At 40.9% G+C, this 72,089-nt stretch overlaps 2 protein-coding genes across 4 annotated transcripts; one reads left to right on the top strand and one right to left on the bottom strand.

The window, feature by feature from the left end:
* The first annotated feature begins 1,242 nt into the window (after positions 1-1,242).
* Positions 1,243-28,594, top strand: RHOBTB2 (Rho related BTB domain containing 2). Of its 3 annotated transcripts, none has more exons than XM_074209166.1 (10): positions 1,243-1,390; positions 8,449-8,650; positions 13,873-13,976; positions 14,496-14,681; positions 15,489-16,513; positions 17,673-17,791; positions 21,871-22,021; positions 23,243-23,331; positions 24,134-24,239; positions 25,228-28,594. In XM_074209166.1, the coding sequence occupies exons 2-10, from the start codon at positions 8,459-8,461 to the stop codon at positions 25,443-25,445; spliced, it is 2,190 nt and encodes a 729-aa protein (XP_074065267.1). In that variant the 5' UTR covers positions 1,243-1,390; positions 8,449-8,458; the 3' UTR covers positions 25,446-28,594. The 3 variants fall into 3 exon arrangements, with proteins under 3 accessions (XP_074065267.1, XP_074065266.1, XP_074065268.1); XM_074209165.1 differs by lacking the exon at positions 1,243-1,390 and adding an exon at positions 4,099-4,204; XM_074209167.1 differs by lacking the exons at positions 1,243-1,390; positions 8,449-8,650 and having other exon boundaries at positions 13,887-13,976; positions 14,557-14,681.
* A 1,875-nt stretch (positions 28,595-30,469) lies between these two features.
* Positions 30,470-36,803, bottom strand: TNFRSF10B (TNF receptor superfamily member 10b). The gene is given in 10 exon segments (XM_074227958.1): positions 30,470-30,627; positions 30,629-30,791; positions 31,046-31,050; positions 31,597-31,652; positions 32,491-32,682; positions 34,641-34,749; positions 35,075-35,180; positions 36,368-36,377; positions 36,414-36,571; positions 36,794-36,803. Coding segments are annotated over 10 exon segments (954 nt in total). The 3' UTR covers positions 30,470-30,482.
* Positions 36,804-72,089: the final 35,286 nt, after the last annotated feature.

Genomic DNA, 72,089 nt, shown 5'->3' on the forward strand with positions numbered 1-72,089 from the left:
TTCTGCTCTGTTCCCTAGATATCTCAACTCTGAGCATCCTCTTAGGATGCCTAGAAGTTGAAAAGTAAAACTATCCCATATCTACACTCCTCCTTCTTCCCAACAGTTCCCCATGATCAGTATTTTTTTTTTAGGTTTTTGCAAGGCAAATGGGGTTAAGTGGCTTGCCCAAGGCCACACAGCTAGGTAATTATTAAGTGTCTGAGATTGGATTTGAACTCAGGTACTCCTGACTCCAGGGCTGGTGCTCTATTCACTGCGCCACCTTGCTGCCCCAGATCAGTACTTTTTGTTGGACAAAACCAAAAGGATGAAATCTTGGCTCAGGTCCTACTTTGATTTAGTCCTCTGCACCTTTCTCTGAGGCTTTATGAGAGGGAGAGACTGATTCTGGATAAGCCCATCAGGGTTGGTTCCCCAGCCCTAATAGAAAACCCCCTCTTTAGGGGAAAAGGAAAGTGTGATACTGAAAGTTGCAGTCACAGCTGGATTCTGATATGGATAAACATATTAGGGTTGGGGGTGGGGCTGACTCAGGAATGAGACCCTGTTCATAGCTGCCAAGAACTTTGCCCAGCTGCCCCAGGCAAATTCTGCTCCCCTGGAGCCAATAAGCCAGATCACGGGGCAGGGCATTATTACCCTGTGATCCAGTAGGAGAAGGGAGCTCCAAAGTTGTGGCCCTGCTGATGCTGGACTTGGGAAATAATCTGCTGTTATGATCCACCCCATGGAGCCATAGCTTTGTTTCAAGTAGAGATTTGGGAAGGCCAGGGGAGAGAGAGAGAAGGGGAGGAGGAAGACCAGGAGATTTGCTGGGGGGAAAAAAAACCAAACTACCACACAACCCCCTCTCATGCCTGACTTTAAAAATAACCTAACCCAACAAAAACCAGGGTTCTTTCAGTGGCTGCTGAGGTGGCTTCTGCTATGGAGATAGAAGCTCCTGCTTTATGGGTTAGGTGAGGTCCTGGGAGTTGGGGCAAGGCAGGGTGGGTAGGGGAGCTTCTGCACAGAAATGGGTCTCTTGGAAGAGCTCTACTCCTGTGGGATGGAGATGACAGAGTTCAGAGGAGAGAGGAAGCAAATGCAGCCAGATTTGGGTTTGTATTGCTTAGGTGGTTGAATTGTCTCCTGCCGTTTGGGCTGGATTGTGTTTTGGCCTTTGATATGGTCCTGAGACTCAGAAGGGGAGGGAAGGGGAGGAGTAAGGGTGAGGGAGCAGCCTTGGCTGGGGCTGGGTAGTGAAAAAGTGTCACACCAGCCAAAAGCAGGGTGTATAGAATGAGGACAAGTTCAGAGACTTCCCGGCCTCATCTGGTGTGCATGGCAACAGGGGATAGATGAGACCTGTGGCATCCTGGCTGCGGACGCTGAGCTCAGGCTGAAGGTGATACTGGGAGGAATTCTGGGAGGGTATAGGGGAAAAGGTAGAACTAATGATCTCTAAGCTTCCTGCTCTCATGTTCTCTGATCCTCTGGTTCTGAGAGGGGAGTGTCTGAGGATAATGTATGATAAAGTCTGGCGATGGAGGAGGAAGAAGCTTATGCTGTGAGTCTTGAGACACTTTGGGGAGGGTTGCTCAGACTCAGACAGAATTGAGTGTTATGGGGGCAGGAGGGAAGGGGAGATGGGATGGTGGTGGTGGTGGTGGACTGTGAGGGATTCCAAATGGAAAATCTTGAAAAGTGGGGCTGATTGAAAAGAACTGTAAATGTGGGGAGGCTGAGGATTGTAAGAAGGGACTGGCTAAATAAGATCAATGGTTGGGCGTCAGGAAAACTAGAGGTCTGATCAGACTGCTCTTTGGTGGAGAGGGGCATCCATCTGACTTGGAGGCGGTTTGGTTGGAAGTGAGCAAGCTCTCAGGCAGCACCTGCACTTTGTCAACAATTCATCTCCTCTACCAAATCAAAATCCTAAAAGGTGCTTCCTCTTCTAATTTCCAAACTCCTGCTATGCCCTCCCCTGTCCTCGGGCCACCTTCTGAAGTCCAGTGCCTAAGCCAGTGAGCTTAAGGTCATTGTACCCAAAGGGAGAAAGGTCCTTGCCTCCAGAGCTGTACTTTTACGTGACTCTGGTGAAGTCTCAGCTTCCTGCTCTGCCCCCACCCCTTCCCGGCAGACTGGGACTTCAGCCTGGAGGGAAACCAGTGGGGTATCTGGAACCAAAAGGAAACTAGCTGTTTACATGAAATGCTCTGCCTCCTCCGGGGGATGAATGTGGATCGCTCAAACTGATGTGTGCTTGAACCCAGCCAGTCCTTAGAAGGTTCTCTGACCACAGGAACTGGGGTTGTCAGAAAACAAACAAACATGGGGGGAAGGGATTTATGGGTGGACTCTCTTGGAGGGTTTTATTCTATTTGAATGGAGAGAGTTACCTGTATAGGTGACTACATCTTGGAAGTAAAAATTAAAGTCTCCTGGGCAGGAGTTTACATCACAAAGCCAAAGGTAGATATTCGGCTCTGTGGGAGTGATTTAAGCTGTTGATGTTGTTGCTGTTTGTCCTTAGTTTCCAAAGAAGACCATGACATCCAGGAGGGATGTCATGACATGTACGTTAAATGGATGAGTGAGGGACTGTTGTGTTAAGTCACCAGTCTCACTTTCTCCTCCAGAGTCATCTGTAGTCATCCAGTGACCAGATTTGATTCAAGATGACTGGATGTGAGGCAATTAGGGTCAAGTGACTTGTCCAAGGTCATATAGTTAATAAGAGTCAAGTGTCTAAGATCAGAAGCAAACTCCGGTCCTTCTGACTGCAGGACTGACCCACTGCGTCATCTAGCTGTCCAGTTAGATGGGCAGTGAAGAACCTACCTACCAGCAGACAGTTTTACTCTATGGGTGATCTATGTTAAGATAATTGGAATTTGACTGAACTGTTTGTTTTTTAGTAATGGCCATACCGAAATACTTGGCATGGAGGAATGTTCATTTAAGACTTAAACACATTTTCTTTTATCATATTTGAGTTTCTTTCATTCCCCTGAGAAAGAGGATTTAAGGGATAAGTACACTTCTACAGGTTTGGGAGAAGATAGGATGGATTTCAGGGCATCCATGAGCAATTGCCTCTGGTTTCACTAACTTCTAACTCTATTTCTGCTTTTCCTTCAATTATCTAAAAGCATTATTCTGCGAAGAGGTCCACCGGCGTGGCCAGACCTGCCGGGGGGCCCTTACGTAAGGTTTGGCTTGGCTTGTCTTCTCTGCTTCTTAGAGAAGAGTTGAGGAAGGCTCGGGGAAGGGGTGGGGAGGGGAGGTGAAGGCGAGAGGGGGTGGGGGGGCAGGAGGCTGCGGGTCAGAGGCTGGCAAAGTTGAGCGGGGAAGGAGGCACGGTGCAGACGCTAGAGAGGCTGCAAAGGGGCCTAGTGGTCAAGAGTCGAGCGCGTAGAGCAGGGACTCGGTCCTGGAGAAGGCGCCTCCGGGGCCCCGAGTGCAATGAGGGGGGCCAGATGCGAGATGCTCCGGCCGGCCGCGGCCGCGGCCGCGGGGCCCAGGACGCGCTCGGGGAGGCAGGTGACCAGGGCGCAGGGGCGGGGGCGGGGAGGCCGCTGCTCCCCGGGCGCGGGAAGGCGGGGCTGGGGGCGGGGCTGCGAGCCAAGGGGGCGGGAGCGTCCAATCCCCTTCTCCGCCCTCGCTCCCTCTCCCCCCGCCCCCGGCGCTGCACCAATGGAGACGCCCGGGGGGCGGACCCGTTGCGGCCGCCCTTTCTGGGTGTGATTTTTTTTTTTGTGAATGAAAAAAAAGGAGGTCGCCCGGCGGGTCCCGAGACTGCAGCAGCGGGCTGCGCGGCCGCGCCGACCGAGCCGTCCGAGCCCGCCCGCCCCGGGGCCCGGGGCGCCGCCCGCCGCCGCCGCCGCCGCCTCGCCCCTCCTGCCGCCTTCTCTCGGCTGCCCGCGGCCCGCGGCGGGGAGCGGGTGCGGCCGGGCGCCCCGCGGCCACCCCGAGCGCCCCGGCCCGCGGAGATGCCGAGGCCCCGCCAGAGGCCGCGGCCGCAGAGCCCAGCGCGCGGGGAGCCGGGCCCGGCCGGCCTGCCGCGGGGGGCCGGCCTCGCCTAGGACCGGCCTGGGGCCCGGCCGCCGCCTCCCGCCCTGCGCGCCCGGGAGCCGCCCCGGCCACCACTAACATGAATGCGCTCGGCGGGACGAGCTGTGCCCCCTGCCCGCCACATCACCCGGTCACATGTAGCGGCGTAAGTAGCCCGGGGCCGGGGCCGGGGCCGGGGCCGGGGCCGGGGCCGGGGCCGGGCCGGGCCGGGCCGCGCCGCGGGAGGGGGGGCGGAGCGGCCTTTTCCGGGTTTGGCAGCCGGCCCCGATGCCGAGCCCCTCGCACGGACCCCGCCGTGTGTGCGTGTGTGCGCGTGTGCGCGCGGGGCCGCGGATCCGCAAAGAGAAAAGGGAAAAAGAGACGAGCGAGGCCCGGGCCGGGGAGCGAGGCCCGGGCCGGGCCGCCGGCCTGCAGCCCGGCCTTCCTGCCTCAGGCCATGCCGGCGGGGCTACTTCGCTGTCGGTTTGACCGGGATTTTTATTTTCCAAAAATAATATGATTTGAAAACGAGCTCGGGACGCCGCCTTCCTCCGGCCAGAAGGGTAGATGCCCCTTGCAAATAAATACACTATTTCTGGAGCCCTTTTTCGTAAAGGCAGCCTCCCCTTATTCTTCGCTTTTCCTTTTCCCCTTGTGTCTGATGCAGGATACGGGAGATTCTCCCGCGGGTTGCTAGGAGACAGACCAGGCTCCCTGGGAAATTCTGTAGTTTCCTTGACAACCAGCGATGGGGCAGCCTCCGAGGAGCAAAGAGCTTCGGCTGTGGGTGGGGAAAAGGGGGCTTTTCTGGGTTCTGATAAGTGGGGGTGAGCTTGAGATGGGGCCCCAGTGAAAGAGAAGTCTAAATAGATCAAGTCTTGTGGGACTAGGCTGAGCCCGAAGATCTGGGGGAGTCAGGCGAGGAAAGCCTATAGGGGAGTAGTACCCGGGTAGGGGCTGCTAAAATATAGCTGATTTATATTTGATCAATACGGAAAAAGAGAGCTGAAGAGGAGTTCATAATTCCTAGAACGGAAAGAGACTTAAATTTGCATGTTGGGAACTGGGAAGAAAAAGATCAACTAAATCTAGGAAGGCTTTTAGGAAAAAGTCTGCAGGCCAGAAGAATAAAAAAGATATCCTCAGAAGAACCAGCCATAGGAGCAAAATAATAATAATTCATTTTGGGGTATTTTAGGATTTAGATGATTGATAATAATAATACCAGTTTGCAATAGAAAGCTGTTTCTGTGTCTCAGATACAGGTTCCCATTTAAAATAGGCCTCAGGCTACCAGGGGCCTGACTTAATTGGGCCATCCTATATTATAGAGGGAGAAGTAATTACATATATAGATATGGGATCTAGTATTATATAAGGCCTGCATTACATAATAAGAAAACTAGCTCCTTTCATCCCAGAATCTCAAAGCAATTTGCTGTTATGAATTAACTAGGACCCAGGGGGACTTCATGAAGTTCTCATCCCCATTTCCCAAAAGGGGGAGGCACATGCCCTCCAGGGAAGCAAAGTGGTAGGGAACTTTATTGGTTGGTCCATCTCTGAGCCAGTTTCCCAATTAAAACAAGGCAGTGAACAGTTGTTTTGCTTTTTTTTTTTTTAAACTAGAGAGGTATAGCATAGTTTGGAGCCAGGGGATAGCAGAATAGAGAGGAGGTCAGATACAAGAATAGGAAATTGAAAGGAGCCCTGGACAGTGGATGTCAAGGAGAATTTTAGGTGGACCCAATGCCAATCATGCTTGATTTTACAGTACAGGACTTTTTCCCTCCCTTCCCTTCCCCCTTCTTTCCCCCTGTTTGCTTCTTCCTAAATGTGGTTCATGGGGAAGTCACCTCTCATTGGAGTTTGACTCGCTTAACAGCTACCTCATTGGTTAGCTATCCCCTGCTTAACTCTAGTGTTGCATAAGTTTTTCTTTGCCTTTTTTTTAATCAACAAAATTTCTGAGTCCAGAGAAGAGAGTAGCTATGCTAGTCTCCTGGAGTCCATTCTGTGCAAGAGGGCTGATAATAGTGAAATATAGCTAGTTTTTTAGCTTAACTTACCTTCTTCCTAGAATTTTCCTGGGCCTAGAGATCTCTGGGAGAAAGTGGCCTCTGAATTTTTAGGGTATGTCATGTATGATAGTTATTTTAATTTCTTTTTAACCATCATCTCAAAAATTTTCTAAAGTACCATCTGTGATCCTATTTTCTAAAGAATTTTTATCATTTAAGTTCCCTATTCTGTTCCTCACCAATCTGCCTCTCTACCCAAGACCATAATCAACTAGAAAACACCTATTAAATGGCAGGAACTGTACTTGGAGCTTAAATGATAAAATTGAAACTGTGACTTCTCTCCCCCATCTTTACTTTTATATCATAAACCAACTTTTAAAGTATGATTCTTGTTATTGGGATGAAGAAAGGAGAGAGGTAGTAAAGCTGGATCTGGAAAGTAAGGGAGGAATCAATACTGCAGGATGAGTTTGTCATTCTGAGTCGGGCCATTAGTTTGGTGCCAGTCCAGGAGGAACATGTGAGGTGGGGCAGAGGGCATTGTCCGGGTGTGGGCTACTTCATGTTAATGGGATAGAGTGAGCTGGAAGGAAACAGCATCCCTGAAAAAATCCCTGCTGCACTTTTTTGCTCAGATGCACCCACTCACAAAAACCTCCGTTGCCATTGTTACTTGGATATTTTGGTTCTGCATTCCTGCACATTGGCACAAAGTTACAGCATCCCAGGAGCCTCACAGGAATGTGGGAGCTTCCACTCCCTCTCTCTCAAGCTGGCTTTTGGGGTTGGACAGCTTAGGGAGTCGGAACTGAATACCTCCTTGAAATTATTTTCTGTTTTTGTTGAACTTGGAGGGGTTAATACAGTTTGTTTCAGTTTCCAGGATTGCCTAGCTTGCCTATCCTGACCACTCTGTACACCTGGCATATCTTACTTGAATCCCTACCCCCCATGCCTCCTTCTGCCCCTACACAACACACAACACGCACCTCCATCATATTTTCTCTACCTTACCTGCCCCAGACCCCTGGTACACCCTTCAGAGTTGGCTTGTCCTGTAAATGCTACACCCCCTGGATGTATCTCATAGCCTGTGCAGCCTGCCCGCTGGCTGCGCCCCTGCACTGCTTTCCTGTAACTCGTGGCCTACCCACCCTGCCTCCTTATGACATCTTACGTGACACCCAGAGTACAGCCAGGAATGCATGGGCATAGTGCTGCCCCAGCTTTTTTAGGTTTATACCCAAACCCTTCCTGTTGGAATGAATTCCCTGGCTGCTTGCTGTTATCTGCCATTGTGGAGCCCAATCGGCATAGCTCCCTTGAGCTGGGGGCCTCCCCATGTAACCTTTTTAAATGTCTCTGAGACTTCACACAGACACAAGCACTTTCTGCTTGTTTATCTGAAGGACGATTCCCCCTCCTCATTCTGGAGTTTCCTCTGAGTTAGGCAGAGGCAAGGCAAATGGAAGAGTAGTGACCACTGAGTCTGTGCTTGATCTCGCAGTTGAGACTTGGATGACCCTGGTAAGTTATTTGATTGAGCATCTCTCACTGAAACAACCAGTCAGTACAGTGACTGACTTGTCAGTTGAGGATTCTTTTGCTGAATGAGTGGAAAGTGTCTATGAGAGCTCAACCTCAGTTTGGAGAGAGAGAGAGAGAGAGAGAGAGAGAGAGAGAGAGAGAGAGAGAGAGAGAGAGAGCGCTGTAGCAGCAAAAGCCAGGGCCCAGGGGAAAGGGCTGCTAGCCCCACAAAAGGCTTGGTAGAAGTTTCCAAAAGAAAAATAGAGGGGGAAGGGAGTCTGCTGCTGGCTTTGACAAGTCCATTAAATTTTAAAGTGGTTCTGCCTCCGTGCATGCTGGGAAGGGGTGGGGACCTGGCTGAGCCTTCATCTTCTCTCAGCTGTTTGCTGTTCTGTTGCCACTGCTGCGCTAGAAAGAAGAGGGCAGGGTAGAGCAGGGGAGGAGGGAGCGAACCGTGTCAGCCTGGCACTCCTTTGGTGAAAATTAGAGACCCACCCATGGTCTTGAATGAAAAGGGTATCTCCTCCCCCCTAGCTTGGAGGTGATGCCTAGCTCGGAGGTGAGAGTCTGATGGAGTTGTCTCCTTCCTTCCGGGCTTGGTGGGATTCTCACCTCCCTCTCCAAATCTAACTATTTCCACTCTCTTTCTTGACACCAGGGTTTCCCCTTTAATTCTGGCACCCACCTGGACAACTTTGTCTTCCGCCCCCCTCCTCATCCTTTTTGCACAGCAAAGTTACTCAGTGAGTTGTTCAAACACAACTCCTTCCCCTCTTGGAAGAAGCTACCTTGAATTAAGCTAACCCTTGGGAAGATGACTTGGAGAGCAGCCCTGACTCGGCCCTGTCTTTTCTCCCAGGTCCCAATTAATGGATTCTGACATGGATTATGAGAGGCCAAACGTAGAGACCATCAAGTGTGTCGTGGTCGGGGACAACGCTGTCGGCAAGACCAGGCTCATCTGTGCTCGTGCCTGCAATGCCACCCTCACCCAGTACCAGCTGCTTGCCACCCATGTGCCCACAGTCTGGGCCATCGATCAGTACCGGGTGTGCCAGGAGGTAAGAGGTGCCTACATCTATGACTTTTCCATACCTGTGGCTGCAGGCTACTCTAGCTAGTTTGGGGTTTGGGTAAAAGTTATTGTCAGAGCTCACAGTGCAGCTCCCTGACCAGGGCTCTTATCTAAGGATGGAAAATCTTTAGGAGAAATAACTAACCTAGAAGGGAATATGGTTGATTTAGAATTACATGAACTTATGGTAGGAACATAGCATTGAAGACTTAGCATCAATTCTCCATTATCATCACTAATCAAATAGTCACCCAACTCCAATTTGAATAGCTCCATAAATGAGGAATTCACTAACAACTAAAGTCAATCATTCCAATACGGTTCAGAGAACATTTCTTAGATTCAGTCAGAGTTTGACTTCCTCTAACTTTTCCTTTCTGGTCTTCTCTCTGTTGTCTGGAGCCACACAGAATAAATGGAACACATCTTCCCCATGACTGTTCTTCAAATAATTTGAGTCAGCTATCAATTAATTCCCCCTTAATGCATTTTCTTCTTCATGTTAGACATCCCTAGTTCCTTCATCCGTTTCTCTTATGGCAGGGTTTCTATTCATTGTCCCACAGACATGCTCTGATTTATTGATATGTTTTCTAAACCATGGTTTCTCCAAACTGAATAAAATGCTCCAAATATGTTTTTAAAAGGCTAAGTTCAACAGGACTCTCACCTCTGGCACTTGAGATAATTTCCTTATATTAATTCAGGCTATTATTGACAAGAGACATTGAGGCATGGTGGATAGAGAATTGGCTTTGGAGTTAGAAGACCCAAGTTGGAGACTCACCTCAGATAGATGCTAGCTGTGTGACTTTTCCATGCCATCGGAAATTCTCTTAAGACCATAAATTGCACAATAGTTGCTGGTGTGTATTGGTAGAGGTTGTTTTCTCCCTGTGAATTTTCCAAACCTATCAGATCAAAGTCTGAGGGGAAAAAAGATTAAATTAACTTTTTTTTAATTGCCACATATTACCATGCAAACAAACATTTAAAATATCCGATTATATATGGATTATTCACTGTATATATTGTATGTCCCATAATTATTTAGTTGATTTTTTTGAAGCTAAGTGTCCAACTTTTACATCTATCTCAGTGTTTTTTTCTTTTTTGCTAGGGAGTGGGGTTAAATGACTTGCCCAAGGTCACACAGCCAAGTAATTATTAAGTATTTGAGGCTGCATTTGAACTCAGGGCCTCCTGACTCCAGGGCCAGTGCTCTATCCACTGCACCACCTAGCTGTCCCTCAATATTTTTCTATATCCTGTTTCTGGTATTTAATGCATTAACTATCATTTTCAGTTCTGTATCATTTGCATATTTGTTAGTTCTACCACTGATGTTTTTATTAGGAGTCTTTAATAAAAACTTTATAAAGACTAGAGTCAAGAACAGAGCTCTAAAAACTTCCTTTCAGCTTGACGTTGACTTAATGCCCTTTGGTTGATTCACCTAACTCTGCTCTCATGCAGTTCACATTTTTCTATTTCCTCCAAGGGAGACTATATCAAAATTATTGTTAAATATAGATATGGTGTTTTTATAATTTTTTGTTCAGCTTTTAGTTTAATAACTATTGGAAAGGGAAGTTAGATTAGCCTAGTGCAGGCTTCTTTTTTTTTATTTTATTTATTGTGATGGGGTTAAGTGGCTTGCCCAAGGCCACACAGCTAAGCAATTATTAAATATCTGAGGTCCAATTTGAACTCAGGTCCTCCTGACTCCAGGACTGGTGCTCTATCCACTGCACTACCTAGCTGCCTCCAGTGCAGGTTTCTTAACACTTTGTGACTTAGATTCTCTGGCACTTTGGTGAAACCTGTGAACTCCTCAGTAAATAATGGGAGGAAATGTTAAATTTCAGTTAGAAATTAGTGAAAATATAGATGTCATCAATTTCCCCCATTCAAGTTCATGGATCCCCTAAAATATCTTCAGACATCTCATGATTCATGGACCTCAACTTAAGAACACCTGGTTCTAGTGTAACATATTGTCAGTGAGTTATGCTAGCTCCCAGTAATCAGCCTTATTTTCTTTGAGAATGTTCACAAAACTGCCTAATATTGAGTTTCATAATTTTTAAAATTTCTTTTTCTTAAAATAAATTTTATTGGTGTCTTTTTTATATTATCAAAATTTCTCCCTTTGTTCTCTTCTCTTCCAAAACAACCATGTAACAAATAATATTTTTAGACAAAAAAAAGAAAATTAAAAAACTCAACAAGTCAGTTCTAGAGTTTTACTAATCTGATTGCCTCCCTCTCCCTCACCACCATTACCAAGGTTCTTAAGTGCAGATTAAAGCCAGATTAAAATGTTATTGGGAGATATATAACAAGATAAAAATACAGTAGAATAGAAATAATGTTAATATGTGGTTTTCCAAGCTAATATATGCAGCTCACACATTAGAGGTTTAGTAGCTTCCGTTTCTATTTGAGTTTGATATTAGTGATGTACAGAATTCACTTTCCCCTCTTTGAAAAGTTCTGGGTTTGTCCTATTCAGTCTTCTACTACCCTTATTGTGGTCCATAATTCTTTAATGATCCTTGTTAACAGTTCCTTGATCATATCCCTAAGTTTTTCTGGCACCCTGGGATGTATCTGACCCAGAGAGATGATTTGATCTCATTTAGAGAAGCTGTCTTCTCCCTTAATTGTTTCCCCACTGATCTTTGATTTTCAGATCCTCTCAAAATACATTTGTTGTTCCCATTCCAGTCTGGAAATTCTCCTTGACAGAGAAATTGGAAGCAAAACAGCCGTTGAGTAGTTAGTTCCATTTTCTCTTTGTCATCTCTTAAATATTACAGCATCTTTACCAACTGCTGGCTGATCTCCTCCTTGTTCTTTTTGCACCTAAACATAATCGTTCAAATTTTTTTTTGTTATACACAGCATTTTTTTCTGCAAGCCTCAGCTCATTCTTACCTTAGCCTTCCTGCTACCATTCCTACAGGACCTTGCCAGGGTTTTGTTTTTCCCTTAATTACCTGCCTTTTGCAACTATTTATATTTTTTTACCATTATTTAAAATCTGAGCTAAATTAAAGCATCTTGCAAAAAGCCAAATTGGTCTCTTCCCTTTTTCTCATCCTTTTTTTGGTTAGCATATCATCCAATATGTTCTCCTTGCCCTTCTTGAACTGTCTTCTCAGGCCGTGGCATCATAGGGAAATCATTTTGAATTGAAAAGTTACCTTTGAGGCCCTTGGGTCCAACCCAGTCATTTCACCTATAAACTGCCCAAAGCCCCAGATAATTGTTTCAGATTCCATGGCTACAAAATAGCAGATTTGCTTTGACTCTAGACCCTCTTACTACAAATTCTACATTCTTCCAAAATACCACACTGTTTCCCTAACAAGATCGAGTGTTTTGCAGATTGAGGCAATTTCTTGTGGCCTTCTTGTTGTAATAACTTTTTTACAGTGTTTAAACTTCTATCAGAAATTAACAGCACCCTTGTTTTTATCCATTTCCCAATTTTTAGAGTCAGTGGCTTTTTTTGGTTTAGATTCATAAGAGAATAGACTAGAGTTAGAAGAGCCTCAGGTGTCACTTAGACTTCCCTTTGACCCCCTTATTTTACAAAAGAGGAAAATGAGACCCAGGAAATTTCAATGACTTATGTTCCCAAGGTTAGCCAGGTGGTAAACACATGAGAAATGACATTTGAATTCTGGTTGGCTGAGTCCAAAGTCCATGCTGTTGGCTCTATATTACTCATAATTACATTGTGTCTTCTTTTTATGCATGTAGCTTTGGTGCTGCATTTCATTCATTTAACAAGCATTTGCTCAATGCAAGAAATTCAAAGACAAAAATGAAACAAATCCCTATCTTCAAGGGTGAAGATAATGTAAACATATAAAATTAAATACAAAAATGGAACCTGTCATGAAGGAGCTGATAATCTAATGAGCATAGATAACAAGTAAACAATCACCTACATACAAAATATAGACAGGATAAATTCAAGGTAATGCTTGGGGGAAGCACTGGAATGAAAGTGGTTTGGGAAAAGCTTCTTGGAGAGTGAGGATCTTGGTTGAAAACTGAGTGAAGTTAGGAGGCAGAGACAAGGAGGAAGAGAGCATTCCAGGCCTGGGGGATGGCCAGGAAAAAGGTATCATGAATGATGTAATTGCCTTCTTGAGCACAAGGATAAGTCCATCAGTTACTATACTTGTGTCACCAAGGAAGACTTTTGAAACCTCCTTCCCTTTAGCTATAGCTTTTCCAAACCTGTTTACTTTCTATCTTTTCTTCACATTCTTGGAAACTTCTCTAGCTGTTAGTGGGACAAGTGAGGCTACAAGCCCTCCTTTGCTAGCATGCAGTTCAAGATAATACGGTCACTTTTTCCCCAAGGTTCCCCTTGCTTGTGCTTTAATTGAGTCTTCCTTGTTGGTCTGGCCCAAGGTCAGAAGAGCAATCCCCCTTGTATCTTTTTCTTTCTTCTTAAAGATGAGGTAGCCAAGTGGTGCTGTGGATCTGGTACTATGTTCAGTGTCAGGAAGATCTGAGTTCCAATTCGGCCCGAGACTATTTACTAGTTGCATGACCCTGGGCAAGTTGCTTAACCTCATTTTGTCCCAGTTTCATCATTTGTCAAATGAGAACAATAACTACTTTTATCATCCAGGGTTGTTGTGAGGATAAAATGAGGTAATATTTGTAAAAGTGCTTTGCAAGCCTAAAAAATGCCGTATAAATGCAAGTCATTATTATGAAATTGGTGATTAAGAAGAAAGATATACTTAGGATATAGGAAATGGAATTTTTATCAAGTGTCCTAAGCTTTGGAAGCTCTTGTGTATTTGGAATTGAAAGGAAACAGCCAACAGGAAAGAAGAGTTAAACAAAAAATAATGGGGGCAGATGTTATTAAAAAACCTTTGATGGCCCAAGCATACAATAGGCCATTAAAGAGAACCAGAACTGAATGCCTGGCAAGTATATTTGTCTTCCCACCCCCCCTTCTTCCCCAAATCTGCTGTAGGACTTTTAGGCTTTTCTTATATTGTAAAACTTGCCCTTGGTGTTTGTTTTCGCCTTATAGAAATGTTGAGGATTTAGGGGAGACCCAAACAGTTTGAATTGTTCAAGGCTCCATCCTTTCCCCCACTCCCAGGGTCCTCTAGCTGATTTATAGGTGGATCCTAAAGACAAATTCTCTTTTTCTTCCACTTGAAGGTGCTGGAACGTTCCCGAGATGTAGTAGATGATGTCAGTGTGTCCCTTCGTCTCTGGGACACCTTTGGAGATCACCACAAAGACCGGCGCTTTGCTTACGGGAGGTAGGACCAGCCCCTGGCTGCCTTCAGGGTGGGTTTTCCCCCTTCACTGGGGAGGGGAGTGGAGTTGAGCCACCTGAAACGAGTATCCTGAGGGGAGGGACTATAGAGTCCCCGTAGAGTGAATGTGTTTGGATTCTCATATCTGATGTACCAATTATAGATGTCCTCACAGATATTCTCGTTAACTATATTCTCTTTGTATAGGGCTGGAATTTCTCTGCGTGTTGTATTTGTATGTATGTGAAACTATACATATATGTATATATGTGTGTGTGTGTCTGTGTGTGTATGCATATGTTAGACCTCCTTTATTCCTGAGAAAGGCGACCCCCCACAACCATGGGTGGGACTTCCTGCTATGGGCAACCAGTTTTGATGTGTGTGAGAGCACAGATGAGGGAGAGGGTTCCTGGCCCTGCAGGGCTCTGAACTTCCACTAGTGATGGGATCCTTTGGGGCAATGGGGCTGGCTACCTGCTTGGGTGTGGCACCTACTTCTTTATCACCCCCACCTTCCAGATCCGATGTTGTGGTTCTTTGCTTCTCCATTGCTAATCCCAATTCCTTGCACCATGTCAAGACCATGTGGTACCCAGAAATCAAACACTTTTGTCCACGGGCTCCTGTTATCCTGGTTGGATGCCAGCTGGACCTGCGCTATGCTGACCTGGAAGCCGTCAATAGGGCCAGGCGCCCTTTGGCCAGGTAGAGGAGCTGGGACCTGGAGCTATCTAGTATGGGAGGGCAGTGTTGCTGGCTTCAAGGACATTTTCTCTGATAAGAAGACTAAAAGAGATGGGCTCAGAAAGAATCAAGAGAGAGGAAACTGCTAGGAGAGAAGAGAAGGGGAACTGGAAATGGAGGTGAAAGAAGGAAAAGAGATTATGCTCCCAGCTGAGGAATACAGGGGAAAGTAGAACAACAGCAAGGTCATCTCTTCTTCCCCTTTTGAGGTCTTTATCCTCATGTCCCCTCAGTATCAACTGGAGTTATGAACTAGGATTTTTCCCAATCTAGTTGTGCATGCATTCATTCAACAAGTGTTTATTGAGCTAGTATTAGGATGTATTCACAGATCTCAAAATCTCCTTGGGGAATCAAGATTAAATACCTTTGAAACAAGTGACAAGTTGGGATATTCAATGGTTATGCACAGACATTGAATGTCCCAGGCAAAAGGAAAGAGTGGCACTATGGGCTACCATGACCAGGAATGTTCCCTAGTGGAGGATACTGAGCTAATTTTTTTAGTATACTAAGTTTAATTGGAACTTGGAATGAACCTTAATGGAATGGATAGAATTTAGTTAGGTCAAAGAGCAGCGAGGAACAGCCTGAGCAAAGAGTCTAAGTGGAGAAATAAGCATGACCCAAGTAATATTCTGTGGGAGGGTCTGCCCACCTGAATCTGAACCTTGAGTAGACTTCCTTGCCCTTTAAGAGCAATTTAGGGGAGGAGCTACCCCCTCCTTTCTTCTACCACATCCAGTTTTTCTCTATCTTCCCACCCAGGCCCATCAAACCAAATGAAATCCTACCACCTGAGAAGGGCCGGGAGGTGGCCAAGGAGCTGGGCATCCCCTATTATGAGACCAGTGTGGTGGCACAGTTTGGCATCAAAGATGTCTTTGACAATGCCATCCGAGCAGCCCTCATTTCACGTCGTCACTTGCAATTCTGGAAGTCTCACCTACGAAATGTCCAGCGCCCCCTACTGCAGGCTCCATTCCTCCCCCCCAAACCTCCACCCCCCATAATTGTGGTTCCAGACCCCCCATCCACCACTGAGGAGTGTCCTGCCCACCTCCTGGAGGACCCTCTCTGTGCGGATGTCATCCTGGTGCTGCAAGAGCGGGTGCGCATTTTTGCCCACAAGATCTACCTCTCCACTTCCTCCTCCAAGTTCTATGACCTATTCCTCATGGACCTGAGTGAAGGAGAGCTGGGGGGTTCCTCTGGGTCAGGGGGCCCCCGCTTAGAGGAATCTCAAGGTCACTCCGACCACCACCACCACCATCACCACCACCACCACCACCATGGGCGGGACTTCCTGCTACGGGCAGCCAGTTTCGATGTGTGTGAGAGCACAGATGAGGGAGGGGGTCCTGGCCCTGCAGGGCTCCGAGCTTCCACTAGTGATGGGATCCTTCGGGGCAATGGGGCTGGCTACCTGCTTGGGCGTGGCCGGGTACTCTCATCCTGGAGTCGTGCATTTGTGAGCATTCAGGAAGAGATGGCAGATGACCCTCTCACCTACAAGTCACGCCTGATGGTGGTAGTGAAAATGGATGCTTCGATCCAGCCTGGTCCCTTCCGGGCTGTGCTTAAGTATTTGTATACTGGGGAATTAGATGAGAATGAACGGGATCTCATGCACATTGCCCACATTGCTGAACTGCTGGAAGTATTTGATCTGCGCATGATGGTTGCCAACATCCTCAACCACGAGGCCTTCATGAACCAAGAGATCACTAAGGCCTTCCATGTACGTAGGACCAACCGGGTCAAGGAGTGTCTGGCCAAAGGCACATTTTCAGGTAAGGGGAATTAAAAGTGGGCATAAGAGTTGGAGAGAGCAGCATCAGTAGGAGCAGTGGTAGGGAGACAGAGAAGAATTTTATTCACTTAAATTAAATTGATTCACAGCAACCCTTGGGGAGCTTGGCTGACTCCAGCTTCCATCATGATGGTTGAAGGGTAGGTTAGTTCTTCCGCAGTCCCACCTAGGCCAGTATGTGAGTGAAAAGTCATCACTGCTTGGCTTTATCTAAGTGAAATCTTTCTCCAACTATGCCTCGGACACCTTCTAACCATCCAAAGGCTTATTTGGCTCCTATTCCTAGAATTTTCTCTCTCATTTCTTGTCCCTCAGAATCTCCCTTCTTCTGGAACAAGGGAAGGCTTAAGACATGGGAGATTTGGATGAGGGTTTTGCTGTTAAGTAACTGGGACACCAATTTCTCATACCTTGGATCAATATTTTATCCAATCCCAGACCTTATCCTAAAACAACTGTGGGTTTGGATACTTTGGAGGTGGGATCAATGAATTACTCACAGATCTTGGAGGAGGTACAGTTTTAAGGAGAGACTTTGATTGCTGGCAAATTTATTCTGGCAGCTTTAGAAAGTAGTTCTTTGTTTTAAAGTTAAATTGTATTTATTTTCAAATGAAGATCCACCTTCTCTCTAGCCTACCTCCTCCATCTACCCCTGCTGAAAAAGTAAGATTAACAACTGTTATAAACACATATAGTCAAACAAAACAAATTTCTGTTTTGACTATGTGTATATATAATATATATGCATAAATGCATATGTGTATGCATATACGCACACATGCACATGGCTGTGTACATACATGTACACATACATACACATGTCTAGATGTGTATGTATATTTACATACCTGTATCTATAGCCAGCTTTCTATCTGTCAGTCTGCTCTCAGTTCACCCCCCCTCCCCGTGGAGGTAAGTATTATTTTTCACTATGAGCCTTCTGGTTGTCATTGTTAATGACCAGAGTTCTTAAGAATTTTCAAGTTGTTTATTATCTTTGTAATGTTGTTGTTGTGGTATAAATTGTTCTCCTGGCTTTGGTCACTTCACCCTGCATCAATTTATACACAATTTCCTGGGAAGAAATTCTTTTAACCTCCTTCCTTCCTCTGTGGCCTCATTCTCCTCTCCTGCAGATGTGACCTTCATCCTGGATGATGGGACCATCAGTGCCCACAAACCACTGCTGATCTCCAGCTGTGACTGGATGGCTGCCATGTTTGGGGGGCCATTTGTGGAAAGCTCAACAAGGGAGGTGAGAATTTATGAAGGTGGGGATAGGCTCCTATCTCATCTCTGAGATCAACTATCATATTTTTAGGTGCCTACTATATGTCCACATTAGCTAGGTATGGTGGGTATATCAGATGGTCCTTTAAAGCATTAGGCAAATAGATTTGTAGAGAAATAAGACAAAGATATAGTATAGAAACAGTTAGAGGAACTGCAGTATGTCAAAAGTAGAAATGATCCCTTTTGCCCTTAAACCTAACTCTCTTTCCAAATTCTTTATTTTTGTCAGTGGTATCACTATCCTAGTTACCCACAACTTGAAATCTTGGTGGACTTTGAATCTTTCCTTTCTTCTATCCATTTAGACATTGAGACCTCTCCATTCTCCATTAGAAACATGTATTGCATCCATCTTTTCATTCATTCTCCTACAGTACATTCAAGCCTTCATTACCAGTCTCCTCTACATTATTACAGCAATCTCTTAGCTGGTCTCTCTGCTTTTCCTCTCTAAGTCATTCTACACCCCTGCTGTCAAACTTATCTTCTGAATTACTGACACATGGGTCATCTCTTCATCTCAGAAACCTCCCACAATTCCTCATTGCAGACAGGATCAAGTCCAAGACTGTCTTCCCACTCCACTTCCCTCCCTCTGCAACCCTTGTTCAAACTGTCTGTTCCAGTCAGACTAGTGTCCCCCGAAATAGACTTGACTTAGTCTTAAAGTCAACTTTTTTGCCCATAATGCTAGTTGTATTTAAATCAAAATCTAAAATTTGCACAGCTACCCTGAATAAAAAGAGGGGGTGCAGGTATTCATATCTATATAGGGAACTGAGACTCTGAAGTGGGAAGGAGTGCTTTTGAAGTCCACATTTCTATGGAATGTTAAAGTTTGCAAAGCATTTTTTTTTATTTTGGTCATAACCATCCTGTACAAGTGTGATCTCCATTTCACAAATGAGGAAACTGAGGCACCCTGATCAGATTTGCCAGTGATGTAAAGCAAGGAGGGGGGATGGTTTAACACAGTGGATGACAGGATCCAGAAAAAAATCTTGGCAGTCTGGAACATTGGGCTGAAAATGTACTAAGATGCATTTTTAAGAGGAATCAGTATAAAGTCTACTTGGGTCTGAAAAGCTGGCTTCAAAAGTAGAAGATGGGGGAGGCTTGGTTAGACAGCAGTCTGACAGAGAAAAGATCTGGATGTAAGAATCCATTATGAGTCATCAGGGTAAGATGGCAGCTTGAAGAGAGTTAATTAGGTCTTGGGCTGGTTAAGAGGACATCACTTCCAGGAATAAGGAGGTGGCCATCCCCCTGACCTCTGCTCTGCTCTGGTCAGATCACATCTGGAATGTTGTGTTCAGTTTTTAGAAAGAATATTAGGAGGCTGGAATCACCAGAGGAGGGTAACTGGGATGGTGAAGGAACTTGAGGTTATGCCATTATGAGGATGGAGAGGTGTGTTTAGGCTGGAAAAGAAAAGAGTGAAGGGAGACATGGTAGCAGACTAAGTATTTGAAAGGCTTTCTTGTTAAAGAGGGGGAAGCTGGGTGGTGAAGTGGAGAGAATGCAAGATCTCGAGTCAGAAAACTTGAGTTCAAATCCTGCCTCAGACTCATTCGCTGTATGACCCAGTGCAAATCACTTCACTCTGGTTTAGTTTCCTCATCTGTAAAATGAATGGGAGAAGGAAATGGCAAACTACTCCAAGATCTTTGCCAACCCCCAAAAGGCGTTATGATGAGTAGGACACAACTGAAACAACAAGCAACAACGTGTGGCAGAGGTCATTGGCCTTTTTTTCTTTAGGACCAATGAACTCATAAAGAGGCTTATTTTGTTTATAAGCCTCCCCTTGTGTCAATTTGTCATTGGAAATCTTCAAACTTCAGTTCTGGCTTAGACTGCAAAACCTGAAGTTGCTTCCAATTCTGATATTCTGGAATTTAATTGCTTGTGACTTGTATGTGGTCACAATAGCAGCATGTTCCAGGTCTTAACTTCAAAGCTTGGACTTCAGTCTGCAAGATAGGGCTCTTTCCCCTGTATCCCATTATCTCCCATGCTGTCCTTTCCACTCCATGTCTTTTCTTGTGTCCTCTCCCTTTTCAGAGCATAGGCCCCCAGCCATCTTTCAGGGCCTAGCTGAAGTCCCACCTTTTCTTTGAGATGTTGCCCAACCATTTCAGACCCTCATCATGTAATAATTACGTGTTTCATATGAAATCTAACAACTTTGGTTTCTTTTTTAAAGCTTAGGGTGATATTCCCCTCTCCTTTGCATCCCAATAACATTGCTGTATATCCTATTTACTTTGACCCTGTATTCTAGAGGGTCTTTTTGTCTCGGTCTATCTCCCCAAAGAGTCATAAAGACCAGTAGCTTTTAAAGTGACAACTTTTCTTATGACCTTCACACAAAGAAAGGGTTAAGATCTAATAGGAAATGATTGAAGGTAAAGGCAGGGATATTCAAAGATATAATCAAGGAAGTTGCAGGACACTTAGACATGATAGTCTTTAGACAACAGCATTAACAGAGGAAGTCAAACAATATCCCTTCAAGAGGCCTGGTAAATCCAGGTTCTGCCAAACTCATCTCTCTTATTTCACGTGGCAGATACTAGGACCCTTTGTCTCTTTCATATTATGATCTCAGGTTAGACCGTAAGTTTTATAGGAAGAGAGCAGTTTGTCACCCATGCATATCTCATGGGTTCCCTTTCTTCAGTACCATGACAAGGAGACACAATGGATGGTCCCAGGTGAGGGCAAGTCCTTGCTGCATAAACATAGGCCATGGGAAGTTTGCTAAAGTTTCCAAGGGGTGAGACAGGAAGAAAGGAGGTGGGCCTAGAATGGCAGGAACCCACTGTAAGCAAGCCCCATGGATCTCCAGGAAGCTAGGTTTTTTGGACTATCATGGCCAGCTGTGACTAGTATTTCACATACATGCTGTCTCCTCAACTAGATCATCAGTTTCTTGAAGGTAGAGACAGTGTCTTCTATTTCTTTTGTATTCTCTACTATATCAAGCCTTGGTGAGAAAATAAAGATCTTAAACCATCCAGTATTAGGTTCTACAGTAGAGACTCTTAAGTGCTAAAAGTCAGGAGGAAAGGGATAGGTCAGTGTAGACAAGAGTTATAATTATAGCTAACATTTGGTTTTCCCCCCAAAGCATTCTTTTACTTATTCAACAACCCATGGAGTTATTGCAGAAGACTTCATAGTAGGGCATGAACTGGGCTTTAGGGGATGAATAGGACTTGCATACTTATATGGGCAAAGAGGCCAGGGAAAGCACTGAGAAGGGCCCATGACTTTGCCCTGCTCTCTGCTAATGATCTCATAGAAGAAACTTAATTCCAAGGTTCTAGCTAATTCTCCACATATATCTGAAGGAACATGTTTGATGAGAAAGCATTTTCCATTGCTGCACAATTCTAAAGTGATCTCATAGGCCAAGGGCCCTGGCATCAAAAGTCAAAGAAAGAAGCCAGCTGGCACTAGGTTTCGCCCTTCCTTGTTCTTTGTTCCTTGCAGAAGGCAAGAGGCAAACAGCGCTGGGGTCAGAAGGCTTGGGTATCTAAAGAATGTCTCCACGGCTTATGAATTAGCGGAGGAAGGGGAAGAGCCAGGCTGGTGGGAGCACAGGCTTCTGAACAGATAGGAGATGTGTGAAGGGGAACTACATGTGCAATCTGCATAGCAGGTCTTTATCAAGGCCTCCATTGGAGAGAGATCTTTGGGTTCAATGGAAGAAGAGGGAAGATGGGGTGGGAGCAGTCAAGTAAAGCATTTATGAAGCAGCTACTCTCTGCCAAGGGTAGAAGGGCCAAAGGCAGCTCTTGCTGTCAGAGACCTCACAGTCTAATGGGGTTAAGCAACATGTAGATGACTATGTACACTCAAGATGTCTACAAGATTATTTGGAGCTTATCAACCCCAGGAAAGTTCTGGCGATTTTCAGTAGCTAAGACGGCAGCTGAGCAGCGTGGAAGTTGAGTGACGCCACCTTCTGGGCCAGCCCGAGGCAGGTGCTTCTCCCGGCAGAGCCTCATACTGTTCTGGTTTCTGCTTCCCCAGGTCATGTTTCCTTACACCAGCAAGAGCTGTATGCGAGCTGTGCTGGAATACCTCTACACAGGCATGTTCAGTGCCAGCCCTGACCTGGACGACATGAAGCTAATCATCCTGGCCAACCGGCTGTGCTTGCCTCACCTGGTTGCACTCACAGGTAACTCTGCTTATCAGGGACACCTCTTAACGCCCCCCCCTACACACACACACACCAGGAGAAGGATCTGAAAAGCTTTTCATTGGTGGATGCATGATAATGTTTGTCACTTTGTAGATTTGGGTTTGCAAAGGCTATCTATTTCCTACTGTTCTTTTAATTCTGGCAGATGTTAAAAGGTGAGGTGTGGTATTTGGACTATATAGACTTTTTTTTTTATCTTCTTTTGATAATGAGGTGGATCGAATGCAGGGCCTGGAGACAGAAAGATTCATATCCTTGAGTTCAAACATGGTCTTAGACACTTACTAATTATGGGACCTTCTGCAAATCACTTCACCTTTTTGCCTCAGTTTCCTCAGATGTAAAATGAGCTGGAGAAGGAAAAGGCAAGTCATTCCAATAGCCTTACCAAGAAAACCCCAAATGAGATCATAGAGTCAGACACATTGAACAACAACTCATCCTTTTATAATAGTTTTACTTCCAATTGATAGGGCCAACTAAATTTAAAAAACTAATACTAACTGGTATTTTTAAAGTATTTTAAGATTTGCAAAGTGCTTTTCAAATGTTATCTCATCCACACAACAACCCTGGAAGTGTGGTGATATAATTATTTCCATTTTATGGATGAGGAAACTGAGGCTGAAAGAGGTTAAATGACCTTCCCAGGGTCACCCAGCTAGGAAATGTCTGAGGCTGATTCTAAGGCTAATGCTCTATACACTGTGCTATCTAGCTCCCTCAATTTTGCTTTTCTATAAAGATGGAACTTAATAAAATAAGTTACATAAACATTCATTAGGATTTAGTTATTTTTTAAAAGATCATGTAATACCATTTAGAATAAGATTTAAAGAAACATAAGTACTGACGTTCATTAGGACTTAGTTACTTTTTAAAGGATCATGTAATACCATTTAGAATGAGATTTAAAGAAACATAAGTACTGACGTATAATTAAGTCACTAATTTCCAGCTGCTATAACATAATCCTGGTTTCTCTCTAAGTTTGAGTAGATTTCAGTATATTTTCCCCTGACCCTTTTTATTTTGCTCTTGAGGTTTTATTCTTGGCTTTGGGACCCCAGTGACCTTTGCTATGTATCCAAACCCCTACAGACTTTCTCCTTCTATAATAATAAAAGAGTGCATTTGCATGAACTTCTCTCTATGCATCCCATGCCCTGACTGATTCCTAGAATGCTTTTGTCACAGAACAATACACGGTGACTGGACTGATGGAAGCCACGCAGATGATGGTGGACATAGATGGTGATGTCCTTGTTTTTCTGGAACTGGCTCAGGTAGCTTCTGAATTGGGACCATCCATTCAAAAAGGGTACTCAGAGCTGGTAGAGTATATAGAGGAAGCAAAGCAAACCAACAGGCGAATTTGGTTCTCTGCAGTGCCGCACATTTGGTCCTTATCCTGAGCCCAGGCACTCATGACTCTGGGCATCCTGGAGGGTGGGGAGACAGGTCTTGTTGGATAGGAGGCAGGGCTCCTACCTTTGAGGCTGGGCAGTGTGCCCTGGAAATAATATCCCTCAAATCAGTGCCTAAAATGTACATTAGATGTAACATGCCAACCCAGGTCAGACAGTAAGTAACATCTTATTGTATATTCAACAGGTCCTGACCAATTAAGGGGGTTGGTGGTGGGAGGATGGAGAAGGTAAGGGAGAGGGAAAACATAAATTGTGACTGGGGAATGCTGCTTCACATGGAGGGAGACCCCGCTTCTCACGCTCTTTCCAGACTTCCTGGTAATGATCTTCCTCTTTTGGCTACCAGACAGGTGGCCACTGGGGCTGCTCAAAAGACTCCTGGTTTTCTGGAGAACACAGTGGAGATGGGTTAGAATAAGGAAAGCGGGGAGACACCTAGGCCATTGAGTTAGGGGGAGGACATCTGGTAGCACAGTAGAAAAATCAAGGTGATTTGGGGAACCCTGAAGATGATGAGGAAGAAGCAGAGATCTAGAGAATCTTTGATTTCTTTGCCCCTTTGTCCAGTTTTACTTTTGAAGACAGCCCCAAGAATGTCTGTAAGGAAACCATTGAAGTATCTCATAAAAATTCTTGTTGTCTTCTGTTCCATTCCTAGTTCCATTGTGCATACCAGTTGGCTGACTGGTGTCTCCACCACATCTGCACCAACTACAACAACATCTGTCGAAAATTCCCCCGGGATATGAAGGCCATGTCTCCAGGTGAATGCTTTAGAGCCCAATCCCCTACGCTCTGACTCTCCATTCCTTCTCTATAACTTAGGGGCTTTTAAATTCAAGCTTGAGGGGTGGCTAGGTGGCGTAGTGGATAAAGCACCAGCCCTGGAGTCAGGAATACCTGGGTTCAAATCCGGTCTCAGACACTTAATAATTACCTATCTGTGTGGCCTTGGGCAAGCCACTTAACCCCATTTGCCTTACAATAACCTAAAAACAAACAAACAAAAAAGAAAATAAATGAATTCAAGCTTGAGCCTCTATTCTGGTCCTAGAAATACTGGAAAACAGCAGTCCAGTCTTTAATAACAATAAGAATAATTGCTAACTTTTACTAAGGGCCGGCAACTATGCTCAGTGCTTTGCAATTATTATTATTTGATCCACACAACAGTCCTGTGGAGTAGGTGCTATTATTATCTCCATTTTATTCGGAGATGATGAATTGAAGCAAATAATTTAAGTGATTTATCCAAAGTCATACAGATAGTGTCTGAGGCTAGATCTGAATTCAGGTCTTCCATAGTCTAGGCTCAGTGCTCTATCCACAGACTTTGTGTCTGAAGCAGAATTCAAGCCTGGCCTTCCTGACCTGTGTCCTGTCTGCTATACCAGATTATTTCCTAAGGCATCCTTCAAGACCAAGTACAAAACTTTATCTGCCCAGTGAAGCTCTCCATGGTTGCCCATCTTGGAAGTATTCTCCTCTTCCTCCTCTTAACTCTGATGGAGATAGCATCTGCTATATCTAAGCTGCTTTACATATGGTGTGCATTTTCTCCTGGACTAAGAAGTTGTTATAGACAGGGATCATGTCTATTATTCAGTCTGTTTCCCCCAAAATTTCAATTGCACACCCAGGAGCCTGTCAGTAATGGTCACATCTCTTGAGTGTCATCTGGAAACTGGATGGATAGATGTTGGGTGTCTGCAGGCATTCCTTATTCTAACCCATCCCCACTGTGTTCTCTAGAAAACCAGGAGTACTTTGAAAAGCATCGATGGCCACCTGTCTGGTACCTAAAAGAGGAAGATCATTACCAGCGAGCCCGGAAAGAGCGTGAGAAGGAGGACTACCTCCATTTGAAGCGGCAACCTAAAAGGAGATGGCTCTTCTGGAATGGCCCCTCTTCTCCTTCTTCCTCTGCAGCCTCCTCTTCATCTCCCTCCTCCTCCTCAGCCGTAGTTTGAGAGCTGCCTCAACTCTCCCAGGACAACCCCACTGCTATCCTCTCCTAGCCACCTGCCCTGACCTCCTCAGTCCTCCTTTATCTGCATATTCCCCCTCTCCCCTCACCAGGGACAAGAGGACCTAATCAACTAGGCCCATGAGGGTGAAGCAGATAATACCAGCCAAACCATCTCAATGGAAGAAAGACCAGGCTCTGGTGAGAGGCATGGGGACTAGCTGAGGATGGGAAGGAGCCAAGTTTCCTGGGACTCCCCAAATGAGGCATCAGAGAGAACCAACACCTCAGTCATCCATCCTCTTCCCATTCGGAATTTGAAGCCCTGGTCATGGCTGGAGATCCATGAGCCAAGGGAATCCAAAACATCTGGGTTTATGGAAAGTTGTGATTTTTGTAGAGGGTTTATTTTTTGATTGTGGTAGAGGGTCCTAAATTCCTTGGTGAAGAGAGAATCACGCTTCTCTCAGAATTGACTGATGTTTTTCCTAAGGATTTGTAGTTCATAAATGGATTGGAAGAAATTTCACTTGAGGGCAAATCAAGCAGTGTGGTTCTCCCCTTACCCCCTCTTTATTTCTAAGCCAGTGTAGGATGTGTCCTCACTCCATCATTAGAACTGCTCATCTTGAAGAGGAAGAGGAAGATGGTGGGAGAGCTAAGAGAGCCTACTCCTTACCCATCACCCAGAATTTTAGAGGAAGCTTTATAGACATGGCATGCTCCTGGAATCTGAATAGAGCTATAGTTGTTCAGAACTCACCAGGTTAGAAATGGTGATACCAGTGAGACTCTTGCCTGCTAACCTTCCACAAGATCTAGAGAAAATTTATTCACTGAACAGAAACCAACAGGAATAGGTAAGAGTGAGTAGGAAAGGAAGGAAGGTAGGTGGAAGGGAGTGAGATTGTATCCAAAATCTGCCAATCCATAGGACTTAGAACCAGAAAGATCCCTAGAGATGATCTAGTCCAATTTCCTAATTTTTTAAATGAGGAAACAGATCTAGAGAGTTTAGGTGACTTACCTAAGATCACATAGGTAGTTTGTGATAGAGCTAGGATTCAAACCCAGGTATTCTGTTACTACATCATATTCTTCCCTGGCTCTTCCCAACCTCTGATCAGAGCCCAGTTTGTTTGTTTGTATTTTTTTGTGGGGAGGGACATAAGGGGAGGCAGAAATAACCAAAAAAAATCCCCCCAAACTCTACAGAATGAAAAGCAGAAAAAGATAACTATAGCCTTTATATTAAGCCAAACAAAAATCCCTGAAGCCAAGAGAGAAAGTTGCAGGGGAAAAAAGAATTGAGTAATAAGAACAGCTCTGCAATCCATTCTCCAAGTGGAAAGGGATTCTCCTCTACTGTTTCCAGACTTTAAGGAGCCCTGGAGTCACTGACTGGGGGATTCAGATGGGCTGGAGGTTAACTCTTGGCCCTTCAAATCCTAGTGATCGACACTTCTTCTCACAGTGGCTCGTGTGTCATCCCAGGCTGACCCTTTGGTTTTCCCTTCCCTGAGAGTGGAAATCATATACCTGGTCTTGACTAGGTGGTGCCATGGGGTATTTTGTGTTGTGTGTCTTTGTGGGGGATGGAGATGTAGAATAGAGAGAAGCTGGAGAGTTGGCTTTCTTTTAAATTTATGGCATCCCCTCCCCCCCTCAATTTGGGAGAGTGGAAAAGGGGATCAGGCCAAGATTAGGACAGGAGGCCCTCATTCTGAGAGACAGAGACCTAGGGAGGGGAAGGGGTGGTTGATAATAGCCCCTGCAGCCCCCACAGGGCAACAGGAGGGCTGGCAAAGCTCCTTCCCCTGACCCCTTTCCTTAGCATCTTTTGGCTAATATTTGGTAGCTCTTAAGTTTTCAATAGGGGCCTGGGAGGTAGGTTAGAACTCTTCTGAGAATTGAAGAGCTGCCCCTTCTGGGCAGGTCTGGGAGGGACCTGCCTGGCAAACTGGCCTACCAGACTAGTTCCTGGCAAAGGAAGCTCCGGATGTCTTGAATTGTGCCTAGTCCAGAAAAATGCTGAGTGTGGACTGACCAGGTGTCGGTTTATTGTAGAGCAAGCCTTGTTCAAGATGAAGAGTTAAACTGTGGGTACCATTAGAGCACTGCTCTCTATGTAGGTGCCCTTTTCTCAAGCTGACTGGCCATTTTGGAGATGTGCTGAGCTCCACTGGCCTATTCTCCCTGTATGTCCAGGCCCAGGGGGATCAGGCTGGTGTCTTTAACAAATGCTGCTTTACCCTTAGTTTCTCCTTAAAAGAAAAAGAGGGCAAGTATGGTTTGGTAGTTCCAAGCTCTCTCCTATGGGGCAGACTAGAACTGATCTTCAGGAAGCCCATAGACCCCCATGGCAGAGAGAGAGCGTGGGGGCAGGATGAGAACCTACCCAACAAAGATGAAAGAGTGGGGGACTTGGGAACATCACCCTGTGTCAAAATTTTCAGAGAGTTTCTAGATCTGTATTTGGATTAAGAGGGTAGGAAGTCAATTGAGGGAGAAAGGGAGAGATCCAGCCAGGTGATTGTAGTTTCCTCATTGGAAAAATGACTTACTTTTCAAAGCTCTTTTCCTAGGTAGGCCTGGATGAAGCCTAGGAAGAAGAGAGGAAAAAAGGGAAACAATGCCCAGTGAAGGACAGTTATTCCCTCAGGGATCCCTTTCCCCTTCTCCCCTGCTGTGCCCTCAGAGCCAATTTCTATCACACTCTGGTCCTGTTTGTGGTCTGGGGTGCCAACCTAGCTGAACCAGCCCTTAGAGGGTGGACAAACTCTGGCCCCTAGCAGCAAAGCAGACATACCTCTCTGCTAGGGGAAGAGATGGAGACATTGCCCTCACATCTCCTCGGGCTTTGAGATGAATTGCAAGAGTTGGCAAGAGTTAATATTACTCACCCATGCAGGGCATGGTTGACTGAATTACAGAGGAAAAGGACTGATGCTACTCATTGGGAGGTGGGAGGGAAGGAGGAGAAAAACAAAAAAAACCCCTCTTTTTATACAACGTTTCATATTTAATTTGATCATAAATTCATAAATACATAACTATTTTGTACACAATGACATTGTTATTGTTCTTGCTCTTCTGGAATGACCTTGAGTTTTCTGAACCAATTCTGAGAATATAAAAATGCAAGAAAAAAGAGATTCCTTCCATTTACAATTGCACTTCATTGGTAGCAAAGCACACAGTGCAAAGATGAGAAAACTAAGTCAGAGTTATAATTATTCTCTGGCAGGATCAAAATTCAGAGATTCACAGACTTCTGAAGGAAATTATTCCTGAGATAAAAGTAATCCCTTATCCCAGGCAGTAATGCTGGATCGAGCAGCAGGACACAATTTCAAATTTCTCTGCAAAAGCAGCTTAGTTAATGAGAGGTGGAGGTCAGCCTGCTTTGGTTTTTTTCCCTCTCCTACCCATTACTCAGCACCTCTAGTCAACATCTATTTGAAGGAGACAGATTAGGTAAAATTGACTCACATTGTAATAGGGAACTACAGAATGTTCATCAAGAATCTGCCATATATTAAAACCAGTTACAGTGAAGTGTGAGGACTCTTAAGGTTCAGAGATTTGAAAAATGAATCCAATTTCAACTGTCAACATTCTTGTTCCATACAGCCACAATGAGACCTATAAACAGAAACTAGACACCTCTGAGGGTCCAGCTCAGTATATAAATTAGGCAACTATACAGCTTCAAGGTGCAAGAAAAAGTTAATACTCAAAGTGATTAAATGCTAGTTAAAAATTGGCCTGTTCAAGACCTTTTCCTTGAAAAAAAAAACAGACCCAGAATAAAATAACTTGTTCATGGTCCCATTGTGCAGTGATGACTAGAACCTGGTCTTGTCCTTATCCCCACTAGACCACAGTGAAAATAATCCTGAACTAAAACAAAAATCACATTTGTAGCAGTTTTCAAAGTGCTTTCAAATGTTATCCTTACAACATGCATGAAAAAAAAGAAAGGCATGTATTATTGTCCCCATTTTCTCAAATTAAAAAGCTAATGATCAGATAAGTGAAGTCATAATACTAAACTTGAACTTGCCTCTAGTCATGTTTTTCCCACTAAGGGAGAATAAAAAATAATGGTTTAAAATATTAATTAAAAAATAACTTTCTAATTTACTTTTTAAAAAAATTCTTTGATGAGGAACAAGAACCAACCAGAATAAATAAACCACTACTACTAACCATCTATGCTGTATTTTAAGCCCAGAATCAAGACTTAATGCCAATATTATATACAGGCAATACATTTGTAATACTTAGTCATGAAGATCTTTGAGCTGTACAAATATACAAAAGTAGAAAGTGTAAACAGTTACGACCTTGAAAAAAAATCAGAATACGGAAAGATCTCAGGAGGTGAAAGGTAGCTATTACCCATCTACTTCAAGAAACTTCCCTTCAGAAGACTCCTTTCAGTGTTTTGCACAAAGTGATTTGGGGCACCACAAGATGGTCTCAGAGAAAAGTGATGGGAGGCCAAGAAAATAAATCCTTTAGAGCATAGAGAAGTGTCTGGTTAGGAAGACATTGGGAGATTTTTCAAGGCTCTAAGTTTTTCCTTTTTTTTTTTCCCATTGATGCTCTACAAACAGTACAGGAATATTCATAAGTACACATGCACATATAAACACAAATTTTAAGACAAATAACCTCTACACATGCCTCTCACTGTGGACCCTAGGGACATACAAAACAGTGACATTCTGGTCACCAGCTTTAAGATTGGAGATCCCATGAATAAAAGAGATCCTTGCTCAACCATCTCTCGGTTTTACAAATGGGGAAAACATTTCAAAGGTTATTCACACATCTTCAAGACCTCAACTATATCCTTCCCCAAGAGAGTCACTGGGTACCTATAGGATAGAATCCTCAAAGGTCAGGTTTCTTTGCAATGTCTTTCATAACAGGTGATTCTAGGACTGCCCCTCCAAAGTTAAAGTATTCACAGAAGAAGGAGAAAGGCAATATGTGTAAATATCTGAGCTCCCCCCCCTTTATGTTAAAACTATTAGTTTGACTTCTCATCCTCTCTTTTCTGGTAGGCATAGAGCCCGTCACTGATGAATCTGTCATGGATGATTTCTCTGGCAGTCCTCTGTGGTATCTCATCCAGGGTCTTCAGCAGGATGTCCACAGTGGCAGCTTTTCCAGTTATTCAGCCACATCATAAGCAAGCTGTGTGACTGGTCCTTTATATTCTTTTCACTCTCTCTGGCTACTGAGATCTCATTCTGTCTCAGCCCTAGCAGCCTCATGTACTGATTCCAGTAATCCCAGAGTACCTTCTGTTCAAAGATAAAGAAAGACTTCTCCAAAGCTGGAGAAGAAATAAAAACTATAGTGGCAGCTAATTTGGAGGGGGGGAAGACTTCAGGATATGAAACAAGAGTCAATAAGGCTAGTGGACATAGGAATGGGCTACTGTAGTATAACTTGCCTATTTTGGGTCTCCTAATCAATCATCAACAAATATTTTGGCCATGTTTGAAGGTAAGGGGCAGGGTAATGCAGGATGTGCCTACTGGGCTGAAGGGGACAGAAAAAGTTCAGTTAAAACAAAGTTTAACATACATCTGCTGCCCTCACAGGGCTTACAGTTTAGCTAGGGAAAACACAAGGGTTTTGGTAAATGAATGCTCTATACTGACTTCAAGAATTCATGGGGGGGGCAGTCATTGTGGATTGGCATAGATTCAGATAGGCAAGGAAGGGAGGGGAATAACAGAAGGAAGCTCCAGGAAGCATCCTGAGTCTTTCTGGGGTCTTTGCAATATTAGGTTTCAATAAATCAGGCATAATGATAACCACTTGACTCCTGCACATTCAAGCCTTCATGACCCCACCCCAGCAGCACTAAACAGCCTTAGTGAAGTGAAGTTGGGAAATTTAAGAGAATACAGCAGAAACTGGATCAAGGTGAGATTGGGAAATATTTAATAAAATAAATAACTATATAATTGAATGTAGATAACATTACATTTAAAACTAAATCAATCTGCAGTCTGCAGGGATCCTTATGTATACTGGTGGTTTTCTATTTGGGTTTGACATCACTGGTGTAGGGTGCCCCTGCTCTACTCCCTGGCACTTGCCATACACCCAAGACTTTAAAAGAAAAAAACACATGGTTACCATCAGATGGAAATAGTGACTGAGGAGTCACTGCTTCTGCTTGCCCCTGCAAGAAAAGCAATGGAAATCATGAGGTTTGGGCTCTTGATTCTGTCCCTGGTGTACTGTGTGACAATGAATAAAAAAATCTCTTGACTTCTCTAGGATCAAGTTTTTCAAATGTAAGACAGGAAGACATATCTATCCTGTCTATCTCAAAGGGGTCGTGAGAAATATCAGAAAAATGTAATATTGTCAACTTTTGTTAAACGAATTTCTTTTCCCCTCAGCCCTTAGTTGGTCCTGCTCCAAGAGTCTTCCATATCTGCAGAAAATCCAGCTCAGGTCCATTCCCCTCATTCTTGGCCTACATTGTCTGCTGACATGCCCACTGTGTTACCTAAACATATAGTGGGGGGGGGGGAGGCAAGCCTCTGCTTCAAAGGTGCTGTGAAGTCAAGAAGTCACATGGTATGGTATAATGAGGAGCTAGGGTCTTATCAGTAAATTCTGCTTCTTACTACTAATAACAGATAATGGCTAGGATTTATATAACACTTGAGGATTTGCAAAGTGCTTTACAACCGTGGGAGGGTGTTATTATTACTCTCATTTTGCAGATAAGGAAACTGAGGCAGGCAGATTATGTAACTTACCCAGGGTCACAAAGCTATTAAGTGCTGGAAGCTGGATTTGAACTCAGGTCTTCCTGATCCCAGGTCTAGTACTCTATGTCCTGAGCCATCTAGCTGCTCTGTGTGACCTTAGGTAAATCACTGAATTTGACCAGAATTCCACTTCTTCAGATGTAAAATGGTAGGGGTCCAAGGGTGGAGGATAGAGTAAATGACTGTTGAGGTATTTCTTTCAGCTGTAATTCTGTGATTCACTCACCTGAATCACACCTGGTGATACCCATTTTCTGTTGAGATCTTGGGAATAATCAGAACTTCCTTCAGCAGCTTATTATGTTCATCTCCTTGAAGATGACCCTCCTCCACGTGTTCATTACCCTGGTGCTTTGGATGTTTGGGCTTCTGCAGGAGTGATAGCAAGTATCCCTTACTACAGAAAAGGAGGTAGTCAGATTTCAGAAGTCATAGGCCCACAGGGGATGGTTCTCTAGAACTGCCCCCAAAAGTTAGGTTTTCTCTCTTCCTTCCCCATTAGGTACCATGTGAGCCTGGCCCAGGGTGGAGCACAAGGAACAAGGAGTACTCAGAAAAGATTCTTGGGTAGGTTCTGGGAGGATATTGGTGGTGCCTGCAAAAGGGCAAAGGCTATGTGGATGTCAGGGAAGGGGTGGGAAGAGAGGAAGTTGTAGCTCTCAAAAGGTCCACGTGTCACTTCTGTCTTGTCCCAAAGAATAAGGCTGCTGCTTGGGAACTATTTACCAATTTACCTCAAATGTTCAGTGGGGTGACCCAGCAATGTGACCCCAAGTAAGACCTCAAGCAAGCATGCTGAAGAGATATATACAATATTGGACCCTGAAAGATGTGAGCTTCAGTGAAGGCTAGGGAGACATTCTGCAACCTCTTTATAAAAAAGCAAATCAAATATAACTGTCTCTCACCTTGATTTTGAAACGACTCCTGGGAGGTAAGCCATTGGCTAGAAAGGAAGGACATGCCCAATCAGGTTAACTCTCTACCTTTCCAACAATATCCCACCAAGGTATAGGATGGTACCGATATGAGTGGGCAATTGTCAAACAGCTCTCCCTGTTTTAAGTGAAGAAGGTCAAAGGACAGGAGAAAGAGGATCTTTTCTAGTTCTCTGGATCTAGGTGGTATATGGAAGTAAAACAGATCTTGGGACCAGCTGAAATAGCTTAAGGAGACTTAGCCAGCCAAAAGGAGGTAGGGTGATGGTTCTCTATAACCCCAAAGGATGAGGTTTTCTCAAGCAAGGCAGGCGATATTAAAACTTCTGAATTTTACTAACTCCATGGGCAAGTCACAGTAACCTTTCCAGGCCTGAGTTCCCTCATCTGCAAAATGAGAACCTTGGACTCAAGGACCTCTCAGGCCTCTTCCAGTTCTTAATCTATATCCTAAGATTCTAAGACTCCTTCTATCCAAGCTTTTTGTCTCCCATCGATCAAGCAAGGTTTTTCAGGAACACCCCCTCCCTGCTCAGCCCTAGAATTGGTTCTGTGGGGGGAGGGAGCTGGAGGAGGAGGAGAAAAGGAATAAATTAATGACAAAACACACAGGTATAAAGCAATTAGCAAATAATAGGAGATAATAAAAGTTAGCATATTGACAAGTGCTAAATTGTGCGGCACAGCTGTGCTTTTATTGTAGGAACTGAGGAAGGAGAAAGGAATAACAATCTGCATTTATAAGAACTCTTTACAAGGATACAAAGCCTTTACATATATTATCTCACTTGAAGCTTCACAATGATCCTCTGAGGTAGGTCTAAGAGGTATTATTATTCCCACTTTACAGATAAGAAAACTCATTATGTGACTGAATAAAACTGGAAAGGCCACCTCTATGACTACCCTGCTGGAGACCCTCGATGAGATACACCAGAGACCTTCCATCTAGGCCCACCAGAGGTAATGACTTGCCCATGGCTACCTAGGTCATTAACATCAGAAATAGAATTTGAACACAGCTCATCCTTGTGCTGAGTTGAGTGTCCAATTCATTGGACCACCTGACTTCATAAAGAAGAACCAGGTTTCATGAAGGAGGCTAGGCTTAAGTTGGGTCTTGAAAAATGGATGTATAGGACGTACATGGGTGGAGAGGTAGGTATACATGTTAAAGGGGAAAGGAGACAATTGGGGAGGGGGTTGGGGGAATGAAACAACACGGACCAAGGAACTTAGACCACTCTTTCTACTCCTCACCCTAGGGTTATCTCCCTTACCTCAGAAAGGGCACAAGAGTGCCAGAAATAAATGTCAAAACAAACCATGAAGAATATGGCTAATACCACCAATAAAATCTTATCTAATGATTTCTTGTGTCTGAGAACCAGAGAAGAAATGGTAAATATGTGTTTTCTGACCACCCAGACCCCACCAACCCCTTCATGCTGTATGGGTATCTGATGGCCAAGGGTAATCATACTCCAAGTCACTCTAGGGGCTGCAAGAAGTGACAATTATCATCTTTTGGGGGATGAGTATAAAGAAATAGGAAGGTCTGAAACAAGATATAGGTGAAATCATTAAGAAGAGTGCAGGGCCAGATTAGAAGATGGGAAAGGAGAGGGGCTGAGGTTGGGAACAGCAAGTCATGCTTATCTGGTTTCAACCATTAGGTTAGAGCTTAAGAGCCTTCTGTGAAGTTGCTTTTGGAAGTAAAAAAGGATTTCTAAATGGAAGGCCAGACCCAGAAGCACTACTTGAAGAAAGAATGATGAATAATTTCAGGGAAGAATGAAGTGAGGAAGAGACTGATGGAAGACTTTTTCCTTGTCTCCTACCAGTAATCCCTAGCCCTGGGGAGACATTTACTGGATCCTTACTTGAATTTGCACTTTCTGCAGACCTCGCAGGGATGGTCTTTTGAACAGAAGGTGCCAGGCTTGCAGCAACATTGAGTGTTTCAAGTTGTGTTACACAGCATCACCTCTCCCTGACCTGAGGACACAGAGAATGAGTTATGCCTCATCTTCCCTTTCATTCTCCAGAGTCAATCAGCTCCAAACTCCCCTTCTTCCTCTGCTGCTCCTGGGCAATTCAATTCAGCCTGAGAAGTCTTTTTTGACCATCCTTTGTGTGTTCGGTATTAAGTCTAGGGATGAGGCTCTACATGGTATGAGAAGTAGAGAGAGAGCAAAGCCATCCAAGAGAAGGGGAGGGCACAGCCTCTACCCAGGATACAGGGAGAAACTGTTAAGCAGACGTTCCTTTGTTCTTATTTTTCAAGGGCTGAAGTGAATGGCACAGACATAGAAGGTCATCAGTATGGAATGGAGTAACTGTAGAAAGATTTCATGAAGTGGGGAGCCTTTGATCTGGGTCTTAGAATTAGGGTAGGGTTTGGGTGCTTGGAAGAAGGGGCAGTGTCCTGGGTGGACATAGAACTGAGTGGCTATTAGATTATATTATTGTAATGTACTGTCTCTCTCTCTCTCTCTCTCTCATACATGTATATACAAATATACACCACACATGTATGTGCACATATAGGTGCATGTGTATTAGTATTCATATATAATTTATAGTGCATTTTGTATTATGTAAATAATATATACTATATATGGCACACTCCCTGCCACATCAGAGGTACTTAAACATGCTTTTTTGACTTGACTTCATTTAGCAGTTGTTCTTGATTCAAGGAATCATATCAAAGTTAGTTGCATTTTGCACACTCAAAGGATGGATGATTGGGGGAATCCATATAAAATTGGGATCATTGCAAAATACTCATTTTTAGAAAAAAGAGGCATGGAGAAAAGCTGGACTCCTTAAATACAATATGTGCTACCTTAAACTCTGAATTCACTTATTTGCTGAGCTATCAGTAGTTTTTCTTTGATAGTGCATTATTGTTTTTAATCAATGGAATCAAGTTCTGATGCTTCATGATCTCAAAAGCTGTTTAAGCTTAGATTTCCCCCTCTGTCCTCTGCTGGTCAGGGGAAGAAATAATCTTGTATTTCAAGTCTCTTAATTTAGTTCCCCCAAACCCTACCCCTCCATCCCTCACTCCCATTTATCTGAGAACCACCTTGTTAAGACTAGGAAAGACTTCAGATACCATCTAAATCAACTCCTTCATTGACCAATGAGGAAATTGAGGCCTAATATACCATCCTGCCTCTACTGTATCCATCTGAGATCTCCAATCCCAATAACTGACTTGGAAATACAACAAGGTATGCAGGAGCGAAGTCCATTGGGATATTCTGTAAAGTCTATTCCACTGAGATAAGGTATACACCCAGGAATTGGAGCAGAATTATAGTATCGTCCTAGGAGACAAAAAGAGTAAGGTATGGCTTTTTTATGGCTCACTCAAATAGGACTTTAGAGGATTGAATTATGAAGTCAGGAAAGAGTCATTGGCAAAATCAACTCTGAAATTTCCTCTAATTCATTCCACCCCTGGGTAGAGAGCATCACTAGTATAAGACCTTTTCTTTCCCCACTACTCCCTGCTTTTCAATTTGTGTTAACTTCCCCGCCTTAGACTATGAGGGACAGGCACTGTCCCTTTGCCTTTCTTGTACACTCACCTCCTAGCATAATGCCAGGATGACTCTGATGGAACCAATCCAAGAGCTCTTTGTCCCTAAAACTGTGCAAAGGGATTGGAGCTCCCTCTGTGTGGCCCAGGAGTTATGCATGGGCAATGAGGGTAAAGGACAGAGAGCTATTTCAAGGCAAGCATTCATCCTCTTTCCTCTTCCAGAAAATGGGGGGCAAGATGCAAAGAGGTAGATAGGAGATTTTCACTCAGAATACCTGCTGATAATTGATCTCTAAACTGTAACTCTGGTGTTTTTGGGTGCCTGCTTCATGGATCAGTGACTGACTGAGTGATTCCAAATGAAGCAATGAGGGACTGTGGACACAGAGAAGCAGGGATTGGCATGAGCCCAGATCCCCTCCCTCTCCTTCTCTTGCCCATCCACTCCCCATCCCTACATCATTCTTGGTATGTTACATTCAACTGAATTAAATAGATATTAATGTCTTATCTAAATTGATGTTTAAAGAATTGTTTTTTAAATTTTTTTGTTAATAACAAAGATCTATACAATCTCCTTAATCAGCCGTGGTAAGGTGTCTTAGTTTTGCCAGTTTAAAAAACAGACCCAAATATGAGCAGACCAAATCAATCAATCCATAAATCTACTAACCAATAAATCAACCAGTAAAGAAGATGAGAAAAAAAGCCAAACTTTTCTAATACAAGTTACCTGGAACTCTTGTCTATAATCAGTCTTCTTCCCTACTCAGTTTCTGCTACTTTTCATAATTTTTTGAGTTTTTTTGGCAAGGCAATGGAGTTAAGTGACTTGCCCAAGGTCACACAACTAGGTAATTGTTAAGTGTCTGAGGTCAAATTTGAACTCAGGTCCTCCTGAATCCAGGGCCAGTGCTCTATCCACTGTGCCACCTAGCTGCCCCTTTTTGTTAATTTATTTTTGCTTAACTTTATCTTTATTTGTGTGAAAAATACTTTGTAATAGTGTTCATATAATCTCTGTATTGTCTTTTTTTATGAAGATTTTATTTATTTTGAGTTTTACAATGTCCCCCATCTTACTTCCCTTCCCTCACCCCCCACAGAAGGCAATTTGTCAGTCTTTACATTGTTTTCATGGTATACATTGATCCAAATTGAGTGTGATGAGAGATAAATCATATCCTTAAGGAAGAAACAAAGTATAAGAGATAGCAAGATCAGACAATAAGATATCAGTTTTTTTTTCTAAATTAAAGGTAATAGTCCTTGGTCTTTGTTCAAACTCCACAGCTCCTTATCTGGATACAGATGGCACTGTCCTTTGCAGACAGCCAAAAATTGTTCCTGATTGTTGCACTGATGGAACCAGCAAGTCCATCAAGGTTGATCATCACCCCCATGTTGCTGTGAGGGTGTACAGTGTTTTTCTGGTTCTTCTCATCTCATTCAGCATCAGTTCATGAAAATCCTTCAAGGATTCCCTGAAATCCCATCCCTCCTGGTTTGTAATAGAACGATAGTGTTCCATGACATACATATACCACAGTTTGCTAAGCCATTCCCCAATTGAAGGAAATTTACTTGATTTCCAATTCTTTGCCACCACAAACAGGGTTGCTATGAATATTTTTGTACAAGTGATGTTTTTACCCTTTTTTGTCATCTCTTCAGGGTATAGACCCAGTAGTGGTATTGCTGGATCAAAGGGTATGCACATTTTTGTTGCCCTTTGGGTGTAGTTCCAAATTTCTCTCCAGAAAGGTTGGATGAGTTCACAGCTCCACCAACAATGTCATAGTGTCCCTGATTTCCCACAACCCTTCCAACAATGATCATTATCCTTTCTGGTCATATTGACCGATCTGAGAGGTGTGAGGTGGTACCTCAGAGAAGCTTTAATTTGCATTTCTCTAATAAGTAATGATTTAGAGCAATTTTTCATATGACTATGGATTGCTTTGATCTCATCTGTAAATTGCCTTTGCATATCCTTTGGGGAAATGGCTTTTTTTTTAATTTGACTCAGTTCTCTGTATATTTTAGAAATGAGTCCTTTGTCAGAAACATTAGTTGTAAAGATTGTTTCCCAGTTTACTGCATTTCTTTTGATTTTGGTTACAGTGGTTTTGTCTGTGCAAAAGCTTTTTAATTTAATGTAATCTAAACCATCTTTGTTTTTAGTGATGTTCTCCATCTCTTCCTTAGTCATAAACTGCTTCATAAACTGTTTTTAAAATAATTGTTAATATAGGAAACAAGTTCCAGCACCTTTCCATCTTAAAGAAAGGTTTTTTTGGGTTTCCTCACACTCACCTCTAATGAGTTTTTCCCATTACCCTCTATAAGAAATCTACACCAGAGTAAAAGAATGATACTATCAGTATCCACTCCACTCCTAGTTCTTCAAGGTCATACTGACCAACCCTCTCTCTCTCTGTCTCTCCATCAAAAACTAACAGGAGGAACCCTATTAACAAAGCAGACCCTTAATCATCCTTCCTCTATTTGCAAAAAAAAGTAAAATGCTCTGCAAACCTTAAAAGCTAAAAAATAAAAGCCATAGAGAGAGCAGGTGGTATGTTGTTGGGTCTAGAGCTAAGAAGACCCCGTCTCTTATGTTTAAAAGCCATGTGACCCTGGGCAAGTCATTTAACCACTTTTTGCCTTGACTGCAAAAATGGGAAGAGAAAATTAGATATTATTGTGTATTGCTTTCGTAGGCCGAGGGATTAAATTGTTATCAGGCACTTTGAAGATGCCCTTTCTACCTGAGGACCCACTGTCCCTCTGCCTTGAAGTCCTTTGCAGATCCAGAGGCAAACTTTAAAGTGCTTTTTAACAGCTAACTATTTTTTATTATGGTTAATTCAGCCAGATGGCCAAAAGGTAATAATTAAACACTTGCTGTATGCTGTAGTTAGGAAGAGAAAAGGGCAAAAATACAATCTATGACCTCAAGGACTCACTTCTAAAGGGGGAAACAAATCTGGCGCCTCACAAATAGTAGACACTTCATAAATGTTACTGGCTGCCACTAAGAAATTGTACACACAAGATGCAAGGAGGGTAAAAATAGAAAGTAATCTGAGAGGGAAGGCACTGGAGGGATTTGAGCTGAGTTTTGAAGGAAGGCAGGACTCAGAATAATTCAAATTATAACACAACAATAAATCACATATATGTGTGTGCAAATACATGATAGATGTATGTGTGTAGAAAAGAAATAGAAATCATTTTTTAAGTGTGGGGAACTTCTTCCATCAACACAGTTGGTGATATAGGGAAATGAAGTCACTTCCTAGGATCACAGAACTCAGGTTGAAAGTGCAATTTGAACTTGAGGTTTCCTAACTCCCAAGTCTGGTATCCACAACTCTGGAGGTCTCTACTCTGTTTTGTATCTCTCTGTTTGTTTGTTTGTTTGTCGTCTCCCTTGTTATATTGCATGAGCTTCTTGAGGGCAGGGGCTGTCTTTTGCCTCTTTTTTTGTATCCCCAGTACTTAGGCATAGTCCCTGTGCTCACAGTTGATACTTAATATTAGACATAGTTGCTGGATGATTTTGTTGATTTTTTTTTCTTTTTAAAATATTTTTTGAAAATAAGGAATGGATAACTGGATGGAGACAGAGAGAAGGAATATACTTTGAATACAATTGGAAATGAAGATTATGTTAAAACAAAAGATACTAATAAAAATTTAACTCCCTCCAAATTAAATACAATAATAAAAAAATGAAAAGAAAGTTTTCGAGATAAATTGATGTAGATAGAACATAGTGCTAATAATAATAACAGAAACCCAACCAGATATGGAGAAAATACAAATCAGGAAAATAATCAAAGAAAGTTCAACTGATAGACAATCATTATATAGCCATTCTGATGTCTGCAGAACTCCATTCTTTCATGAAGACTTAAAAAAAAAGATTCACAACATCAAATGGTCTTTTTTAAACTAGGATTTTTAAGTTGCCAAGAAGAGGCAGATTGAGAGAGATCTGATTATTACAGTCTTCCATGGCCTACAGTCTTGCTTAGGAGACACAGCACTAGACAGATATTCTCTGCTCCTAGACCTAGACACTGCTGATTCCTAGAAAGTCTTCCTTTATGTGCTTACATCCTCTAGAAAAGGACCCCACTCCTAGGCAAGTGATCCTCCTGTGAAGCCCCCTCCACTGTGCTAGAGCATAATCCCTGTCTACCCAGAATGCCCTCATTTCAGATAATTATTAGAAAATTCTCTCATGTTTAGTTATAGAACATGCAGTAATGCTTTGATTACTTTATAATTACTTTGTAACACTATTAGTCTAAAGATTAATTGACAGAACGATAAGTAAGGGAGGGCGTTAGAATTTAGAGGGTCATTGGTTCTCCTTGAATAGGCAGAAATAACAAATGGGTTGAATTGGTATCAGGCCCAGGAGATGTGCTTCCTGCCAACAGACCCACTGTCCCTCTGCCTTGAGGTCCTTTGCTGGTCCTGAGGTTTAGTCCCCTGCATCTGCAGTGTAACCATTCTAACTGTTGTCACCAGGACTCTGAAGTTGCTGTCCCTGATACTTGCAGTCTCATCTGTCTTCTGGGATCTGGTTAGTGCCAGATCTGCTGGCACATCTTCCTGCATTTTGGGGATGAGGGAGGTCATTAAGCACAGAGTTCCCTTCTCCAACCACCCAACCTTCTTTGGTGCCTCTTCCTAGGATACTTTCAGTGGCACTGCAAGGATGAAAGTCAAACCTTACCCCCAGCACCGACTGTCCTCAATACGGATCTGAGTAGAGTCATGCAGTCTGACCTGGAGCTCATTGTCTCATCCTCTCTAAGGGACCTTTGAATCAGGTGGGAACCAAGGAACAAAAAAATTTAATGTGTGCATAATTTCTATCTGTGACCAATAAAGCCTATTTACTCAGAAAGATGGGATCCAAAGGCCCTCCCACAGCTCAGAATGGTCCCTCTCAGCAATGACCTTCCCAAAAGAAGCCTCAAGGTCTTCTTCTCATTCCTCAACTAAATTTGTCATCAAAGGTAAATTTAAGGAGGCAGAGCCAAGATGGTGGATTAAATGCAGGAAATTCCAGAAGCTCTCCCCCAGAGCACTACACATGCCTTAAAAATAGGACCCCAACTAATTTCTAGAGTGGCACAAAAAGATTGAGTGAAACAACTTTCCGACCCTAAACAACTTGGAAGGGACTGCCAAGAAAAACTTGGAAGATCAACATGAAAATTCTGTCACACCAGAGTGAGTGTGGAGCACAGGCCAGTGCAGGCCTTAGCAAAGACCCAGCCTCAGGAACCTATGGATCCCCCCAGCAGCTGCTTCCAGAGTGCTCAGTCCATGGATGAAAAGGTGTTCAGGGGAGACTGCAGAGTTCTCCCCGCTATTCCTGGGTCAGGACTCTGCTGCCTTCCTATACGCAGATCTAGCTTGGGTCTAGGGCCTCATTCTGCCATAGAGGAGCTGGTATGCTCCTCAGAGCTCCAGGGCAGAGGGGAGCACTTGTGGTGATCCACAGGCCAGAGCACATATCAGGAGAGCAGACATAGTCTCTCACATGACCTTAAAGGAATTAAGGTCCAGGGTGGGGGGGGAGATAAAGGGGGTGTCCCAAAATCCCTCTAAAGTTTCGAACAGTGCACCTTTCATCCTGGAAGCAGAGCTAAAATAAGTCACAGGCTGGGGAAATGAGAAAAAAAACAGAAGAAATAGACATTTCATTCTCCCATGGAGAATCAAAATATACACTCAGATGATGACAAAGTCAAAGATTCTGTATCCAAAGTCTTTGAGAGAAATGAGAATTGGGCTCAGGCTATGGAAGAGCTCAAAAACAGATTAAATCAAGTAAGGGGGGGGGTAGAGGAAAAATTGGGAAGAAAAATGAGAGCGATACAGGAAAATCATGAAAACCAAATCAGCAGCTTGGTGAAAAAGATAACAATAAATAATGATGAAAATAACATCTTAAAAAACAATTTAAGTCGAATGAAAAAAGCTATCTAAAAGGTCAAAGAGAACAAGAATACCTTAAAAAGCAGAATTGGCCAGATGGAAAAGGAGATAAAAAAAGCTCTCTGAAAAAATAACTCCTTCAAATGAAGAATGGAGCTATGGGAAGCCGAGTACTTTGAAAGAAATCAAGAAACAATAAAACAAAACCAAAAGAATGAAAAGCTAGAAGAAAATGTAAAATATCAAAAACAACTGACTTGGAAAACAGATTTAGAAGACAAAATTTAAAAATTATTGGACTACCTGAAAGTCATGACCAGGAAAAGAACTGACTTCATTTTTAAAGAAATTCTCCAGGAAAACTGCCCTGATATCCTAGAAGCAGAGGGAAAAATAGAATTTGAGAGAATCCACCAATGACCTCCTAAAAGAAATCCCCAAATAAAAACTCCCAGGAATATTATAGCCAAATTCCAGAAATCCCAAGTCAAAAAGAACATATTACAAGCAGCCAGAAAGAGACAATTCAAATATTGTGGAGCTATGGTCAGGATAACACAAGATTTAGTAGTTTCTACATTAAGGTATTATAGGGCCTGGAATATGATATCCCAGAAGGCAAAAGAGCTTGGATTAAAACTGAGAATCAATTACCCAGCAAAACTGAACATACTCTTTCAGGGGAAAAGATGGACAAACAGTGAATTAGGGGAATTTCAATTGTTTCTATTGAAATGACCAGAACTGAACAGAAAGTTTGCTCTTCAAGTACAGGACCCAGGTGAAACAGAGAGGGAGGACAAGAAGGGCAAACGATGAGGGATTTAATGAATCTGAACTGAGTGTATTCATGCATGGGAAGATGATACTGATGATACTCATATGAATCTTCTCATTTATCAGGGCATTTAAAAGGAACATATATAGACAAGGTACAGGAGAAAGCTAAATATGAAGATATAGTATATTATAAAGGTAGAGTTAATGGGCAAGAAAGGAATGTACTGGGAGAAAGGGAAAGGAGAGGTAGAATGAGCTGAGATATTTTAGATAAAAGAGGCAAGAAAAAAGCTTTTGGCAATGGAATGGAAGGGGGCTAAGTGAGGGGGAAGGAGGGAGCTTTCATTCTCATTGGAAGTGGCTCAGAGAGGAAATAACATACATACTCCATTGGGCATAGAAATCCATCTTATCCTAAAGGAAAAACAGAGAGGAAGGGGATGGGAAAAAAGGGTCAGAAGGAAGGAAGAAGGGGTGTAATGATCGAAGAGAGGGAAGATCATGGGAGAGGGTAATCAGATACAACACACTTTTGAGGAGGGACTCAATGAAAGGAGAGAGATGAAAGAATAAATGGGGGTGGGGAAAATAGGATGGAGGGAAATACAGTTAGCAATAGAAACTGTGGGAAAAAATATAGAAGCAATTTCTCTAACTTACGATAAAGAATGTGATACATTCCAGAGACAGAGCTGATGGGATGTAAACACAGATTGAGGTGCACTTTTTTTCTTTCACTTTATTTTTTGAGGTTTCTCTATCTCTGTGTGTGGGGGAAGGAGGGATTACATTTACTTTTACACCAAGACTATTGTAATAACGTGAAAAAGAAGGAAAAAAAGAAAGAACAAAATGTCTTTACATATAATTTTAAAAATACTATTAAAAGAAAAAAAGGTTAATTTAATAAATTAGCAGAGATGATAAAAGAGTGTTGAGGGGCTGTAAGAAGAGGGACACACTAATTGATTGATAGAACTGTGAATTGGTCCAATCATTCTGGAATACAATTTGGAATTTTGTGAAAAAAATCACTAAATTATTCATAAATTTTGACTGAAAATATCCCAAATACAATATAAAATTCCTTGAAGGCAGTGACTCTTTCATTTCTGTTTTTGTAGCCTCAGTGCATAGCACAATTAATAAATGCATTTATTATATACTTACTATGTTGAAAACTCTGGGTTAGATCCTGGGGGTACAAAGAATAAAACAATCCTTGCCCTCAAGGAGCTTGCATTTTACAGGGAAACACAAGTATATCTCTAAGTATATATAGAATATGTAAAAAAGAGATTAAATACAAATAAATATAATAAAGTAGCTGGGGGGAGGGAACAAGCACTTATCAAGCCCCTACTATTTGTTATTTGATTCTCACAACAATCTTGGGAGGCAAATAGTATTATGATCCTCATTTTATAGTTGAGATAGCAGAGACAAACAGAGGCTAAGTAACAAGACCAGGTCCGCATAGATATTAAATGTTTGAGGTAAGATATGAACCCAGAACTTACTGATTCCAGGCTCAGAGCTCTATCCACTGCACATTTAGCAGCCCTGGGGAGGGTCCTAGTAGTTGAGCTCAAGGATATCAAAGATAGAAAGAAAGATCTTATACATACCAAAATATTCATCCTGGAACACAATTTGTAACATGTAAAAAATAACTTTATTATTATTGCAAAATTTTGACCCAGAGATACCCCAATATAATTTTTTAAAACTGCTTAAAGGGAAAGACTTTTTTCATTTTTGTCTTTGCAGTTCCAGTGCCTAGCACAATTTATTTTTGGTTGTTGTTCAGCTGTTTCAGTCATGTTGGCTCTTTGTGACCCTTTGCTAAGGTTTTCTTGGCAGAGATACTGGAGTGCTTTCCCATTTCCTTCTCCAGTTCATTTGATAGATGAGGAAATTGAGGCAAACAGAATCAAGTGACTTGCCCAGGGTCACACAGCTACCAAGTATCTGAGGCCAGTCTTCAACTCAGGAAGATGAGTCTTCCTGACTTAAGGCCCAGCAATCTATCCACTGTAGCACTTAGTTGCCTTAGCACATTTCATAAATGTATTAATTAAGTACCTACTATATTACAGACACCATGTTGGCAGTCCCTTCTCAAATACAAAGAATGAGAGGGTAGGGATTGCCAAAGAATGTGGTAAGAGCTTGGGGGAAAGGAGCCCTGATCCAGATGAATTTACAAGGAAATTCTTTCCAAAGTTTAAAGTGAGGTACAACTTATTTTTAAAAATTGAGAAAGAAAATACTACACCAAACTTCATTGCTGAGATAAATGAAGTCAGCATTAGAGTCTATGTTGAGTTAACTTGTAGACTTTGTAGAATTCTACTTTTTATTTTATTATTTAGCATGTTGCATAAGCTGTAATAATCTTCATAACAGTCTTTTTTGCAAAATTATATAAAAATGCTGAAATATAATGTAAGTATCTCACAAAACAATCTATCTTGTCTTTGGATGTACAATAAAGCCAACTCTGCCAAATCTTTTTTATTGCCTCTTCAAGAAGAATAAGCAAATCATCCTTCCACTTAGCAACTTCCTATTGTTTTCTAGTTTCATTTATATCAACAATGTCAAGGTTGATAATGATTCAGTGCCTCCAGAACTCTGCTTGCTCTTTAGTCAATGGATGCCCAGGTCACTATTTATGTATCTGGTACAACAGATGACTCAGAGCCCAAGGTTCAAATAAACAGTCCTTTTATTGGAATCACATTCTAATACTTTCATGTAGAAGCAGTCATCTAGGTGGTTAAAAAGCAGTTCAGGAAGATAAAAATAATCAGAAATGCTGACAAGTACTTGCTTGCATCTTAGGTCTCAGGTACCCACTCTGGTCATTAAGATGCCTTCATCTCTCCTACCCTGACCAACTACAACAAAACGAGGTACTGGCAGAGTCGATGTGGAAGGATACTGTGATAACAAAGCACAACATAGCTTCTCTTTGGAGTTTTTCTTTTTTGAAGGGGAAAAGAGGAATTTGAATCCCTTGAAAAATGTGCAAAATATGTCATATCCTTCCAGAACTTCATCTTTTTAAAAAAATATATATCTTAAGGTGAATATGACTTTCCCATAGGGACAATCAGTGATCTGAGAGGGAATTACATTTCTAACCAAAGACCCAATGCCCAACTTTTATAGAAATAACCACAAATGTCACATTTAATCAGTTTGAAAAAGCACAATGAAACTGTGGAGGTTTTACATGAGATTGGCTACCAATTACCTCTTCTGTCTTGGACCCAAAAGACCCATTTCCAGCTCAGATATACAGAATATTTCTTCAGGTGGAAGGTTGGCTTCTGGAGGCACTATCCATATCATCATTTCACAATATACTTTTCTCTTTTGAACTCCATATCATCTGCCTACACTACTCTTTCTCATAGAAAGGTCCTAAAGACACTCATATATCTACAGTACTACTAGTCAGAAAAGATGAACAAAACTATTTAAGTTAATACTCTGTTACTGGAAAATAGCTGAACAAATTATAGTATAAGAATGTCACAGAATATTACTGTATTGTAAGAAATGAGGGATTCAGAGAACCACTGAAAGACTTAAATGAACTGATGCAGAGAGAAGAATGATCCCAATTGTCTATAAATGAAAAAGAAATAATTAAAAGTCATCATAACTTAGATTAAATACTATAGCTAGCTAGTCTTGGCTCCAGAGAGTTGGTAGTAACTGTGCATTGTTGAATAAGTCACTTAACCAGTAGATGTAATAGAATATCACTGTGCTATGGAAGAAATGACAAATATAATGAATACAAAGAAATGAAGAAAGACTTACATGAAATGATAAAGCAAGCAGGGCCAAGGGAACAAGATAAACAATGATTAAAATAATTTAAATAGAAAAAACCCTGAGATTAAAAATTGAATATTATAAAATTACAAACAAGAAGCATGACCCCAACCAAAGAAAGGATATGGGAAGCCACCTCTCCCCACTTCTTGCTAAAGTGAGAGATTTGCAGATATGGTACAATCCATATAATTGCAGACTGCTTTTGATTGGTTTTGCTGATCTTTTTCTCTTTCTTATTTTCTTTTCCTTTCATTTCTTAAAAAAAAATTATTGGGGCAGCTAGGTGGTACAGTGAATACAGCACTGGTCCTGGAGTCAGGAGGACCTAAGTTCAAATCCATTTTCAACATTTAATAATTACCTGAGTGATCTTGGGCAAGTCACTTAACCTCATTGCCTTGAAAACCCGCCCCCCAAAAACCAAACAAACCTATTTAAGCAATTTGACAAGAGCTCCCTGAGTTCTATTTTTAAAATCTTCTCTTTATTATCAATGCTCATCCTCTCCTTTTTCACTTTGGTCATGGAAACCTTCTCCTTAAGGCTAATTCCTATACCTATGTCCATAATGACATTCACCACCCAACTTCTCCAGGACTGTGGTCAGCAGACGTATCTCTTCTTTCTCATGTACCTTGAGAATCTGTTTCTCCATGGCTTCTTCCCATGTGCCTACAAACATACTTAAGTCTTTTTTTTTTAGGTTTTTGCAAGGCAAATGGGGTTAAGTGGCTTGCCCAAGGCCACACAGCTAGGTCATTATTAAGTGTCTGAGACCGGATTTGAACCCAGGTACTCCTGACTCCAAGGCCGGTGCTCTATCCACTATGCCACCTAGCTGCCCTTAAGTCTTTCTTAAAAAATTTTTTTAAACCCTTTTATTCTACTGAAGCTACCAGCTATTACTTCTCTCTTTCCCTTCACTTTTAACTTCTTGAAAAACTGTTTATGCTAAATGACTTTATTTCTTCTTTATGATTCTTCCATCTTACCACTGTGAACTCCTTTCTGCTTCCACTCCACTCCATTGTTAAAGGTCATGAATCCTTCATTTATACCTGAATGACTTCTATTGCTAAATTCCATGATTTTAGTTCTCATATTCTTTGACACCACTAGCCACTATTTCTACTTACTCTTTAATTTAAAAAACAATACTTTCTTGATTTTCTTCTTACCTCTTAAATCCAAATTCTTAACCTCCCCTGGAACCATTTGTGTGCTCCAAATCTGGTCTTGGGTCTCTTCCCTACCCACTCTGTGCTCTATCTCATGGCAATCTCAATCACACACAAAACTTCCATTGGCACTTATATGGAGTGATTTAGAAATTACTATTTGTAGTCTTGACCTCTCTTCTGAGCTCTGGTCCTGCTTACTTCATTCAGTTCATAAATGTCTTCACAAGTTTCTCTGTATTCATTATATTAGCTTTTTGGAGCACAGTGATAATCCATTACATTTAAAATCTATTTATTTATTTATTTATTTATTTTCCCCAACAAAATGCAAAGTTAATTTTCAATAATCATTTTTGGTAAGGTTTTAATTTTCATATTTCTCTCTCTCCCCCTTCCCTCCTTCCTCTAACAGAGTGCAAAAAAATATTAATTTTTAAAAGTTTTTGGTTCCTGATCCTCTTTCAAAATTGCCTTCAGAGAAAGGTTACTAGCCATATCAGACAACTGGTCTTATTTCTTTATAATCAATCGCAACTTTCTATCATTTTCAAATACCTTTTCTTTCAAAATCCTTCACTTTTAGTTTACATCTACTTAAGCCAAAGGTATGCAGGTACTAAGCAGAGTGAAGTCTCCAAGAACCAGTGCTTGAAAAGTCTAATAAAAGCCAAGACGATTTCAGTAATCTATAAATGGGACTGACCTAAATTGCTTCATGATTGGTAGCACAGGAGATTTGCTTTCCTTCAGTTTTTCTTCATATTAGCATAAAAAGGTAGTGATGGATAGATTCAGGAAATATATCCTGATCTGGTGACTTGCTTTTAACTATATCATAAGGCTGGTTTTTGCTGCCAGATTTTTCTGATAGAGTGAATGATTTAGATGCTCAGAGTCACCCAGGTCTAAGGCCAGATTTGAACTCAAGAAGATGAGCCTTCCTGACTCCAGGCCAGACACTCTCTCCACTCTACCACCAGCTGGGTCTTGGGTTTCTTTGCTTCAGTTCTAGCACTGTGCCTGCTGTGTCACCCATCTGCTTCTATCACTAGCTATTCAGATGTTACCTAGCCTCCTGGGGGAGAGAAGATAGACAAGAGCCAATCCCAATTTGGAAAGTAACTTTAAGCCTTATTTCTGAATGCCTATGTTTTCACAGACATGCTTTTATCAATAATGAACATTTCAGCCCATCTCTGCCTCCTCATCTTGTGGCACTTTTGTCTAGGGCCTATTTAAATCTCCCAATGGTCTATTCAACAAACATTTTCTTCTAGATTTCTTGACATCATATGGATACCAGTGGAGCAAACAGGTGGTTGATAATATTCTCATTTTATAGTTGAGGAAACTGAGGCAAACATAAGTATAAAGTGACTTGCCCAAGATTACAGAGTAACTATCTGTGGTTGGATTTGAACTCAGGGTTCAACTTAAGAAAATCACTGTGGTTGCTATTAGAAAGCTGTTGTAATAGTTCATGTGAGTGGGGGTGGCTAGGTGGCATAGTGGATAAAGCACTGGCCCTGGAGTCAGGAATACCTGGGTTCAAATCTGGTCTCAGACACTTAATTACCTAGCTGTGTGGCCTTAGACAAGCCACTTAATCCCATTGCCTTGCAAAAACCTAAAAAAAAAAATGCCCCCTTATTCTATGTTTATTAGTTGTTTTTAAAAAACTTTTTCATATATATATATATATATATATATATATCAAAAACTTTTTTCATTGGTTTTATGACTATTTTGTGTATTTATATATATATCTTGATATAATTGTGATTTTTTTTGCTCTTGTTAATATGATCAATGCCGCCCCAGGGGCATTTCTTTAACATGACAAATAGCAGAGATTTCCAAACTTTTTCAGTTCACAATGACCTTAATGTTTCAGTAGTTTTGACAGTGTCCCTAGACCAAAACCCAAGCAGTTCCATTTATTAAATATTTATTAAATAATTTATACCCTAACAACTCAGAAAAAACTGTAAGAAAAAATATTTTTATTTCATTCTTAAATAGCCATACATATTTTCTTATTAATGAGATACATTTTTCCCATTAGGCACAAATTCTCAAACCATGCAATCAGATTTGACACCACCACCCTCACTTCCTTTTCCATGTAAATTTTCACAAGGTATTTGTTTTTAATCACATCAATTGCTGAAAACCCAGCTTTTCAAATATGATATCTAACGGTAATTCAGAGTCGCTGAGCTTTACTATTTAATAACAAATGTTCATAGAAATTTTAAAATCTGCCACAGTGCCCCTGTGAGTTTATTATAGCACTCAGTTTAGGAACTTCAGGTAAATGGTATTTATCTAAAACCAGAGTCAACATTGTATGCCACAGTGATAAACTATAAGTTCCATTAAGATTAGGGATAAAACTAGCATATCCATTTTTACCACCTCTATTTGATATAATGCTTGGGAAATGGTAACTATTGCAATAAGACAAATAAGAAAAAGAAATTGAGGGGTTAAGTAGAGACAATGATAAAGAAATCACTTTTTGGTGATACGATAGGATACTTAGTAAACTCCAGTGTCAACTATAAGTAATGGAAACAATAACTTCTGCAAAGTTCCATAATATAAAATAAATTCTTATTACTCATTATTACTCTTATTCCTACATAAACCCAACAAAACCTGGCAAGAAGAGATAGAGAAACTCCATTTAAAGTAATAGAAAATATATAAAATATTTGGAATTCTATCCACCAAGACAAATCTAAGAACTACAAAACTACAAAATGCTGTTTAAAGACTCAGAAACCTAAATAATTGATAAAATATTAATTGCTCATGGGTAGCCTGAACAATATAATAAAAATGAAAATACTACCTAAATTAATTTACTTTTTCAATGTTGTACCAATTAAGTTCCCTAAAGAATATTTTAAAACAAAAGTTCAAGAATCTCAAGGGTAACAATAAAAAAAAAAAAGCTAGGGATGGGGGGGGCAAGAGGGGGAAGAACCTAACAGTAAACAAACTGAAACTATACTATAAAGTAATAATCATGAAAACAATTTGACACTATTTAAAAGTTCCTCAGGAAAACAGATTAGGTATACAACAAATATAAATAAATTATTCAAGGATTATAGTGTTTATCTGATAAACTCCCAAATCCCAGATACTAGAATGAGTCACTATTCAGCAAAACCTTATGGGGACCTGGAGAGCAATCTAGCAGAAATTAAGTTGAGACTAATACCTTGCCCTAAATGGATATTGGATATATGACCTACACATAAAAGATCAGATCATAAACAAATTAAAAAAACATGGAAATTATCTTTCAAATCTATGGCTAGGGAAAGAGAACAACACAAAATAAAATAAGCATATTTTGATTATATAAAATTTGGTTACATAATTTTAATTTATATAATGGAATAATTTTGAAATTACTAACTGGAAGTATCTGGAAGTCACAAGACCATGGTATCGTTGCTTTTTTTTTAAGTCAAGATATGGTTTAATGTTTAAGAGAAATGCCACATTAACTGAATAATAAACTGACTATAGTGTTGATATAAGTATGAAGTCACTTCTGGATTCGCATTAGCAGTAACTTTTTTTTCCTCCTAAGAGAGAAGAAAAGAAGAAATAAAGGTAAAGAGGGAAGGTGTTGAACAGGAATTGTCTATAAAGATTATATTGAGAGGAATACTTCTTCTCTAAGAGTTACCCAACCACACAAGTCTATTTTTCAGTCCCCTGGAGGAGCTGTTATCTAGGTATTGCTAACAACTCGATTCACTGAACAAACACAATTGGACTATTCTAACGTTATTCTTATGTGTTAATTTACTCCCTTGGGAGCAAAGAACTAAAGTCACTTTGATCTCCAGGGAGTAGTTATGTTACAGGTAAAGTTGGCGATGGGGCGGTGGGGGGGAGGTTCAGGACATAAACACAGGCAATATCATTGATGGGGTAAACTGTAATTTGGTTTTGGAGTTTATACCTGAGAGAGGCCTTCAGATATAGAAATACAAGACAAATCTAAGTACTATAAAACTACAAAATACTGTTCAAGTGTTTAAAGCTACAAAATACCATTTAAAGCCTAGGAGAAATTCCCCTCTTGTCTAAGACACAGGTTTGAGAAAAGTCCTTCCTACCCATTTGGCCTTGTGATAGAGAAAAGCAACCCAAAAGGAATTCCTGCCACCTATCCCTGCATAGTTGAAGATGCCTTTCTTTATCTAAATTTCTGCTTCATTCCCAGACTAGCCCCTAGATGAGGACAGACTCCCCTGTGGTCTCACCTGCACCTCACCTGCCCCTTAGCTCACTCCCCTATCCCTTTCCCCTGAGAAAGCAACAGATCCTAACATCCATTCATCTGTTGATTAAAGGGGGGGGGGGGGTGGTCCAGATCCTTCTACTTAAACTCGTTCTGCTTTCCCTAAGACAGACTTTTCAGCTGGACCTGATTGACTGTCTTATATCACTCCTGATCCAAAAATTATCAAATAATTAAAACTCCGCTTCAGGGGATCCTGTTTGTGTGTGTGTGTGTGTGTGTGTGTGTGTGTGTGTGTGTACATGTGTTTTCTCATGACTGGATACCAAAGCAGGGTACGGGTTCCTTGGGCAAGAGGCTTTAATCTCCCTTGTCCAAGGATTAAGACTCCCATCATTTCATGGTTCCAGAAACCTTCTGCTGTTTTTCTCTGAAATTCAATATTCCCTTTTGCAAATCTATGGATCCCTTTCAAGCCAAAATAGGGGTAAGGGGTTTCTTTTGTCTTTCCCTACTCTCCCCTTGCTCCTTACAGTGAGGTCGTCTGGGGGAGCAGTCCAGGGTGAGGTGTTACCTGGGGAGCTTCTTTTGAGGCTGGGGGGACAGAGACTGTTGGGTGAGGGAGGATGTTTGGTCAGGGTGGCCACAGGTTGATCTCTAGCTCTTAGCTAGAACTTAGGGGCCACCACTCTGATGGGTCCACTGTGGGTTTCCATATTGAGGGACGCCTCTTATAGGGTATTTCTCTTGTTAGGAGCATGGGAATGGGACTGTGTACTCCCCAAAATATACCCTCAGGGGATATATTCCGACAAAGGAGGAAAAATTTAGAAATGAAATTTTAGGAGATTTTAGGAGAATTTTAGGAAATTTAAATGAAAACACCTAATCCTCTTATGAATTTATTCTGGCATATATACATACATACATACATACATATATATATATATATACACATATATATAAATATATTAGATAATCAGATTTACATTGGATAATTAGAAGTGGTGATTCATAAACGGGTCTCTAAAAATCTGACTCTCAAAGAAAAGGCTCTTAATTCCATACATATGCAGATAGCCTCATCCTCTACGCCCTCTCCCTGGAAATTCCCTTTGACTATAGAAAATTTTTCTTTCTTATAGATACAGCTTACCTTAGGAGTTCCCACCTGAGAAAACTCATTACCCCCATTTCACCTCCTCACCAATCTCTGCCCATCACAAAAGTCCCAGGGGGGCCTGGTCTGGGTTCTGATACTTTAGCTCTCTCAACATTTTAATTCAGAGCTCTGGCCCAGAATTTTGAAATGCATTATCAAGCCTGCAGGTAATGTATATAAATTAGCAAAATCCAAAACCTAAGCCAATGTAAGATTCATCCTGTCTGCCCTCCTTTCTCCCTTCCCCCTCATGCAAGGGGGAACATTTTCTTCTTTCTGGCCATTCTTTCCATACTGGGACAGTGGGAATTCAGCCTCCTCCTCAGACAATGAGGTAAAAATTTACCTGAAAGTCCCTTTTGTGGAAGGGGAGAATCTGTCCAGTTCCTTGTTCTCTAGCTTGGACTCCACTGAGGTTTTTTTCCCCTGCACTCAACCCCCTCCCCTTTCCTTCTCATAGTTTTTTCAAAAGAAAAAAAATAAATTTTTTGCTATCAATGAAGTACAATTGTGTAATCTAAGGTTCACCCCATCCTGGGCATTAGGCCAACAGAAGCCTCTCAAGAACAGCAAAAGGTATAGGTTAATTAAGTTTATTTTAAAACCATGCAAGTTAATATCAAACATTGATCACTGCAAATATATCTTGCTATAATTTATATAAGGTTTCTATTCAATTTCTATGTTTAAATCTTAAATGATATAAGATTTAATTCCATAACTTGAATATGTTTTGTGGCTATTTTTTGTATTTGTAAACTGTTAAAAACATCTGCAAATGATTTATAATGTACCTATCTGTAAGGAATATTTGATTGTGATAAATCAAGAGAAGGAATTGTGCTGTGATAAATAAAATCATGGTTTATGTAGCTGTAAAAGTAAGGTTTTACATAAGTCATTGGATTTGGTCAAGAACAATAGGTACTAAAATCAGAAAAAGGAAATTCAGTGGAGTGAATACAGTTGGTTAAACAGTTTATGAAGGGAAAATGCAAGCTGTGCTGTGTGAATTAATGGATTTAATGACAGGAAAATGAAAAGAAGAAAAAGGTTACAAGGAAATATGAAAAGATGTAGAGAAGCGTGGATTTAAATGAATGAAAAATAGGGGTGAACAGGTTTAACTTTGTACAAGTAAAAATACTGATTTTGGAACTTTTGATTGATTTAAAAAACAGTGAAAAAGAAAAAAGAGTATAGAGGACTGTGAAGCAATAGATAATCTGTGAATCACCCAGTCAATTGATAAAATGGAGTTTCTTCTGGGATTGTGTAATCCAGATTTGTACTAAATTGAGATGTGCTCTTGACTATGATTGAGATAATTTGAAAACTTAGCATTGGACTGACACTTTTGTAATCTCTGACAGTGAATTGACTGGAAAATGATAAACCCCATGATACGAAATGTTTGGGATATATCTCATTTGTGTTAAATAGAACTACAGTATTTAAATCATAAATTAGCATTTTGTATAATATCATTTGGAATATAGACAGATGGATTTGAATTCAGTTTAGGACACATTTTAGTGAAATATGTCTCCTAACTTAATGATTAAGATAAATCAGAATTTATTGTACTTTTTGGCATTAAAAATTTAGAAGATAAAAATCCAAAGAAAGTTCCATCTACCTTGGTTTACTATTTTGTAAAGTTATTTGAGAATGCATTTAATTAAATCATGAAATTTTCAGACTTTTTTTAACAGTTGTGATTATTAATAGGGACAAATTCTTTCATAAACTAGAACACTGAGAGATTAGAATTGAACTGTTGAACACAAGAATATGAGTTAGGAAATTTAATAACTTGCAAACTTCTAAGTTTTGAAAGGAAACTCATAAAGAGGGGAAATATTTTACTCAAGAATAGGATGTAGGGGCAGCCAGGTGGCACAGTGGATAAAGCACCAGCCCTGGAGTCAGGAATACCTGGGTTCAAATCCAATCTCAGACACTTAATAATTACCTAGCTGTGTGGCCTTGGGCAAGCCACTTAACCCCACTTGCCTTGCAAAAACCTAAAAAAAAAAGGAATAAGATGTAATCCACAAGTATGTTATACTCAAAGATAAATTTATATGTATGTGTATATATATATGTGTGTGTGTGTCTGTATATGTATGCCTACATTTTTAAAAGTTGTATTTATATATGAGTCAATTATTTGGAGATTTAATTTGACATTTCTAATAAAGTAAAAGGCAAAGAAAAATGTGTTACTATTAGGGTGTAATGGTCTTTTTTGCATTCTGTAGAAAAGGCCTTAGATTATTCTCTGGTTGTTGTTACCTGGGGGAAGCTGGTCAGCTCCTGTTAGCAAAGAAAGAGAATTCCTATGTATCTTTGGGCCACAAAAGCAATTTGTGAAACTTTGTCTTTATTCATTTATTTATAAAAGGGTATATATTAAAAATTAGGTTGTTATAAATCCACATATGGTGCAATTCAATTAATTTGATTAATTGGATTTGAAATTTGTTAACTGGGTGACTTACAGAAGTTACCTCATCTCTATTTACTAACTGTAAACTGCCTAGCATTTAAACTTGATATGTTAACTGTTATTATTGTTTTCACAATTAAGAATAAATGCTTCTTACCTGATAATTTTATATGAAGTTTTTATTATTGGTGACAAGAAAACTGATTTAACATTTAAACATGTTGGAGATATAAGTTTGTTTCAAGTAATAATAATTCTTGGGTTATAATGTACAAATTGGTAAACTGTTGCACAACTTATGTGCTTCAACTTGGATATTATTTTAGAGTATTGACTGAAAGAAATTATAAGAAAAAACAATGGAAAATGTTTTAAATCAGTCCTTGTTTTGTAACTTGCCTGGATTTTTCCATCTTTGACTAAAGTTAAGAAATATTATATCTACAATTATTTCTTATTAATTATGGAAAGGTAAATTGTGTGAACTTATTGCTATAATATTGGAACTTAAAGATCAAAGAGCATATAGCCCACTATAGGATAAATGGGTGAGCAGACAGGGACAACCAATCCAGCTCTCCTTCTCTAGAGTCTTGGTGGATTCAGTATGAGCAAGGTCACAAGCCCTGGGAAATGAGCCAACTCGAATTGTGCACAGTGAACCTAGCTTGCTGCAGATATGCAAGCTCTTGTCGAAGTACAGGATTTCTAATGAGTGGAATATTTCCAATAAAACCTTCTTAGGGTTAATATTCTTAAGTGAAGTCCTCTCAGGGTTAAGAAATATTAAGAAAAACAAACTATTATTCTTAGATGAAAGACCTTGCATTCCAAATGAGATTTGTAATGTCACCTGTTTTCTCCGTAAGGCTAGTTTTACTAACCGGGAGGATATGAGACTGTTCCTAGAAAGACCTTGTGTTCCAAGACAAGTTCATAACTTTATGATAAACCTATTTTTACTGGACTTAGACATTACTTTAATAAGGTAGTAATAATCCTGAAAGTTATTCTCACCATCTGGATGGTGAGGTAATATTTTAAGAATACCTTTAGATTTTCCTGAGTAGAATGTAACTCTGAAGACTAACCAATGAGTCGACAGGGAGAGAGAGGAAAGGGAGGAGGAGGGGATTAAATTAGGTCACAACATCTTGCTTGACTCAATTCGAGGCAGCTCCTTGATCTTCACTACTTTTGTGAGACTTGGAGTGTGCCCTTCTCTCAAGAAAAGCAAATAAAAACTTTCTTTTGCTCAGACCAGTCCCTGAAGATTTTGTTAAGTGTATCTTTTTCACATACACTAATAATTCCAGGCCGTATTTAAATTTAAGAAAAGAAAAATAAGTGGAAAATATTAAGTAAAAGCATTTAAATCTGTCTATTGCTTATTACAACTCATGAGGGAAAAATAACTATCTAGCATATGCTGTAGTGGAATTTGCTATTTGGGGTAAAGGTCTTTGGACTACAAAACGTTTTACACTACAGTTTGACTTAAGGTATTGTTGCTTAATTGATCATTAAGTCAATAATCACCATTCAGAAGGACTTCTAGAAGGTAAAGTCATAAGCTACTCAGTCCAAGGTGGGCTTCTTCTGGCTCAGCTTCCCCACTGTGCTCCTTTGAAAAGGAGAGTGTCTCCCACCTAGATGTTTCTGAAATCTATGAGGAGAAATCTATGTGACACTCCCCTGAAGTCAAACAGAGCTAAGGATGTTTGATCCTACTGGATATGTACTAAGTATTTAGGGGTAAATTGGTTTTGTTTTAATCATATTTCAGTTTTTTCCACAATTACAGCCAGTAGCCAGGGAAAGACATGGGTGTTGGCCCACTATGACCTGGTACCACACAGTATTCCACTACATACTGACAAGACCAATCCTGTACTACCAACTACCAAAGCAATGAAATATTATTTCATTGTCCACACTTTCTCTTTGTTATTGCTATTCTTCCTCCTCTTGTTATTGTTGTGTGTGTGTGTACATATATATGTGTATATATATATGTATATATATGTATATATATACATATATATATATATATATATATATATATACACAACTTCCAATAGATTGGACTCTGAGTGTTCTATGAAAAAGAATGCATGGATATACAAAGTCCAAGATGAAAGGTGGGGATATGATGGAATAAACTATAAAGACAGACTTTTCAGTTGGAGTTGACTGACTGTCTCACTTTACTCCTGATCCAAATACTATCAAATAATGAAATTTTGCCTTCAGGGGATACCTCTGTGTGTACATGTGTTCTCTCAGTACTGGACACCAAACCAGGGTACAGGGTCCTAGGGTAAGTGCTTTAACCTCCCTTGTCCAAGGATCAAGACCCCATCATCACCAGAACTTTATCCTTCATCTTTAAGGAAATTTCTCCCCTTTCCACCAAAGCAAGTGACTGACCATAGAACACAGATATGAAATACACTGGATGATGAAACTGGCCTTCCAAAAAGCAAAGAAAGCAAAGGTGAGGTATAAAAACAAAGTACCAGGGTTCCTTCTAATACTTACTAGGTTTAGGACCAAATCATTTAACTTCTTCAAAGCTGGAGAGGAGGGGAGGGGAGGAGGAGGGAGAGAGGAGAGAGAGAGAGGAGAGAGGAAGATAATACCAGTAATACCTAATATGATTATGGGACTTAAATGGAAATATGCAAAGAGAGAAATACATACATATATATAAACACACATGTACTTTTCAAACTACAATAAACTGTATAAATTGCAGCCATTATTAAGACCTCAGATGACAGCAATTCCTACAGATTAATTCATAGTATTTGTCCTTTGTTTTTGAAGACCATGACATCAGGGAGATAATGCTATTACACACACATGAATTGGATTTGACCAGATATGAGTCATAAGGACTAAAGATAGCCCTGGATGCCAGGCAATTGCCCGAGGTCACAAAACCAGTAAATGTCTGATGCTAGATCTGAATTCAGGTCCTCCTGACTTCAGGGATGGTGGTGCTCTGCTCTCTTCCCCATCAACTACTCCAGTCCCAGAAAACAGGGCATTTATTTCCTGAGTCTAATTCTATTAAACAACTACTAAGGACCCATTAACGGTGATTTTAAAAAAAGATTAAAAATCTTCTCAAGAAACTAACGTTCTACTGGGTTTAGTTTAGAGGAGTAAAGGACATCTAATATGTGGACAAAGTTTAATTCAGGATAGGTAGTGATGGGATCCATAAAGAGAACTATAGGGAAATCTGAGATGGGAAAGAACACTTTTTTTTGCTGGCTGAATCGGGAAAGTTTGACTAATGAAGTAGCCCTGAGCTAAAACCTTGAAGGTAGATAAGATGGTAAAGAAGAAAGGCAAAGATGAAGATGAAGAATAAGGGCAATGTTGATAAGAGGGATGTCTGGTCATGAATGCATATTTCGAATGTAATATTGCAAGCTATGAAACAAGTGCAAATAGATACTACTTTAAGAATTCAAAATATAAAATCCTAATCCACAAGAAAGATGATTTAAGGAGAAATTCTTCTGGGTACAAAGAGATCCACTAAAAGGGTTCTTTAAAGAGCATGTTTAAAATACAATTCAAGGTAGAGACTTTTATGGGAATATACCTCTTGAGTAAATGGAGGTATACATTCATTTATGGACCGTCTTAATGATCTGTTTTAGGTCCTTAGGTTATGATAATATTAAAGAGTCTGGGGAAAACAAATCAAGAAATATGGAGTTTATGTTGAGAGGAGGAAGGTTAAGAAGATTGCTAGATTCCATATTAGGACACCTAGGTTTTGTGTTGGTATTACTACAATTTCTCATGTTGCCTTATCCATGTTATTTCTTCCCAGTGGATCTCAGTTGGAGCATTTATAAATTGAAGGGAGGTCATACCAGATTGCCTCCAAAGTCCTTTCCAGCCCTAATATATTCTCTAATTCTACTATACATTTAGAGTACCATGCTTTCTCATAGCTCATAATTCTTATCAAGGGGTTTTGGTGTCAGAGGATTCTTTGGCACTCTGGTGAAATCTATAAACCTTTTCAGAATAATGTTTTGTTTAAATGTACAAAATAAAACACGTAAGATTATAGAGGAAAATAGTTTTGTTGCTATTCACAAAGATGCGATTATTTTCTCATTCAAGTTTATGGACCTGGTTAACTGCTTCCCCCCCCCCCCTTTTTTTTCTTTTTAAGCCTTTGTTAAGCTTTGTTTAAACTAATGGCTTCCAGATCTGAGGATAGAGAAAGGAAGAGTAGTTTTAGAAATGATGGGGTGATATTTAAATAAAAGATAACAAAAATGTTCATTAAGCAAAAAAAAATTCCTGGCAGCAAACACTAACCATTGGTTTGAAGGTGAAATAAGATAATAAAGCTAGAATCTTGAAGGTTAGTTAAGGGGGGGGTGGAAAAACAACTATTGTTTTCCAGACATGAAATAAAGTAGGTAATTTCCTCTTGAAAATTGTGACATTTTTTATTAAAATGTGATTTTATTTGATTTTAAATTTGTATCATTCCCTTCCCCATCCAGAAATAAGGTTTTATATTCATACCTGTGTACACATGTATACATGTATGTTTATGTATTGTGTTTTATATATATTAAAATTAATTTTGCTTTGACAATTTGGTCTCGAGAAACATACTTTGAGGTAATTGGTGATAAACTGAAGAGGTCATCAAAGCAGCAATTGAAATAGCTCAATTAGTCACATTTTTACTATAATGCAGAAACTAAAACCTAGAAAGACAAAGCCAAGATTACCCTCACAGGCCATTGAGGCACCTCAATGGTGCCTCAATGAAATTCCAAAATTTCACCAAAGAGATGTGACCAGTTTGTGTATCTGTTTTTGTTGTTAGATCTTTTTTTTTTCAGTCATGTTCAACTCTTTATGGCCCCCTTTGTGGATTTCTTGGCAAAGATACTAGAGAAGCAACTGAGGAAAACAGGTTTAAGTGACTTGCCCAGGGTCATAGAGCTAAGAAGTGCAGCTGCCCTGTATACGTGTACATATCTTTTCTTGTAGTCAAATCATTTCATCCTATTTGCCTCAGTTTCCTCATCTGTAAAATAAGCTGGAGAAGGAAATGACACACTAGTCCAGTATCTTTGCCAAGAAGTCTGATGTGACAATGCATATTTTGGGGGGAGAAGGCTTATTTCTTGTGGTTTTTTTTATAAAAATAATATTTATAGTGACAAATGAGTAAGTTGAGCTACATTAAGTTAAGAAGATTGTGTCTAGAGTGAACAGTTATAGTCTAACTGAATATTCCTATTTTGGGGAAGAAATTGACAAGTTGGAGGAATGAAGGAAGCTCGCTCACATGTTCAGGTCTATGAAAGACCTAAGAGTTGAGGAGGGGAGAGATAACTACTGTTTTCAAATGTTCAGAGAGGGATTCAATTTAGTCTGCTTAGTTCTAGAGGGTAGAATTAGGATTATGAGGAATTTAACAGGAAATAGCAGGTCTGAGCCTAATTTAAAGAAACACTTTCTAACGATCAGAGGTATCAAAATAGGATAAACTTCTTTGGAAGACAGGATTTGGGCTCAAGTTTCTCCTCCAATGTTATAGCTATGAGACCTAGGACACTTGATTGAATCTTTCTAGGCTTCAACTGCATTCTATAAAATGAGGTAATGCCTTACTTCTCCTTTAGCCTGCCTCAGCAGCCCAACCAGGAGCACCCCCTTCTTATTTTGAATTACTCCAGCACTTTCTGAATAGCTCCTATGTGGATCTTTTTTAAAAATTTAATTTAAATTTTTAAATTGGTTTTTGAATTTTATAATTTTTCCCCCAATCTCACTTCCCTCCCTCCACCCCCCCACAAAAGGCAGCCTGATAGTCTTTACATTGTTTCCATGCTATACATTGATCAAAATTGAATGTGTTGAGAGAGAAATCATATCCTTAAGGAAAAAATAAAATATGAGACAGATAAATTACATAATAAGATAACTTTTTTAAAAATTAAAGGTAATAGTCTTTGGTCTTTGTTTAGACTCTACAATTCTTTCTATGGCATTCTCCCATCACAGATATCCCAAGATTGTCCCTGATTATTGCACTGATGAAATGAGCAAGTCCATTAAGATTGATCATCAACTCCATGTTGCTGTTACAGTGTACAATGTTCTTCTGGTTCTGCTCATCTCGCGTAACACAGGGTTGTGGGTACCTTGCTGGCTCCAAAATATTTGCTAACCAATTTCCCCACCAGATCTCAGCACTTCTGATGCAAGAACCCTCCCATTCAGAGTCATAACTGCCATTTCTTCTAGGTGATGGTTTCCTAAGCTTCTGTCCACTCACTCTAACTGATGAACAAAGCTTGATCTAAGATGTGGTCAACCCTCTACATTAGGTCACTGCTAGTTATGCAAGAAACAAAACAATCATCTCAAGAAGCTGTGACTAAAGGAAGGATACCCCCCGGACATAGAACAACCACCTCTCAAGTTCACAAACTATAAATCTCAGAAACCAAGCCTTTAATTTTTCATTCCTAGAACTCCTGCCCAGGGGCCCTATATCCTGTCTAGTGGTTACTCTGCTATCTCATTAACAAGCCCGGGCTAGTGACATTCACTGCCCTTCATTCCTTTCCAGCCTCTTTCCTCCCTTCCTCCTTTCAGTGTCCCTTGTGACTTCTCTCATCATACCTGTTGATCATTTCCCATATGTACCTCTTTTTCTGGGGGGGGGGGGGGCTTGCAGGGCAATGGGGTTGGGGTGGCTTGCCCGGGGTCATACAGCTGGGTGATTGTTGGGTGTCTGGGACCGGGTTTGGGCTCGGGTTCTCCTGGCTCCAGGACTGGTGCTCCATCCACTGTGCCACCTGGCTGCACCTATTATTATTTTTATTATTAATTTTAATTTTTTTCTCTTTACTTTATCGCTTACACAGGTCTATATTTTTGGGGGGAGGGGGTATTATGTTTACTCTTAAACAAGAATATTTTGCTAATGTATAAAAAACATAATTTGTACAAAAATAAGAATTTAAAAAATTAATTTTGCTTTGAGGTTTGCTCCTTGAGGGAACACTAAACATGTCTTTGTAACACTAAAAATGCTGTCATACAGCAAATACCCATTAAAAGTCTATATTCTTCTCTTTTCCCAATATCATTTATAAATATAGGATGAATTGAAAGTATAATTGCAAAGAAAGATTCTTTTTTAAAAAAGATGAGTTCTGTTCTATGGTAAGAATGAATAAAAAAGCTTTTATATAGGAGACAGGGTATTGGTATTAAACAAGGATTATTATCACCACTGAAAATTTTGCAATTATTTTTTCAAATTTCAAACATTATTTTCTTCTTCCTCCTCCCACCTCCTTTCATGTACTAAAAGGAAAGAAAAAAGGGGGGAAAGATAAGAAGAAATAGAGGGAGGGAGAAAGAAAGGGAAGGAAGTCAGGAAGGAAAGAGCCAAGTCAACAAGCATTTATTTAATTTTGTTATGAGCGGGGTGGCTAGGTGGCATAATGGATAAAGCACCGGCTTTGGATAGAGCACAGGCCCTGGAGTCAGGAGCACCTGGGTTCAAATCCGGTCTCAGACACTTAATAATTACCTAGCTGTGTGGCCTTGGGCAAGCCACTTAACCCCATTTGCCTTGCAAAAACCTAAAAAAAAAAATTATTATGAGCCAGGCACTTACCAAGCATCAAGAATACAAATACAAGCAGAATGAAAGCTAATTCTTGTTTTAGGAGCTTATAGTCCAAAGAGGAAATACTACACATCAAAGAAAACTGAAAAAAGAAATTGAGGAGAAAGTGTGCCCACAGGGGAATAGTACAGAAGTCTAGAAAGGACAAACATCTGGCTTGAGCATTGTACTTAACAGGGAGGTTCTGGGAGGAACTAGCCAACCAGAAGGGTCGCTGGAGCTGAATGTACTTCCACTGTGAAAAGTCTAGGATGGAGTGAATTTCCAGAGCAAAGAGGCTTCTGTAGTTTGGTGAAGAAAGTCTGGAGATTTATATAGGTGGAGCCTAGAAAGAGAAAGAGTAAAAAAGAGAGGAGAGAGAGACAGAGGAAAGCACTCTATCACAAAAGCATAGTCAAGCAAAATATATTTTCATATTTATCACACCAGAAATGATTCTTTTAATTTAAATTTTTTTTAAATTTATTTCTTATTCTGTCTATCATGAAGTAAGCATCAGCCTTCTTTATCAGTTCTCTGGAATCATGGTTGATCATCAAGCAGATCAGAGACAGAAAATAACAAATATTGGTGGAGCTGCTGAAAACTGGACATCTGAGTGAAACTGAATAAGGCCAACCATTCTGGAAAACAATTTTGAATTATGCACAAATAGTCACTAAACAACTTTTCATATCTATCGGGTTGGCTAAAATGATAGAAGGAAAAAATAACAACTGTTGGAGGGGATATGGAAAAATTAGGACATTAATGTATTATTGGTAGAACTATGAACTAAGCAAACCATCAATCTGAAATTATGCCCAAAGAGTTACCAAACTGCCTGTACCCTTGAACCCTGCAACACCATTATTAGGTCTGTTTCCCAAGATGATCAGCTAAAAAGGAAAAGAACCTGAATGTTCTAAAATATTTAACAGCTTTCTTGGTAGTTGAGAAGGAGTGGGAATGGAGGAGATACCCATTAGTTGAGGAATGGCTAAACACATTGTGGTATATGATTGTGATAGAATACAATCATCCTGTAAAAAAAAAAACAATGAGCTGGCTGATTTTAGAAGAACACAAAAAGAATTGCATGAAATATTGAAAAGTGAAATAAGCAGAACCAAGAGAATGTTCTATATAGTAATGATAATACAGTTCAAAGAACATCTGTAAACAACCAAGTTATTCTGAGTATTATAAATATTCAAATCAATTACAAGGACCAATGAAGGAAGATGAAATCTACCTCTAGAGAAGGTACTGATAAATAGAAGTATGGTTTTTACATCTTTTTATAAATTTGTCAAATGGTGACTTTCTCTAATGTGGGATGGTTAGGAAAAGAGGAAGACAATTCAATACTTAAAATGTAACAAAAAAGACAAATGCCAAAAATAATAATGAACATTTAATTTGTATGATTGATTGAACATGTATAACCTTTATCAAATTGCTTCCCTTTTCAATAAAGGGGAGGGAAATAATAATAACAAATTAAGAATAAAAAAATGAAGGTTAAAATTGTTTTACATATAATTGGAAAACTATTAAAACTAAAATTATAATATACAAGTTTAATAATAATAATATACTTAATAGCTATGTGATCTTAGACAAGTCACTTATTTGCCTCAGGTTTCTCAACTACAAAATAGAGATAATAGCATCTTTTCCCAAGGTTGTTGTGAAGATCAAATGAGAATATTTATAAATTGCTTAGTACCATTCCAAGGACTTCAGGCAGTACCATATAAAAGTTAGCTACCACTACTACTACTACTACTACTACTACTACTACTACTACTACTACTACTACTAGTACTGTTGTTGTTGTTGTTATTATTTCTTTATAGATTATATTTATAGGAATAATATTCCCCCAACTAGAATACATTTCATGAGAATAGGATATTCATCAGTTAAATTTTGTATATCTTCCTCATTGGTCCTTACACAATGTTCTGTACTTTAGAGATGACTTTTGAATTAAATTCACTGAGTGGAGATTTGGAAGAACAGAAGAGTCCAATGGTGTTTAACAATTTTTTGAAAAATCAATGACTAATGGATAGAGCACCGGCCCTGGAATCAGAAGTACCTGAGTTCAAATTTGGCTTCAGACACTTAATAATTATCTAAGCTGTGTGGCCTTGGTCAAGCCACTTAATCCCATTGCCTTGCAAAAACCATAAAAAAAATCAATAAATCCTAGGGGGAAAAAAAGGAATATATAGGAAATTTATCAAATTTGCACATGATATAAAACTAGGTCGGGGTAGTGAATATGCTTGCTTACATCACAGAGTTGGGGGCCTGGAAGGGTCTATTAAGATGAAATTTGAGTAAATGAAAAATGCTCCATTTGATTTGGAAAAAAATTCTCCATTAAAGACAGGGTTAGTATGACTGGAAGTACTAATAGATAGAAATGTCAATATAAATCAATAATGTTATGTGACAGCAAAAAAACCTTTCAAATATTTGAAGATAATTGCAATATGACATTCTTTACTCCCTCTAAATCTTCTCTTTTCCAGGCTAATAAAGATTTCTTTGATCAATTTTCATATGGCAATATCTTAAGACTCCTTTTATCACCCTTCTTTGAACCCTCTCCAGATTTTCAGTTCTTTCTGAAAATCTAATTTGGAACTGAAATCAATTCCACTACTGTGGTTTCACCACAGAGTTACAGTTTTCACTAATGTAGATAAAGTAAGGATAGTAGACAAATGGGGCAAACCACCATATATCCTGCTCTGAGTATCTTAAAGATATATACAGACTGCACAGCTAGCTAACTACCCTGCACCTCTCTAGGGGAATAAAATCTCAGCAGTTCCCAGAAGATGCACAACAACTACACATTCACCATAAAAGATGTGTAAGCACCTCCCCTGGGATTGTTTGTCCCATTTATAATTCCCTCCCTCTCATTGCTTGAGTAGCCCGCTGACTTTTCCAGAAATTATGACTGTCTTAGTCTTAACTACTTTTATTATTTTAGCTAACTCTAACTCATTTTTATTATTTTTAAATGCCTTAACTTTGAGTTTTTTAAGGTTTTCTCTCTCCTTATCTGGAAAAAAAACTCCTTTTAGTTTGTCCTAGTTCCATTTTTCTCCAACTTAGGGGAACAGTTCCTTTCCCCTACACTATTCAAACTGCTGCAAAGGAAAGAACACTACATGTCCACCCTACACAGTAGTTTGTCTTTTTTTTTTTAAGTCAGAAAAACACTATAGATCAGGGCTTGGTTTAATGTTCATCAATTGTCTAAATTTAAGCCAGAAATGGAAAAATAGTGATGTAGATAAAATGTGTAACCTTCATACAGAACCAGCTGTTAAACATTAACCCACCCTGCTAAGGAGCACCTCACATTAAACACTTTACAGTAAAACAATTCACTTTACTGTGAACAAAGCAAACCTGGGACTTAAAAAACAAGCAAACATTTGTTAGGAGATCACCAGATCGTAGATTTAGAGTTGGAAGGGATCTTTGGCACCATCTGGTTCAACTCTCTCATTTTATATAGAAGGACTATGAAACTCAGAGAAGGTTGAGCTACTCAAGGTTACCCAAGGTTACCCAAAGATGGGATTTGAACTTATCTCCTTTTGGTACTCTTTTCCAAGACCAGGTATAAGTGAACTTGATTTCCCCTCCCTCCCTCATTAATGAAGTCAAATTGATCTGTCCTACAGACACTCATAAAGAGGATATTTTGGCTTTCAAAATGAGACATAATTGAATAAATGATTGTAAAGTTCTTTGAAGGCATGTATCCTTTTTGGTTCTGGTTTGTTTTTATTCTGCTGCTGCCTTCTTGGGAACTTTAAACAAGAAAACTTACATATACTAGCTGACTGGGTATGATGATAATGCTAATGCTAATAATAAGAATAATAATAACAAATGTATGTGTCAGTTTAAGGTTTCCAAAGTACTTTGTTATCATTATCTCCTTTAAGACTCATATCAACCCAGATAGAAGCAGCATGACAATGGATGGAGATCTGAAGGGCTACCTCTCATTTGTGTTGGCTGTGGGATACTGGCCAAATCCTCCTCTCTTCCTAACTGTCCTATTACTGTCAAGGTCATCGCTATTCCCACCCTGCCCCCTACTCCCCAGCTATCCAGGATCAATCCTGATCCTCATCTTTTCCACCCCACCCTCCATCATCACATATCTAATCTCTTGTCATTTCTCCCTTTGCGCCAATATGTCCTATTCTCTCTACTCACAAGGCCACCATTCTAGTTCACTTTTCCACTACTGTAGTAGTCTTCTGATGGGTCTGCCTGCTTCAAGTCTTTCCCCATTCTGCTCATCTTCCACTCAACTGTCAAAATGATTTTCCTCAAGTGCAGGTTTGATTTATGTCAGGGGAAAGGGGAAGAATTTCTTTATCATTATTATTATTTATTTAAATGGCATTTATTAAATGCCTATGTGCCAGGCACTATACTTTACAAGTATTATTTCATTTTATGCTGGGAGGTAGGTGCTATTTTTACCCCCAATTTATTATTTATTTTAGGTTTTTGCAAGGCAATAGGGTTAAGTGGCTTGCCCAAGGCCACACAGCTAGGTAATTATTAAGTGTCTGAGGATGGATTTGAACCCAGGTCCTCCTGACTCCAGGGTCGGTGCTCTATCTACTGCATCACCTAGCTGCCCCTTATTACCCCCAATTTACAAGTGAGGAAACTGAGTCAAACAGGGGTTAAGTGACTGCCCAGAGTTCATTTGTCACCTAGTTGCCTCAGAAACTACCAATTATATCCAAGTCAAAATATCAAGTCTTCTATTTGAGATTTAGAGCCCTTCACAATCTGGTCCCTTCCTAATCTTTCTATTATTCTTAATGCTTTACTCCCCTTCACACACAGTCCTAATTGCCATTCCTGATACAGGTTATCTCCCAACTGCCTGCCTTTGCACTGTCTGTGTCTCAATACACCCAATGGTTTTTGTCTCCAACTACTAGTTTCCCAGCTTTCTCCCTTCTAAAGAAATGCCTTTCCCGGGGCGGCTAGGTGGCGCACCGGCCCTGGAGTCAGGAGGACCTGGGTTCAAATCCAGTCTCAGACACTTAATAATTACCTAGCTGTGTGGCCTTGGGCAAGCCACTTAACCCCATTTGCCTTGCAAAAAAAAAAAAAGAAAAGGAAAAGAAATTCCTTTCCCAATTCCTACCGCTACTGTGTTTAGTTGTTACTGTTACCGTTCAGTCGTTTTCACTTGTATCTGATGCTCTGTGACCCCATTTGGAGTTTTCTTGGCAAAAATCCTGGAGTGGCTTGCCATTTCCTTCTCCGGCTTATTTTACAGATGGAGAAAACTGAGGCAATCAAATGATAGGCCCAGGGTCCCGCAGCAAGCGACTGGGCTCGGATCTGAACTCAGCTCTTCCAGACTCCAGGACTGACCCTGGATTCAATGGACCACCTACCCGACGGCCCTCCTCCTTGGATTACGTCATAATTTGCTGTTTTGTAAGTAGGCAGACCTATAGATAGCTTATCTGTACACAGTTAGGTACACCGTCCCCGCATGGAGAGGAACTTCTTGAGGCAGGGACAGCAAAACCCTTCATATATATATATACATATATACACACACACATATATACATATATATGTATATATGTGTGTGTGGATACATATGTTTAAATATATCAAATATAATATTAAATAATTATATTAACAATATATTAATATTTAAACACATTTATGTATATATACAAATATTTAAACATATATATATATATATATATGTATATATATATAAACTTAAAGGTTGATTAATCCCAGAGGTCTGATCTGCGGTGATAAAGGAAATTCCTCAATTTTCTTTATATTTTGAAAATACATTTAAACAAATTTGATGTCAGAAGCCACAGGGCCCTCAACACGACAGGAAGGACTCCGGGTGCAGGTCCGGGCGGCCTGGCTCCCCGCCGGGTCCCGCGGGGCAGACAGCCCGGCCTGGCCGCCCTGAGCCCCCTCGTTTCAGCCAAGGGGTGGCCCAGGCCCGGGGAGAAGACGTGGCTCCCGGGACGGCTCCCTCGCGCGCATCAGCATTGCTACCGGCAGGAGAGAGCGGGGGGGGGGGGGGGCCTCCGGGGGGGGGCTAGGGGGAAGAGGGGCCACAAGCACCCCCTCCCGTGCCCGCGCGCCGGTGCCCGCCCCCTCCGGAGCCACGCCCCCGACGTAGGCGGGGTCTGCGTGGGCAGGAGGAGGGGCTTTGCGTTCATTGGTTGGGAGCTCGGGCGGGGGAGGGGCTGTGGGACTGCCCCAGTTCACCTAAGACTCTTCTGCACCAGGCGAAGTTAGCCCAAATGCTTCGGAATCTGGGGCTGAGAGGTGCCCGGGCCAGCGGGCAGCGGCGGGATCTGGAACCGCAAAACACTTCTGTCTGTCACGTAGAAGAAAACAACCCAGGACATGTCACGACCGTTGCCAAGGCAAATGGGGTTAAGCGGCTTGCCCAAGGCCACACGGCTAGGTAATTATTAAGTGTCTGAGACCGGATTTGAGCCCAGGTACTCCTGACTCCGGGGCTGGTGCTCTATCCACTGCACCACCATTCACTTTTGCAAACTGGATCACTTTGAACTTGAATTCAGCACTAGATGAAACTCTTTTCTGAGCCATTTCTGAGCAGAACGTGGCAAAATGTAACCTAATATAGCAGTAACAAATGTGAAACAATGAATGCAAAATCAACAAGCAAGAAAAAGTGGGAAATGCAAGTAAAAAAATCTTTAGTCCTTTAAAGTGATAGTTCTATGTTAAGATCAAGCTACAGTGGAGCTGACTGACTGATCAGACCAGTGTCGTGAGACTGTCCCACAGGTTAGGCACAGATGGTTTACATGGACAGACATCTGGAGTCTTTAGGTTTGCCCATCTCCCATTTCTTTTGAGCTCTTGCAGTTTTCCTTTGTACCTTCTTTTTTGTGAGCGTGCTGTCCTGAGTCAGTGTCCCCTATGTTTCACAATAGATTCCAGAGAGATCTTGGGAGTGTCCTTGCATTACTTCTGATCTTCATGCAAGCGATTTTCTCCTGTGAGTTCTCCCCCAAATAGACATTTAAGCAAACTTACATTTGACCTTCCAACAACACGGCCAGTCCATCGGAGTTGCACTTTTTACAAGTAAGACGTGGATAGTGGACAGTTCAGTTCAAGAAAGGACTTAAGGGTCCTCGATGTTCTCTCAGTATCTTGCCAGGTAATCTTCAGAGTCTTCCTAAGACAATTCAAAAGGAAAGGATTCGGTTTCCTGGCACAATAGCTCTGTAAGACCTTCAGTTTGGTAGACATCTCACTACCCCTTCTCTCCCACACTTTCTTTCGGAGGTTTCCGAATCTAGCTCTGGAAATGTTTGAATCAACCTCATCATCTATGTGGAGCCATATTTATGTAGATATCCCTGAGAAGTGAATTTATTCACAACATTCAAGATTTCTCTATTTGATGTTGGTTCTGCATATGGATAGTGTGGTGCTGGTTGGTGGAGCACTGTGTTTTCTTAATGTTATTTGTTAGGTCAAAATTAGCACAAACAGTAGAGAGAATCCATCCACATTCTGATGCACTTCAGCCTCATAGGTTGCTTTGATTGATTGCATAGTCATATGCAAACGTAGCCTTAAGTTAAATAATTTACCATTAATGTAGTAGTTGGTCTTGATGCCATTTTCCTCCTGGTTGAAGGCATCTGATAACATCTCACTAAACATCATGCTGAAAAACTTGGGGGCAAGCATATCCTCCAGCTTCACTCTATCAGTGACTGAGAAAGTATGAGAGCATTGTCCATTATTCAGAACTTGTGCAAACATTCCATCATAAAACTGATGTCCAATACTGATGAACTTGACTGAATAACCAAATTTTGCCACGATCTTATATGTTGTATACAGTTCCCTATTCTGCTCCTAGCAGTTTTCTTAGTGTTATC

This window comes from Macrotis lagotis, chromosome 1, assembly GCF_037893015.1.
Source record: "Macrotis lagotis isolate mMagLag1 chromosome 1, bilby.v1.9.chrom.fasta, whole genome shotgun sequence".
In the NCBI taxonomy this organism is placed as follows: Eukaryota; Metazoa; Chordata; class Mammalia; order Peramelemorphia; family Peramelidae; genus Macrotis; species Macrotis lagotis.

Excerpts from the sequence above, each read along its gene's own strand:
- RHOBTB2 (XM_074209165.1), top strand. The coding sequence starts at position 4,143 with ATGCGCTCGGCGGGACGAGCTGTGCCCCCTGCCCGCCACATCACCCGG. Across the intron at positions 4,205-8,448 it reads ACCCGGTCACATGTAGCGGC|GTCCCAATTAATGGATTCTG; the intron begins GTAAGTAGCCCG and ends CTTTTCTCCCAG. Across the intron at positions 13,977-14,495 it reads CGGCGCTTTGCTTACGGGAG|ATCCGATGTTGTGGTTCTTT; the intron begins GTAGGACCAGCC and ends CCCACCTTCCAG.